Source organism: Poecilia formosa, unplaced genomic scaffold, assembly GCF_000485575.1.
Source record: "Poecilia formosa unplaced genomic scaffold, Poecilia_formosa-5.1.2 Scaffold9, whole genome shotgun sequence".
NCBI lineage: Eukaryota > Metazoa > Chordata > Actinopteri > Cyprinodontiformes > Poeciliidae > Poecilia > Poecilia formosa.
In genome coordinates this window covers 3,461,926-3,534,014 of record NW_006799948.1, presented here as the reverse complement: position 1 = coordinate 3,534,014, position 72,089 = coordinate 3,461,926, and the positions used below count along the sequence as shown (strand labels likewise).

At 40.4% G+C, this 72,089-nt stretch overlaps 1 protein-coding gene and 1 long non-coding RNA gene across 2 annotated transcripts; both read right to left on the bottom strand.

The window, feature by feature from the left end:
* Positions 1–13,482: 13,482 nt before the first annotated feature.
* LOC103156611 (myoD family inhibitor domain-containing protein-like) lies at positions 13,483–42,746 on the bottom strand. The gene is made up of 5 exons (XM_007578739.2): positions 42,279–42,746; positions 41,808–41,991; positions 38,141–38,251; positions 23,418–23,810; positions 13,483–16,957 (listed from the first exon to the last, which is right to left on the bottom strand). The coding sequence occupies exons 2-5, from the start codon at positions 41,899–41,901 to the stop codon at positions 16,707–16,709; spliced, it is 849 nt and encodes a 282-aa protein (XP_007578801.1). The 5' UTR covers positions 41,902–41,991; positions 42,279–42,746; the 3' UTR covers positions 13,483–16,706.
* A 13,706-nt stretch (positions 42,747–56,452) lies between these two features.
* On the bottom strand, positions 56,453–69,779 carry LOC103156605 (uncharacterized). The gene is made up of 5 exons (XR_478162.2): positions 69,317–69,779; positions 67,348–67,382; positions 67,164–67,228; positions 67,034–67,074; positions 56,453–57,267 (listed from the first exon to the last, which is right to left on the bottom strand). It is a non-coding gene; the product is annotated as an uncharacterized LOC103156605 (long non-coding RNA).
* Positions 69,780–72,089: the final 2,310 nt, after the last annotated feature.

The window sequence follows — 72,089 nt, the reverse complement described above, 5'->3', positions numbered from 1 at the left end:
TGGGTGCTCAAGGGAGCAGCATTGTAACATATTGGTGCCTAATGAACTCTGAAAAAAAAAATTGATTTTCCACAGAGTAAATTAAGAAATGCATTATAGCTGTTAAAGCAATCTGGGGGGAAATCGGAGCTTTCCACCGCTAAACTACACTTGATAAGTAATAAATTACATGTTACACTTATTTGCTTTAATTCATGCTAATTTTGCCCAATTAATGTATCACTGCAGTTCTGAGGGTAGCCACTGGAGATTCAATTATTTATTGGATATTGGTGTGTATGCAAGTGCTTCTGTTGTATTGTTAGCATATTGTGTGTCTGAATATAGCAAAGATGTTTTGTGTGTGTGTGTGTGTGTGTGTGTGTAAGGAACAAACAGTTCCTGGATCAGTATGAACTATGCTTCCTGAAATTGCCATCCCATATAGGAACGTAAATTTAGAAGGAAGACTCAACCAGTTTAAACTGCTAAGTTTGTTCATTTTTGTTCCCATTTATATGTCTGTCACAATTAAGTGTCTCTCTTGTCATATTCCTTGTTTTCTTGAAAAAAGAAAAAGCCTAAGCTCTATTTTTCAGTAAATTCTTGTCACTCATCTGAAAGACATTTTCTAAGAGAACTTGTTAACCTCTATTACTTTGGGATCACAGAAAAAAAAAGACACCATGTGCTCATGTCCTAAAACCTGGAAAAAAAAATTCCAAGCCTAATTTTGCTTTTTTGTTATTTTCAGCTCAGAAAAAAAAAAATCTGGAAGATTTTTCAGACCCTTCTTTGTGAGCTGCAGATTACTTTGGTCCGCTGAGTAACAGTCAAATTATCCGTCTACTCATACCAGATAAGATGCTTCTGATGTTTTCGCAGGAGTGGCCCAACACCAGAAGTACTAAGGTGGTAGCGTAGCAATTTGTTATCAAAATGCAGTGAAGAAAACCTGCTAAAAATGCAGAAAGAATCTTATGTCTACAGTTTTTTTCTAGGAATGTACCACAAAACTCCTTGGGCCCACTATTTTTCTTACTTCAAAGCTGAGGTATATAAAGGGTTAAAACTCCCATGAGACATTGGTTTTAATATGTCTTTTTTTTCAGATTTTTTTGGCACGTAATGACTTCTGTGAGGGATTTTCTGTTGTGCGTCTCTTTCCCAAAAAAAGGAGGATTCAGAAACACTGAGGTCTATTTGAAATCATGAGATTTTTGCACCCCATTTGTGGAAACTGAACAACTACTTTAAGAAACTTTATCTCTTCTTTGGGGTTCCAGTTATATTTACAAGCCTTTGCATTTGTGGATGAGTGTTTGTAAATCTATGAGTGACAGAATGAAATCCAGAGTCTGCTGGGATTTTCTGACAGAGGCCCATTTGTCTCAGACTCTCTCTCACACATGTACACACACACTTGGAGAACTTTTGGTTGCTGTCGTCTGCTTCCTTCCCACTCTTCCCCTCTTTTGCAAGCCAAGTGAGTCATTGTTTACAGGCCCTTCACTCCGCTGTCCTATCACCCTTCTCTGACGCCACTTTTTCCATTTAATCATAACCCTGGCATGTGGTGACCCCGCATCAGGGCTGGCCTTGCACTTCCTCCTTGAACTGTATTCTGGGTTTCCTGCTGTCGCTCACTTGACAATCTGACTGCAGCAGGTTGCAGAGCTTTGCAAAACTTTGTTCCGTGGACTAGATTTAAATCATTGCAGAGTCATTGTTGCAGAAAGGAATTATTCATTTAATAAAAAACAAACAAATATAAAAGTCAAAACTGAAACTACGACAAATCCCTTCAAAAACTGAAAAAAATTCAACTCTAATATTTATATCCCCCTGGAAGATTTGAAACAGATGAATACATTTCAGTGAATATTTGGCAAAGTTTCTGGAAAACTGTACTGTTGAATTAAGTTTTTGTTTCACCAAATGACAAGAGAGATTAAGCCTGAAAAAAGAATGTTTTCTTTCCCATCACAGTAATGAAGCTGTTCTTGTAAAGTAATTTCAGACGGAACTTGGTACAACATTTCTAGGTAACTCTCCAAACAATTGATATTAATGTATGCAAAGGAGTTTGTAGAATATGTAGCTGGCCGTTTCTGTTCTACCATCACGAACATAAACAAGTGCTTGTTTCCAAGCTCTTTTTAAGGTCGTGAATTAGATTCTTCTTGTTGAGACTTGAATTGTGTGCTTTGCCCAGAGAAGACACAGACTGAAGTTTAAGGCATCAAACACTCCTGCTGGAATTGGGATATCAGGAAGGACAGATGTGTTGAAAATCAGCTCATGTTCACTGTCAAGTAGGGAGGAGCAGCTCTGATGCTAAGGGCCTGTTCCTCTTTCAGCTGTCATTGGCAGAATGTTACAGTAAATTATCAAGGTATTTGATAAAATTCCAATGGGTTTTACCAAAAAATCTGAAAATGGATGGTGACTGGGTCTCTCAGGAGAACAATCATCCAAAGCATAAGGCAAAATTAACATATTTAGACACAAAAACTATCTTCTAAGACTATTTCAGCCCCAACACAAACTCTACAGAAAATCTCTGCGATGCAGATGATCTCTCTCTCTCTGTATGCACCAACCTCATGAAAAGTTATAGAAGAATACCAACTGCTGTCGGGTAAATATTAACAGCACTGGCACCAATTATTGAGGCACAACATTGCAAATGAGGCCATGAACCTCTTGTAAATTTCAAATTTTACCACAAAGATCAGCAGGGAAAACTATAAGAAAGGAAAGAAATATAAACTAAATACAATATAAAGTCCTGTTCGTTCAAATTGAAAAGGAGTTTCTTCTCTTTTGAAATGTTCCCTCATTCATTGGGAACCCACTAAACCCCAGCCTCCACAGACCCAAATTAAAAAGCTTAGCTTACGATACTTTTTCCAAGTAAATTAGAGAAAACAACATCTTCCAAGATTAGACAATTAAGTGCCACATTAGTCCAAGACTTAATTAAAAGATAACGAGGCCGCCAGTCTTTAAGGATACATGGAGGTGACGGGAATGTTTAAACAACAGATTGAACAAATGGCACTTATTAAAAAAAACTTGACTGTGAGTCACTTGACACTTTGCATATCCGCTGCACCTTGAGCTACACAAACAGAGTGTCAGTTCCCCGGGTTCCTGCTATGCAAATCTCCAGGCCGAGGCAAGGGGAAGAAACGAACTCGTCACACAACATCCCCGCTAAGATGTCCTCCTACATTCGGCAGCTTAGCAGCTATGGCAACCCGAGAGGAGACATAACATTTGGCGTATCACACGCTCTGCATAAGTCATGAATAGTGATGATCAATGTTGGGGGGATGAAATTCACAAAACTTTTAAAGACGCATCTGGTTCACGAAGAGTCGGTTTCGACTCGATCCTCGCAAAAACGCACCTTTGGCTGAGATGTGTGCGTTTCGTGTCGGCTTCCCTTCGGAAAGCATCCTTAATTAAACCTTTTGTTCTGCCGAAATGACAAAAAAAAAAAAAAGAAAGAAAAAGTAGAGCGAGGCGAGCAAAAGGCAGTTATTGTGTCAGAGCGCGCCGAATGGAGGTACACTAAAACATCACAGTTCACCGCTCGTGTTGCCATTTCAGCGTCACTTTCCATCCTGGAACAATGCGACGGCTGACAGCTCACACCCAAGAATTATCACGCTAAACTGAATTATTTCTGCCACGTGTTAATTTATTAACAACCTCCGTGTGCTCTAATGTAGCCTGCATTTGCATATACATTTTTAACCTGCGAGTTCGACCGTCTTCAATATTCTTTTTTTTTTTTTTTTTTTTTTGGTGGGTGGGTGGGTGGAGCGCGGGAGGAGGGGTGGAGGTAGTATTTCAAAACGCCTTTTGTTGCAACGTGTTTGAATGTTGAAGAATGGGGCAGGAGAGGGAAAGAAAAGACATAAATCTGGCATGCGTCTGCAGGGCACAAATTCTTTAAGGGCAGATATGTGCACTTCATCACCTTGCGACATATGAGCGGTGGCATCTTCGACGTGAAGCCTCCTCCTCTTCATCTTCCTCCTGCTGACTTGCCGTCCTCGGCCTCTTCAAAAAGGTGCTCGCAACTGCGACTGGTGGCTTTCCGGTGGCTTCAAAAACGGCAAGATGGCTTATTTAGGCGACTCCTCAGAACTGTTCTGTCAAACGGGAGCAAACATGCAGTATTTATCATCACCAATGGACTCCTGCAGTCAAACTGTAAGTGGAATGTGTAACTACAAACACCACCGAACGTGGCTGCTCAGAAGAAGCACGATCCCATCTGGAAATCAAAGATTTAAGAATGTTCTTGTTTTCCAACTTGTATCATAGAGATGATGCAAAGAACACTTTGAAAAAGATTGGGTCTATATCTAAAATTCGGTTTGTAGGGAAAAATAAATAAATATGACAAAAGAAATGAGATGCAGATAATTTTATTGCTGTACATAGATATGGTTAAAGTATTGACAGAGTAAATTGTGCCTTTTCAAAGTGTTCTGACAAAACCAACACTGCAAGGCAGTTTCACCCACTGTACAGTGCCAACATTAGATATTTTAAAATGTAAACCATTTTAATGTTTTTAGATTATACAAATATTCCTGTTAAAAAGTCTTATTTCAAAGCAACATTTCAAACCAATTTATTTTACATAATATCGGTTCATTTTGATAGTTTGTGACCTATAGCCACTGCAAACCCAAGGTTGAGTTAATTGTAATATGAATTTTTACATAAAAGCAATTTCAAAAATCACATTCAAACACATTATGATGTCACAGTCTACACCACGTACTAATTTAACAGCTGGTACAGTCACTGAAACCCACTACAGAGAGAGAAGCCCACAAAGGGTCATTGCTGAAGGAGCTGGCTGTTTACAGAGCCGCATCCAAACATATGTATGGAAAGTTTAGCTGAAGTACAAAGCGTGGTAGCAACAGTTGCCAAAGCAGTAGGGATAACCACAGCCTTCAAATGATATTGTAGGAAAGCCTGATTAAGGGTTCGAGAGGAAATGTACAAAGCGTGGACCAGGGGTGGTGACTGTACTTCAAGAGCTACTACACACAGATAAATGTTTGCAGCGTTTAAAAGGTTGTCCAGAAAACTCCTTAGAGAAAAGTCTAGAATTTCTTACATTTTATTTGAATATGTCTGTAGTTATTTGATATTATCCAAGGCAATATTTGAATATAGTAAGAAACCGAACTGTCGACTGGGTCATTGGAAGCCGTAATTATCAAGACTAAACGCAAATGAACACTTTGCTGTGCAACATTTATGTGAACATTACTCTACTTGTGCGAGCTAAGAAACAAATTTTCGAGAAAACTTTATTTCTACAAAGAAAAAACATTCCGTTGAAGTGTTCCTCAACTGCAGCCAAAAGTAAAACTATTTTTAGCCGGTCCCAAAATAAAATAAGTAAACAAATAGGCGGCCATAAAAATGACCAAGGCAATTAGAATAAAAGCAATACTAACCTAAACATTGCACTCCAGCTTGCGTTATACTGTAGTCGTTGTATGCCCTTGATTAAGCACACCTGTTCTGTGTTACCTTAACGAGGCGGTTCTTCTTCGTCGTCTTCCTGAGTTTTATTGGCGGTTGGCAAACAACTGAAGGACGCATTACCGCCACCAACTGGTAGTACGTGCAACAAGGCGATTGAACGCACTTCAAACTCATTGTTTTTCAGAGTGAACATATAATATAGTATCAAAACAAGAAAAAAAAACATCAAGTAAAATACATTTTTATTTTTATATAACTTTCGTCCTTTCTCTAAAAATTAAAGACAATAGATTTTTTTTCTTTATTTTGCCGCCACTTTCAAGACACTTAAATATGTTTGAACTTTTGTGTATTTTTTGTACTTTATCTGACGTTACTGGATAAACAATGTACTTCCTCCAAAGATTCGGGGAGTTCTATCCCCGAATCTTCTCTTCTTTTCTTTCCCTCATGAAAACATCTACGAGCGGTTTGCAAAGTGTTTCATCCGACTTACACGGGATGAGCTCACATCCTGAAACTCATTCATTTTGTACCACTTTTCAACCACATTTATTTCACAAGCCTATTCTTCTTCTGGGAGGAAAAATACATTTTTACCATGTTAAGGTTCGGAGTTGGTACCTGGCTGAATGGAAATATGGAGGAATTTAGGAACAATGGGCAAAATTATGCATCACTGTGAAAAATTCCTTAGTTGTGTTTAATTGCTTTATCTGTTATACTTGTTCACTGTATTGAGACACAAATTAATGTTTCTTTTTTTTTTTTGCCTGAACTAAAGCAAGTAAAAAGGAAAGAGGCCTCATGTATGAATTAGATAAGCCCAACTAGGTGAGTTCCTAGAGTGAAAAGAAGCGATCCAAAGCAAACCGTCTCTGTACAGTTTGCTTCTATCACATGGAAATGAGTCTTTTACGCCACTGAGGAGGGACTTAAGCCCATATTTGTTTGCAGAATTGTTCAAATTCAGCCATGTTGCAGGCTTTGCAAGCATGAAGCTGTTTCAGGTCACATCAGAAGATCTTGATCAGATTCAAATCTGGATTGTAACCAGGCCCTCTTCCTTTTATTTTATTTTATTTTTCTTAAACCATTCCAAAGTGGCCATGCTGTTGTATTTTTAATCATTGTTCTTTTGTATAATCCAAATGTGCCTGAGCTGAAGCTAAACATTTTAAAGAGAAAACATTCTTCTTCTTCCTGAATTTCTAGTAGACGGCAGGATTCATGGTTCCATTGATTAAGGCGAGTCACGAAGGTCATTAGGCAGTCCACAGAATATTTTCCCAAAAGTCTTGGAGAACATCAACATTCTCTGGGCAAATGTGAGACGAGCGTTAATGGCATTTTTGGTCATCAGTGTCTTTTGCCTTGAAACTGGATACAGCTTGGCCCGGTTTCCGTCTAACTGTTGAATCCATTATACTGACCTTACTTGGGCGTGCGGTGTGTTAGTTGTTTTTCTGGGTTATTTTATGTATCCGTGTGGATGAGATGTTTTCTTTGAGTAATTTTGTTAGGTTTCTTCCTACTCCTGGAAAGATTCACCATAGCTCTATGTTTTCTTCATTTGTGGATTAGAGCTCCCATGTTGGTTTGCTGGAGTCTCAGTCTTACAAATGGCTTTCAATAGATTTCCAAACTGATGGATGTCAATTATGTTTCTCGTGTGTTGTTGAATTTCTTTACGTCAGAGCAGGGTGTGTTGTTTTTAAGACTTTTCGGCCTATAACATATTATCAGACCGTTTCCATTAAAGTTATTCCTTGTTTTCACAAGTCATGCAGGACTTGGTGTGGCCAGTGAAAATAACCCAAAACATAATACATTTTTAATTTAGATTGCAAACAGTACAAAACGACTTGTGTGAAGCAACTGTTGCTGCCCATTAGTCTGGGAAATTTTATACAGCCATTTTTAAAGAATGTAAAGATTGTTTGTCTTACAGATTGAAGGATTATTTACACACTGAAAGTTAAACTTGGCAATACTGAGAGAAATTAATAGAAAAAGAAAGAGCTCCATCTCTTTTTTATGTTTAAACTTATTGTAAGTTCATTCATTTGGATTGGTTGAAAGTAACTGTGAGCAAATCAATTGAAAATATTGATACGAAGTCAGTGTCAGTATTGGACTGATACTGGTAAGATATACTTAAGTTTGACATTCCCAATTGAAATTTTATTTTATTTTTGTATTGTGAGTTCTCAAACCTACCTCAAACTGGATCGTTTTGATTTTCTCTCGTATTAAATCTTCTTTATCCTTATTTTTGTGTCCATTTAGGAAAAAGGCACATAAAATCATGTTGATATCATATGAAAGTATTTTCTAGACACCTATAAACTTTGTCCAAATTCTCTCTGAGGTTTGAACAAAATAACGCAAAAGAAAAACGACAAAAACACCAAAAGGTCACAAGGTTGATGATACAAAAAACTGAAATAAAAGGTATCAGTATCGGTATCAGTATCTGCAATACTGGTTCTGTATTTAGTTGATGTCAGAATGATACCAAAAATAAAAAATGAAATACAACTTTGACACCTTGTCAGTGTCAAGCAGACAAAAATATCTGAAAATCTTAAGGTTCTGAAGAAAGTTCGGAACAAACAGTTAGGCCTGGACGACGGGAGATATCCGTTTGGGTAACACTTTATTTGAAGGGGGGTGAATAAGACTGTCATGACACCGTCATAAACATGACATAACACATGTCACGAACATGAATAAGCCTTCATGAATATTTATGACTGTTGACATTATTCAAAATGTCTTTGTTATGACAACTTGACATTAACCAAGAAATCATTGTTGATATAAATTTGTTATAAAAGTATTACTGATTGCACTTTAAAAATTAGGTAACTTTATGTTATTAAAGGTAAAGTTTAAACAGTAATGATTTCTTGGTTAATGTCAAGTTGTCATAACAAAGACATTTTGAATAATGTCAACTTTGTATTAAAAGTGTCATAATTTACCGAATGACGCTTTATGACAACAGTCATAAATATTCATGAAGGCTTATTCATGTTCATGACAGGTGTTATGTCATGTTTATGACGGTGTCATGACAGTCTTATTCACCCCCCTTTCAATTAAGTTTTTCCCCGGTTTGTATACGTGTATGATTAAAGTAACCGAGGAAGTTGCTGTAATGTTTCGCAGTCTTTCTTTCCAAAGCTCGTAAAGCCTAATTTAAAATCAAATGTCTCCATGAAAGGGCAGCTCTAGCTGTAAATCTTCAGAGTACAGGTGTTAATATACAGCTTAAGGATTTTCTTTTTTATTGTGCAGAAGAATCTCAGCAGATGTTGCCTGCGTGCACACCTTAAAACCCCCTCCCCTCCACTCCCTCCATGAATCCCATTCCCTCTGGCATTCGTACAAATCACCGTGCCGGTGTGGAGTCACCTTTTCTTTTAATCCCTTCTGCACGCGCCACACATCATCACAAACAACCTGCCGCCGAGCGAGCCTGTTTGTTGGCGAACGGCGTGCAAACAGAGATGCACCAGGCGAAGTGTTTGTTTGTAGCAGACGAAACAATTAGGGGAGCATGACAGGTAAATAAACACGCCGAGGCGAAACATCTGGGGCTTTATTGCTGCTGCTGCTGTGTTGTTGTCGTCGTCGTTAGGTGGCTTGCTGAGACAGGCGTAATAACAGTCGCTGTTTGAGATGTGCTGCTAGGCAGGGAAATGCTTTCAAAGATCTGACAAAATGCAAACAAGCGATACTCTTTTCTGTTTATGTGTTAACTGGGGGGGAAAAAATGTTCGAGTCAAAATAAAGGCTCTGCTGAACCAACTTGAAAAAAAAAAGTAGCTCTATTTTTGTTGTATTCACGCATGTGTTTTCCTGCCAGTCATGTGGATTTAATACAAATATGTTCCAAGCACAAATATAAATACGGTTTTTGTAGGATTTCCTCTTTCTGCTTTTGCAGGTCTCTTCAAACGTTTAGACACTTAAACTTTTTGCACATTCATCTTCACAAAAGAGATAACCTAAACAAAATGGCATTTGTGAGCATCAATTTCTAAGTCCTGCCACAGATTTTCAGTACAATTGTGGTGTGGACTTTGACTAGGCCCTTTTAATACATTAAAAAGGCAATTTAATACCAGGGAATTGTGTATTTAGAGTGGTGGCAATAGTTGTATGCCACACATAGCACTTTGCACCTTGGTTTAACAGCTCCATTTTAACTTAATCCAACCTGAACACTTTATTCCACACGTTTAACCTTCCCCTTACATGATGTGGAAAACTTTAAAGTGAACTTCTCATGACTTTCTTTTTGCCACTCTTCCATAAAAGTCAGATGTCCTGAAATAATTTTTTAGGGTAAAGAGAACTAAATACAAATGCAAAGCGTTTTTTTTTTTCTTTGACAAACAATTTGAAAACAAAGTATCTTTTTTGTTCTAATTCACACGTTTGAGCTGTCTCTTGCAAATGCTCCAATAAAAAAAACAAAAAAAACAACAACAAACAACGAGGTCCGTGTTTGTACTGAGAAAAAAAAGGGTGGTGTGTGTGGAGGGGGTGGTGGGGGTTTATGGAAATGCTCTTGAAAGGCGGTAAAGCTCCGGCTTTCTGCGTGATTTTCTCACATAATTCACACCAGAGCAAGTCCGCCCACCAAAACAACCTGCCAGTCACTCGCAATGTCCCGATGATGACTGGAGGCGAGTCAAGACTTTGTTTATCTAAGTGATGCTCGGAACAAACAATCAAAAGCGGCGCAAACACGTCCACGTCAGCACATGACATGTAACTAAGGTGACATCTAATTTACAGCTCAAGGAATGTGTACAAGCAAATAAAGAGGCATTCCTGATCCATCCATCGCTTTCAATTTGCCTCTGCCACGCTCCGCCGCTTTCCGGAGGCAAAGGCAAAAGTTGAGAGTGCACACTTTTGAGCTGATGTCTTATTTATAGGTCCACAATCTGAATTCCTGCTATTTCTCTGTCTCTCTCTCTCTGTGCGTAAAAGTCTGTACAAGGATCTAGAAAACAGAGCGCTCCCTCGTCACAAACACACCGCGAAAAAAAAAAAAAAAAAAAAAAAAAAAATCTTCACTCTGCACGAACGGTTTAAGATGCCACAGTATCTGGGGAACGCGGGAGATGGGGGGAGAAAACAGGAGGGTGTTTTCAGGGAAACAACTGATCTAAGGTGTTTTTTTATTTTTTTATTCTACTCTTCTTTCATTCCCGGCACTTTTCCTTCTCCCAGGCAGATGTTGACGTGAAGCGTCTTCTCGGGGACGCACAAACTTTGAACCTGCCCGTGCCCCACCCGAAAGTGGGTGGGGGGAGGGGGGGAATCCTGTCTCGCAATCATCTGCCACATGTTGTCTTTGCGTCGCCGTTATGACGCCTCCAGGTAACAAGGAGATTAGAGGCAGTCGGAGTCCCATCCGCAATACGACTAGCCAAGCTTCCGCAAAAGGGGGTCTTTAAATATTTAAGGTGCAAGCGCGATCACACGACGCATTTCTGGGAAGGCTCCGGAACAAAGAACGACAAAATCCTTCCCTTGGAAATCATTTACTTTTCATTTCTGGCACTTTGTTCTCAGACTGATGCAATTTGTTGGTGTTGCATTTGAGTTGCTGGTTACGGAGAGCGTGCAAACTTCGGCTGACGTGCGACAGCTCCTAACAACGCGGAATTCAAATAAAACGCCTGCTTGCGTTCTCGCATCTTATAGATTTCACGTGTTGATTTGTGCAAGAGAAACAATAAGCAAACAAATATGGGCGAGAGGAAGGCCGGCTTCTCCGGCCTCTTGTCAAAGCCGATTAGGCTTCTCAGGTAATGACCCTATTTGCATTGTAAACCAGGCCCATGTGTGAGAGGGCTAACGGGGCCACTACCTGAGGATATTAATTGAAAGTGACATTAGCTGAACTCGCCTCTCCTTGTTTTCGTTTTTCTTTTTTTTTCCTTGGCAAAGCTCTCTGAAGACTCATCTCATCTTATTTTAATGTCGTGCTGCAGCTCTAAACAGCCAGGTCAAGCCTTTTGAAACTTTTGAAATGAGTGAAACGGAGGCGCACAGAATGCTGCACAAAACATACACACACAAAAAAAATAAACAAAAGGATTGTGTGTACAATAGAAATTTTAAGTGTCTTGAAACCAAAGCAGGAAGTTTCATTTTTCATTATCTGAAAAACCTTGAATGAAAATTGTTTCATGAAGTTGATGTAAATCTAAGGAAGAAATGTATAAGTTCATCTAATTACTTTTATCTAAATGATACAAAATAAAATAAAAAGTTTCAGTGCCCTAATTATAAAAGTTTACCTTTCCAATGTAGCTCACAATATATTAACGGTTCAATCATAAAATAGACCTTAATGTGCATCAATGCACACAATGGAAACCATCAGCACAACCGCAGAAGCTAACATTTCCCGCTCTTGAGGCTGCAGCCAATCAGCATCCAGGACGAAAAATGGTGTTCCTGGATTGGCTGCTCAGCAAGTCCTCTTCAGAGACATGAGGTAGCATTGTTTGCTTCTAAGAAAAAAATACAACATAAAGAATTATTTTATGTTGTAGTGGTCTGAAATTACTCTATGCTCCATGCAGCAGGAGAAAATTCACTCAGACATCAAACTGGGAATCTGATTAAAAGGAATTTAAATCCTATGACAGTTTAGAAATGTCAGTTTTTAAAGTGCCTACTGCTAAGCTAACTCAAACTTCATAATATCTTGCTCGTATTTCCTAGCGCTTGGCTAGTTCATAAAGATGCTGACATTTATTGTGTTATGACCCGTAACAACTGAAAACAATGTTTAAAAAAAAGAGTCAAAATGAATAATTACAATTATAGTAGGTGGGTAATGATGACTATTACAGATCCTATAAATTAAAAAAGCTACGAGATTTGAAAAACTATAATTAAAATAGGCATTAGTCACATTTTCCTGACAGAAACAAATTGATGTTCTGGGCAGAAAAAGAGAAAGTAGAAGGAAACACATTACTGTCACCTCTCCTTTTTTTGGTTTAATTAGTGACATTATACATAATTATTATGTTATTAGTATACAATTCTTAATGTTAGATCTGATACAAAAACGAGGGAAGCAAAACAACACTAATGTTCCCCATATTTTTCTCATCATATCCAACAACAAAAAGCAGCATTTATTCTCATAGCTCAGGATGGGAGCCATTCATATTCTGGTTAAAAAAAAACAAAAAACGGTACATCTACCAACTGAATGGGTAGGGTGGGGGGAGTGGATGGATGGATGGATGGATGAACAGAGGAGAAGGCCAATAATTTATTTAAAACTGTGAAAAGAAATGACCTTGAGATCAGAGAAGTGCCAGCTTTCTCCCCAGACGGAAAACAGAAACAATGGAGCGGCCCTAATTGTGACATTACAATCCGGCACACAGCGAGGCGATCAGAGGGGGATTGATTAGAGGAGCAGAAATCTGGAAGACTTTGTGAAAAGGTCATTGCGCACTCTACCTGGAGTTTTTCAAAATTTTCAGCCTACGAGTCGCACTTTAGAGAAGGAACAAAGTAAAAAAAAAAAAAAAGGAAAGAAAAGAAAGTGCAAACCGGCATGATTACAGACTTTAAGGACAGAAATTTTTTTCCCCCTACCGCATTAGGGAAATAAGATGGCAATTTTCGGGGGTCAGGGCGAATCTGGGCATAAAGTGATGAGGCAAAATAAAGAGAGAATAGGAAGTGCAGATTCTCCACCAGAGGGCCTGGCCTCAAGGTTAATTGAGGGGTTAATGGGAGGTAATGTTGGGTAAAGGTCAGGCTGCTGTCCTGACCAGCAGGTCTTTGCCGCCCAACGACCTCAGCGATCGTTGTTTGGCATGTACCCATGTTGATGTTAGGATTGTCCCAGAGATAACAGGAGGATTGTGGGAGGCAATCTCACGAAGAATCAATAAAAATGGAGTAGACGGCGTCTAAAGAGCAAAAAAAAAGTTTTTATTTCAAATGTAGGACACTGGCATAATACAGACACTGACTGAAATAATGAATTCATTTAAAGCGCAGCGATATCTTAATGCTAGAACCCTACAGTTTTGTTTTGGAGTTTATCCACTTGAAGTTTGCTGAAATGTCTTGTCTGGTTGAAAGGCATGTTAAGACCAAACTGGCACATGGTGTTGCCAAGCCAAACTACAGTTTGCAGAATAAAATAAACAAAAATGTCTGATGTGCAGTTAGGACTAAAAACAGAAGGGTTTTTGTCACTTTTCTTGCAGGTGGTGATTGTTGGGTTTTCAGGTAAATGTGTGCCCTTTATTAGAGAAGAATTGCTGATTTTCCCGTCTGCCCGAAAAACATATAAAGTTCCCGTAGCAAACTGGAAGTTTGGCAAAACCATTCTTTGTTGAATAAGCCCAAACAAATGAGCCAAGTGACTCAAAATGGCGGTGACACGTTTGCTGCCAATGAAAACTAATTTTACATCAAAAAACATACACATTACCTGTGATGCACAGAAGTGGACATGTCATGCTTTGGAGTTGTCTAAATTTCCAACTGCTACTTTTCTCTTGTCACGACAGTTTGTAGGAAAATAAAAGTGCTAGAAATGTTCAAATTTAGCATCATTGCTCATACAAAATCAGTAAAAAAAACATTGGTGATGTTTGTGTAAGGCAACTTCCAACTTAAATTGCCATGGCCTTCTGCCACCATGTCCTTGTCATCAAAGGATGTGCAAAACTATGAAGCCAAAAAGAAAATGACACACAAGGATGAAATGCACAAACAAAAGGCATTAGATTAACAGAAGTGCACTACAACAATTCACCATATCACCAGGTTTCTTCTGTTACATGAATTCTTCACATTTTCCAAGTTGTGTTTTCTCGACACTCTGTAGCCCGCAACACATTTGGAGTATGGGCTCGTCACAAACACGAAAACGAGGTTTACGTCCCGCAGATTATCCACCGAAGAGGGGCACATCCGACCCTTGGCGTACTCATAACACTGAGCTGCTAAGATGAGCCATGCACGACGGCACATCATCTTTGATGGCGTTAAAAAGGGACATTTCTTGTGACCGTTTTAGTAAGCAGAGCTAATGAGGGCCGGCGTTAAGCATCATCGCTTAAACAACATCAAAGCGGATCTCCAAGACAGGAAACGGCTCTGCTGGTGACTCACTGTAAACTCATCATGAGATACACAGAAGAAAATAGAGGAGTTACTGCTTCACTCTGCAGTAGTTTACCATTTTATTGTGACACTTGATTCTCATGTGACCGGAGACCCAAAAAGCTGCTCACGCGGCAACTCTAGTCATCTGTGATTTTTGATATTTATGCAGAACGCATTGCAAAAACAAACACATCACGAAAGAGAGTTGTACCATATGCAAGTGACAAAACAGGTTTGTTATAGGCCAACATAGCAAAACAAAGGCTGAACATGTATATATCAGTACAGAGTAATATTCTGTTGGTCAGACTCTTTAATGATTATATATATTAAAAAAGTGCTTCTTTTTCCAGTAAAACAGTCTTCCAATGTTTTCAAATCTGATGTGAGGAGATTCTTCAGAGAAAAAAAATATTATTCCAGCACTTTTGTACAATTTTTGCAAAGCTTATTAACAATTTTGTGCTGCTCATTCCACTATCTCTCCCCCCCCCCAGCAATGCTCAAAATAGAAATGAAAATGCAATTATTCCAGATCACACCCTTAGGTTTTGTGTCAGAAGGTAGCAGAAAAGTGTCCTGAAACACTTAAAATTTTCACCAGTTTCATCTGCTATACAGTAGATAATGTTTTAATGAAATCAACAAAGCTACAGTATGAAATGAGGAATGTATTCACCATCACAAACCCTTTTGTTTACAGTGTTGACTGGACTAAAATAGCAATCTAAGCCTTTTGTTTGGCATAGAAAATAAACAAAACAGAAATAAAAATCTGCAAAATGCATTTAGATCACCAGTAAGACTAAAAAGATGCAACTGAAAGGCAATGTTAATGTAACAATAAAATGCTTGAAGTCAGCCTATGATAATGCTTTTCTGTACTAGTTAACATACTTACAAAGCATGACACATTCATAAATGTGAATTTATTTGCAGTCTTTGCTGGGCTGTTTATTGTGTTGAGCCCAGTGTCCAACTCCTTCACACACACCTCCATGTTTCTGCTGAATTCAAAGGTAGCAGTTCCATTAGAAGTGCATCTTAATACATTAAAACATCATCAAAAAGTTCATTTATAACTGTAATTCCAGATTAAACTCAATATACAGGCTGATTACAAACAGAATGATATATTTCAGTTATTTATTTCTGTCCTTTGAACCCCAATGAGCCTCTTTGTTCACACAGTACTATAATCAACTATTTTTAATGGAAGTTGAGTGGAAGGAAAAAGTGTGGTAGAAAAATGATGCAAGCAACATGGATAATCTTGAAGAGATTATGAAGCAAAGTCAATTTAAAGTTCTCCCTGCTGACAAGCTTTTTGTGGGCGTCCATTTTATTTTTCAACAGGATTTGGCACCTGCACACAATAGGAAAGGAACAAAATTGGGTCGAGTGACCCTGGTGTCACGGTTTGATTATCTAGAAAAGTACTCTAGCTTAAATCCTGAGAAGAGTCTAAGGGGTATAGTCAAGATGTGGATTAGAAAGACCAGAGCTAACAAAGCAGAAGAGTTGGGGGGCCACTATCAAAGTAATCTGGGGTTTTTCACATCGACATGGTTCCATGCTATGTTGCACTGATGCATCAATTGGAGAAAAAAAAAGAAGCTGGTATTGTGGGCCCATATAATCCTATCAAGATTGATTAGTGCTGTGTAAATTTTTCTATCACACTTTTTTCTTCCACTGAACCTTTTATTTATCCACATCGACTCAGCACTCTGTCGTTAGAGTCAACATAACACTATTAATTGGAATTACTGCTTTTAATTTGCTGGTCGTACGCAAGTCTGATATTCCAATAAACAGAATTTTTCTGTGTGTGTCAGCTCTAAACTATAATCATAAACGGTAACAGAAAGCAGCTTGAACTACCTCAGTTTTTGTGTAATGGATCTGACAACTGTTGCGTTTTCATTTGAATTATCAATGTAAATGAACTTTTTGGCGATTTGTTCATGGGGATGCACACGTCTATATTCCACGCCACGGAGGCGCCGGCAAACCTATGTGGGGAAGCAGATGCCGCAGCACTCCATGCAGATTTCCAGGCAATCCGACGACTCGCAGCAGGCGTCCATGATGCCACAGTCCATGTCGCAGGGGCAGTTGCAGTCGTCGCCCATGTCGTCGGCGCAGCAGCAGCAGCAGCAGGCCTCGGAGGTGCACGCGCCGCAGGACGCCTGGGCCACCACCATGTTGCAGAGCGTCAGGAACTCGCAGAAGAGACAGGCGAGGATGCAGTGAACGCAGCAGTCTGAGTGCGAGCCACAGCCAGGCAGGGTGCCGAGAGGTGAGGTGGGGTGAGGTGGCACAGGGAATGTGAATAAACACACACACACCAACAACAACAAAAAAAGAAAATTATGTAATTCATTGAAATATTTGTCTGTTGATAACCAAAATAAAATGTTATGTCTTCATTTATATATATATAAAAAAAAAAAACAGTGTTGAAAACAAATGAAAAGTGAGTGACAAGCATGGCCTGAAGAAGAAACACAGCAAGTCTGTAGTTAACGAGTGAGTTTAGCTAAGAAGGAAGGAATGGCAAGAAACAAGAAAATAAAAATTAATAACTCCTACCCCGCAGTTTTGATTAACGGGGCTGTTGAGTAAATGTGGCATTATCATGCAAGCCGTAGGGTTGATCAAACAAAGATGATTATCAATGTCTAAGAGTCTCACTCGGCCAAATAGGTGAATTAATCCTGGAAACACTTAGACCTCTGATTAACATCTAACCTCCTCGTGCACACTGTTGGTGCATGTGAGGCAGGGATGCAGTTTGTTGCTTTGCTGCAATCAAGAATCCCTGTTTGAGTTACAAATGTGGCCATTAACGCTCATAAGTTTGAAAAGTATTGGCCAATAGGACACACAGTAGCGAGGACAAAGTAATTCTCTCAAATTCAAGCGATTTCGATGTTTGAAGGTGATAATTTGATGAACCCGCCGTGTTCAATATGAGGTGGTGGGAGCATTATGGTGTTAAAGAAGCTGGAAAGGCAGTAAAAAGGCTGGAAGGAACAACAAGGGACAGGGGCAAGGTCACAAAGGAGGTAAGGAGGACACTTAAAAGAAAGGAATATTTTTTACACACCCAAATTTATTTATTTTTCCCCAAAACTTACCCAGAACCAGAAAATACTGAAACAAAACATCAAACTTTTCCAGGCTGCTACAACTATTGCATAAAATCCCAATACATTTTTTTTTTAAAAAAAACACCGAAAAGTCAGTGGTTACAATTTGACAAATTGTTAAAAGGGCTTAAGGGGAATAAATTGTTTTGCAATGCACTGTATCTGGAAACAAATATAAAATACTTAAAGTAAACAAATCAAAATGTAAGGTATAAATGCATAAAAGTAATGCTATTCAACTCTCTTCAGCACTCGAGAAGTTCCAAGAAGTTCTGTTGTTGAACTATAAGTCCTTCCGTAAGTGAACCTGGCACACTACTCCTCGCAGCCGTTTCTTTGTTTTTCTTTTTTTTTTTGATCAGAGTTCAGAGCCGCGCCACTGCTTTGGAGTGTTAAAGAGACATGATGTGGATGGATGCGGGGAAAAATAGCATTACAAACAGACTGCATTTGCATGACTTTCATCAGCCCATCTCCAGCCGTCAGAAGTGCCTGTTACTGATTGGGTTAGAGGGGGGAAAAAAAGGTGCAGAGTGTGGAGGACAGAACAGGGAAGGCGAACTGAGCCCCACTGAATGTTCATGTTTGATTAATCAAAGTAGAAAGGAGTTTTTTTTTGTTTTTTTTTTTGCCCCCCTCCTCCTGTAATTTTGCAGTGCTGAGGGCTGCAGAGCTGACCAGAAGCGCAGGCTGATACAAACAAGATAGCGAGAGGAATATGAAACGAGGAAAGAGCTTGCGTACGTGTCGGAATGGACGCCTGAAGTTTGAATGCATCTTCTTATCCTTATCTGAGGCCTCGACACGGGCGGCGATGGAAGATGCATGAGAACTCGCAGAACCTCGCAAAGTATTCATACCCCTTGAAGTTTCCTACATTTTGTCACATTAAACCACAAAGCTTAAGACTTATCTATGGGGTTTTTAAGTGACAGACAGAGCATAATACAAACTGAGGTGGAAGGAAAACTATGGTTCATACATTTTGCTTTTGTTTTGTTTTTTTAAATGAAGAAAAATCTGAATAATGTTTGCTGACCATACATCTTTCAATCCCTTTACCCTGTTAAACCCAAATTAAACAAATTTTCTTCGGAAGTACTACAGCTTGAGAGTAAATCTGTGCGTAATTTAATCTCATTAATTTGTTCTGTGAATATCTTAAAATTTAAAGAAATTTTAAACGTCAAAAGTTTGTGCACCGTGCAACTTGAGCTGGCACACCAAGGAGAGAACACAAAAAGCAAACCGTCCTGTGGCGACTCTGGAGGAGTTGTGGAGATCCACAGCTCAGGTGGGAGGGTCAGTTATACAGAAACAAGTAATACCTCATGATAATTGCTTAATGAAGTTTGTGTTGCAAATGTACCTCTTAGCAACTTCCAACAATTTAGGGCTGAAATGGATAATCAGATTAATCGTGATAAATCAATTTTTGTAATAAACGTCAACTAATTTAGCAATCAATTAATCCATAACTGGAGTATATAGATCTCAAAACAGGCCATTTGCTGAAAAAAAAAAAAAAAAAAAAAAACTAAAATAAATAAATAATTGCCGTGTTTTAGCTTCACCTGGTTCAAATTCAGTGAAATAATCCCATTTTTTAATGCGTTTCTAATCTGTAAAATGTGCCGATGTTGTTTATCCGTTTATATAATTGTCAGAATAATCTGTTAGCTGAAGCCCTGTCAGAATTTCATGATTTATGTTCTTCAAAATACTTTTTTAAAGAAATTTGAAAATGATGCATCTATAAAGAGGCGGGGGCGGTGGGGGAGGGGGGGAAATACAATGACATCTAAATGTAAAATGACAAAATGTGAAAAAAAAAGTTCAAGGGGTATAAATATTTTGCAGGGTGCTGCATCTACACCCAGAGAACTCGGCAGAGAGAAAATGTGGCTCGTTCTCCTGTTTACTGGCAGCGAACTGCAAGGGCTCCGAAGAAACCAGCTCAAAACTTTAAAGTTCAGCTTAACAAACTCTGAAACACCCAGAGGGTATAGCCATGCCAACAGTGCAACAGCAGACTTTGAGTATGATACAAAAACAGTACACAGACATTAAGCAGTGGACAGCCATCTCAGCTATTCACTTGGATGTATAATTCAGCACCAGCGATTAGTCTGGATCTTACAGAAGCCAGCAAGGAGGAGGAGATGGAGGGAGGGGAGCGAGGGGAGGGTCGTACATTGCACACAAGAGAGCTGGACGTGAGGCACAGATCGGCGAGAAAACACACGAGAAAGACGGGCGGAGATGGAGAGAAGCCAACCGACGGACAGACTGAGCGCATTGCACACTCACAACGCTCCTGTTTAATGTCAGTCGGTGGAGATGAAGCCCGAAAACCGGCGTCCAGGCGTCTCCGAGGAAATAGTAAGAGACGTGTGGAAAGCTGACATCAAAAAAATAAAGGGGAGCGGCGTGACACAAAACAAGCTGGATGGGCCTCGGAGCGGCAAGCTGTGCAAAACATCGAAACCCTCGAAGAGGAGGGGAAAAAAAAAAAGAAAGCGGGAGAGGGGTGGTGAGACAAAGCCTCAGTGACCATGTGGGTTGGATAGTGAAGGTCCACCACATACGACTTAAAAGCCGGCCCTTTTATAATGTATGACTGAGACAAGGCGCAAAAACATCCGAGGAAATGGCAAAGAAAGACAAAAAAAAAAAGTGGGGGTTGACTCTGAATCTCGGAACGAGGCCAAAGCAGCTCGGAGATCTGAACCGATACACAGACAACAAGAGTTGAGACGGCCCACCCCGCTGTGCAAAAAGCAGCCTGCTAAACGGCTGCTCAGAAGCATCGGGGTTGTTGGCTCCGGAGCCAACGGCGTGTGCCAAGAATCATTCAGAGCGGGAGAGTCCCCAGAGCTAGCTTCTGCTAGCTCGCGCCTTTTATTTCCTGTGTTCAGAGGGGCTGTTTAGGAGGCTAATTTCACAGGCAAACAGATTATGTTAATCCGTGTAAACATTCAAACAACAGCTTGGCTGCCATCCGGGGGGAAATAAACAGTTGAGAACCAGCATATTGATACTGAGAGCTCTGGCATCTTCAAAAAGGCAACGCGAAAGCTGTAATGAGACTTGTTGAGCGTTTAGTGCTTTTTTTTTTTCCCTGCGCTTCCTCTACTTTGTTTTTTTTTGCCACCAATTAAGACGTGGAAAACATGACACATCGAGACCATATCTGGTGGTTGCATTTTATCTAAACTTGAGAAGAACTGAGGATGAGGGTACGGCCTTTGTTTTTGGTTCTGCTCTGATGCATCGAATAAAGACCTGACAGCCCCGATTTAAAATTATCTTCCAATCACAGACTTTTTTAAAAATTATTTTTATCAGATTACAGTTTATATTTAATTTAAACTTGGAGCCACAAAGGGATATATTTCAAGCATTTATGTAGATTAAATTAGATGGTTAAGACTTACAGATAGTTCAGCCCCCCTCCAAGAAAAAAAAATCTGTTTCCAGAATCTTCAAATAGAGCATAATGTGATCAATAAACAATTTGAATACGAAAATGCAAAGTTATAACATACACAATCTTGGGGAAGGCTGCTGATTTGAGTCACTGATACAAGCCATGGAGAGGTAAGGCAATAAAGCTCCAAGGGCAGTGCGCAAGTATTTTCAACAATCTGGAAAGTTGAAACCAAGGTAAAAGGGTGGTAGAAAAAAGGAAGAAAAGTAGATCTATGTACTCAACACTTGGCTAGGGCTACTTGCATAAATTATTGTACCACTGTACCATCAGCTCTGCTGATGTGCTGCTTTGATGACAACCTTCAGCATTCTTGCATTGTTTGGTCCAGTGAACACAATCACTTCCTGGTCATTAGAACCAGGTACTGGTACTTTTGGTAGTGTGAGCAGGTGCCGAGTGCTGCTGGAAAATGAATTCGGCATCTCAACAAGTCCTGTCAGCAGCAGATTTCTTGATAGATGGTTGGACTTGCTTTGGATCTGATAATCTGCAGTGGACCAACAGCAGCAGATAGCCTGACTCCCCAACTAAACTCTGTGGAAACTTCACACTGGACCACAGGCCACTCGTATTCTAAGCCTCTCCACTGTTCCTCCAGATGCAGTGACCTCGATCCAACAGTTGCAGCTGTTGTCGTGGATACATCTGCAGTGGTTCTGGACATTCTGGCTCCAGAACAAGAACAAGCCTTGTAAATGTCCTCCTAAGCTCATGAATGGACTTTGCTTCACAATCCTCAAGGCTGCCATTATCCTTGCATGTGGGGCTTTTTCAACCACATTTTTCCTTCCACCTAATTATCTGTTAATATAGTTAGATTCCGTTTTCAAAACATGCAGTTTATGCAGTAGAGACCACTTGTGATTTACTATCTTTGTGGAGGGTATCAGTGACTTGAGTAATAACATTTCTCTACTAAAATCGTTTCTTTTATGCATGAATAAGTAATATTCAGATTTTCTGAAACTGAACTGTGGGTTTTCTTTAGCTGTAAGATCTAAACGCAATTTACTGAAATAGACCTGTAAATAAGTCAAATAAACAGCAAAATATGCTTATCCCTTGGGAAGCGTACTGAAGCGGCGGAGAACACACAGCCACCAAATGCAATAGATTGAAGAGGGGAGCAACGGGGCCCTGCTAATGAGGGCCAAGGTGTTGCTGATGGGATGTGGGGAGAGCCAAAAAGGGCCCAGAGAGGTGTGAGGGGCCTGAAGAAGGTTGGTCACGACTTATAATAGGCACCCCGTGCTCTCAGGCCTCGTTAGACGCTCGCACCTATCTTCCAGACGGAAGAGGACCGGGCAGCCACCTTCATTACCGGACTCACCTCAGCCTCTCACCTGACAAAAGTGATGGCTTCCCCGCACGCCCAACGCACCCTCTGACTTATTGTTAAGGCAAATAAAAGCCACGGGAGAGAGATAAGATGTCATTTGGTTGACGGGAGTGATAAATACGAGAGGTCAGGCACCTTCATCATTAAAAGGTGAGAGAAGGTAAGAATTTATTATCGATAGCTGATGGGGGTATTACTTCACGAGCCGTCCGAGAAAATGCCCCAAGCTTCCCGCCATTTTGCTTTCGCTCATCTGTTCTTTTGTGGAACTCTGGTAAGTCAGGAGGCTTGTATTTTCCTACATGAAGAAAAATGGATGTTGATTTTATGCAAACAAGACCAGGATGTGGTCGATACTTTCTTCATAAACTTTCTGAACTGCTGCCATCAAGTAAAAACCAATAAACTTAGAATCAGAAAACTTTATTTTCTCCCCAAAATTTCTGATAAATATTATGATCATTTTGGTGGCATATTGGGTGAGAAACTGGACAGCAAATGACACCAACTGTTTAACCAGGCCATAAGGTCGATTTTCATCATTAGTGTCTAAATTGCCTTTACCATCCCTGACTAAATCCTGCTGCTCGAAGCTTTGCTAACAAAGTTAGAATTATATTAGGGTCGACACAAGCTGAGATGAAGAGACAGAATTATATAATTAGGAGTTAGAAAAGTTAGTTCGAATTAGTACTGCGTTTTAATGTTTAATTGCCAACATTGTGTGCCGATTACTAACCCTCTGGTAAAGGAGGTTTCTGCGAGCCCGTGGAGCTGCCTTTGCTCCGTCTGCTGCTGTCACTGTTGACCGACAAGCTGGACTTCAGCTTCCTCTGCACCCTGTGAGACACGGGCATGGACGGCTGCCTCCTGGGCTGCTCTGTCTGTGGCATGGCTGTCGCCGGCGCGTGCCCGGGGCCCGACCTGCCCGCCGCGCTAGCCCCGACGCCGGCGCCGCAGGTGCACGTCCTCGTGCCCTCAGGGCTGCCGATGCCGGAGTGGATTCCGTTGGCGTTCGATGCTGTGGGCGTGCCGGAGCTGTTGTGGGGAAAGCCATTTTGGTCCTTGGCAGTCTCTCGCTCCGCCTCCTCAGAAGGCGCTGGCTTCAGGTCAGACTCGGACCGCGGCTGAGCTGTTGAAAAATAAAGGGACAGGATGTCATTTTGAGCTCTTTGGTGTCTTCAACAGAGCTGCACAACATGTTGGATGCTGAATCACAATTCACTGAAGGAAAGTAGAAAGTCATCAGCAAGGCACATTCAATAATAGAATTATAATAACATGTTTCTTGATTTTATAGAGGCATTTTGTTGTTTCTATGGCTCAAACTTTTGTTGGGCATCTTAATTTTCCATAATAACTTAAAGCAATAATGTGAAATGCCACTTAGGAAAACTGATGGCTATATTTTCATATATTAACATGTCAATGTTCATTAATAGGTACTGTCAATTAAAAAACAAACAAACTGGAACTTAAACTATTTAGGAAATTCTTAAACTTTCAGCCCTTCTTGCGTCTTGCACTTTATCTGCCGCAACTCTTAACAAGATAATGTCAGTCGTGTGACTAATATTTCAAACCCAAAAAAGCAAGCGAAGAGCAGAAACGTACAACTTCACATGTGAAAGAATCATGAAAGCCACCTGTGTAGTCAAACACATTTGTGGCAGCAGCTCCTTGGTGAGTTAGGTCGGCGTGAGACGGAGAGATTATTAGAGTTAAAAAAAAAAAAAAAAAAAAGAGGAAAGGCAGCCCTGTGATAGTGTACAAATTTGTAAAATGGCTGCTGTCTGCAACAGTAATGATCTTCTCTCCTCTGAAAGCTCGGAGATGGCCTCAACCAGACTTTCTAAGTGCGTGTGTGACAGTCGCAGAAAGCCAAGAGACAGCAACCTGTCTGATAAGAAGGGAAAGGAAGGATGCGAGTGAGGAAAAAGGAGGTGGCATTTCACTGAGAGGAACACCTTGCACATTCAGCTCTACTGGGAGTTAACTCCTGCTTTAGCTTCCCTGCACATCAGAGCTCCGGTACATGTGCACACGCTGCCAGATTTTCTGAATTATTCATCTCTTTTTTTTTTTTTCTTTTTTTTTTTAAGTTTCTCTGAGTGAACCCTTACTTATTTTAGACCTTATATGCATTGTCTATATGGCATCGTTGCAGCTAAGCTTTATATTCCGTCACATTTACCAGCTGTTGTAACAGAAACCTTTGCAAGCCTCCATATGTTCCCCCGCAAAAAACAACAACAAAAAAACCAAAAACACACATTTTCCTAAGTGGATGCACACATGGATGTTAATGCGATGCTGGTAATTTGTTTCCATCTTTATTTTCTTTCTGTCAGCTCACCAACAAGTGCAATTACAGTTAACAAGAGAGCAGGAGTGTGGGAATGGGGGCCTTGCAGTTTTTAACAACACATCACCCTGGGAGAGGCCGGACGTGAATGTGGATGTAAAACAAAGCAATTAAATACGCACTCTGGGCTTTCGCCTTCTCCTCATGCAGGCGTCTGCGTGCTGCTTTAATAAACAAATACAGACTTTGGGGATCAGGATTCCATGCAATTTGAATTAGACAACTGCGTGGCATACCACGGAATTCATTATGCAGTGATTTAAAGGCCAGGTTGTTGGATTTTTTTCATCTCTGAAAGACAAAAAAGCCAAAAGAACCCCGTCCATGACAACGTATGGAGCGACTGAATCATTCCTAACAAGGATAATCGCAAGAGGGTACATCTGTTGCTGCCTTTCACACATTTTTAATAAGTGTAACTTTCCTTTTCCTCCCCCCCACTTGTGTAGTCAATTTTGGTCTTGTTTATCAGTGTCAGCACAGTGTGCAATAGCAGTGTTATCACAGTTTGCGAAGCTTCGGGAGCTGACGGAGGGATATTTTTTTATTTATATATCGAGGAATAAACTAGCGGCCCATCTGAATTTATGTGTTTTGTTGCAAAGAAAAACATGTTTGAACTCGAAGGCTCATAGAAAAAAAAAAAAAATCAAAGTATAATTTTATGGGTGATATTGCCGATTGTTTTTTTTTTTTTCCTATTGTATTTGGGTTCACATGCAATAAAATCTAATTGAAATCCCTTTGCCGGAACAAATTACAAAGACCGTTTTATTCCTGTCAAATATCAACTTTTTTGTCCTTTTTTTTTCTCTCTCTTTTTGTTTCTTTATTATGATTAGGAGCTCAGACCTTTCCAGACTTTTAAAGAACCATCAAACTACCCGAAGATTTTGCACATGCAGTTGAAAATTATGACTAAATGCAACATGAGTTTCATTGGTATTTTTGCATTCATTTGTGATCTCAAAATATCTAAAGTAAATATTACATACAACATCGTTTTACATTGGTTTTACATAGCCAATGGAATACAGTCACTGCATCGCAGGGACTGTATTTTAGGACAGTTGAGGTGGATTTCAGCATCCAGCCAGAACTGAGTGTCGTTGGGGAAAGAGCCACCCGAGTTCTCCCTACTGGACCCGGTAACTCCGTGCCCCGATCTCAGATAAACATATAGCAATGGATGGATGGTAAACCATTTCACACATTTCATTAACACAGTTTAGAACATAATTTACTTCAAATTTGCAAAATTCAACATGATGAGTGATGGCTAAAGACTTCTGCACATTAAATAAACCCACGTCTTTAAAGATCAGTCTCTGTTATTTTACACATATGGCACTAAACCCCCGTACACCAGATACAATGACACCGAAAAGGTAATATCAAAGCTTTATGTATTGGATAAAACGTAACAAACTCATCTCTATATCAAAGCAGTTTCTTATCCAATTTGTGTAGTGCCATAATAAGCTTAATAACAGCCATTTCACGTTATTTAGCTTAAGTGAAGCAGCCGCATGGACTCTCACATTCAAACCCACGTCGATGCATAAAAACAGCCAAAGAAGACTGGGAGGCATAATTGCCTTCCCTTTGCAGGAAGTCAACCTTCCAATTTGCCTACATATAAATACTTATTAAGAAACCACCAAGTAAAAATTAGAGTACATAAGCGGTTAGTCGGGTTTCAGACACAGTGCAGAGCTCCACAGAAGTGGCTAAACTCAGCGGAGTTCTGCTATTCGGTAGCAGGTCCTCGGTTTGGACAGTAATCACACAGTGGCAGTCTTTTATTTTTAACCTGCTGAAAATGGAGACTGAGATTAATGGACACAATGGAGCAATATTCATAATCATTGATCATAATAATGATCATACTGTCAAAGATGGCAATGACAGACTCGTACAGTCACCAGGAGACAAATGAAGAGATAATGAGAAAAAGCAGGAATGAGGAAAAATTGTAGAATTGGATTCCATTAAAACTTTTCACTGTGCACTTTAGTCCAGTATTGGGAAACTAAAGCAGAAATTACATTTTACACTTTTGTTTGTTCCTGACTGACAAAACCATATTGTCGTTATTTTAGTACATTAGTAACATTGATAATATTTTAGAGTACATTCATTCAGTGAAAAATACAATCCCAAAAAACAGTATTTGACATTATTGATGCCATATTTTTGCTATTTAAATAACTCATTTAATACAGTATTTTTGTCATTTAGATATTACAGTTTTAACATGTTCAAAGTTTTCGTAACTTTTGACGTTATAAATGAGGCACAAAGCCTCAATGAGTCTGAAATACCAAAACTCTTGGGACTCAGTTTCTACTAATTCCATTTTGTGGTAATATTTTTTTTTAAATAATATGGTCTGATATTTCATCTAAAGATACTTTAAAGTTACTTTTTGAAATTTTCATTAGGGCCTGCAATAATACACCCTGGTTATCAACAGTTTTACATTATTCCTACTACAGCCAATACCAAGATGTGAAACTTACAAATCCCTGCAAGTTCAGTTAAAAAAAAACAACATAAGTCCAACAATCTTCTAAGAAAGCAATAGAGAGTCCTGAAATGATTGAATGAACACAGCCCAACCGCAGGCACCGGAACAACATGTTTTGGAGGAAGAGCTGGACATCCGCACGCAACGTACACACACGCAAGCTTCAAATTGGACTTGTAACTGCCCTATTTCCAGCACATCAACAACTGTTGAGGGTGTACGTTTGTAGTTGAATAAAACATGGTATTCCCCTACACACGCTGTCACACACATCACAGGGGAAACTAGGGGCTGAGTGGTTCTTGACTGTCTAAGCAGCATCCCAATTTGGTCCCAGCTACTAGTAGCTGACAGCCTCAAATATCTGGGGAGCATTTTTAAAAGGCCAGCGCTTGATGGATTCATGAAGAACACACAAATATAATTGCTATTTGTCCCAGAGTCTTCAGTGGCTGCGCCACACAGGGACCACACGGCGGAGTGCCTGAAGAGAACGGGAAAGCAGGGGTGGGTGGGGTGGATCGCGTTGTATGTAAAACCGAGTATTCTGTATAAACACCTCGTTTTTGGCACAGAAAAATAGGTCCTACAGGAGGGAGCTGGAAACTGCACCAAAGAGAAAGAGAGAGAAGGAGAGAGAGAAAGAGAGGGAAAGAGAGGGAGAGAGAGAGAGAGAGCGAGAGGAGGAGGCCCTCACACACACATACACACACCCATCAAGGTGAAATATGCATACATGTACGCACGCATACATGTCAATTGAAACAAAGCTGTATAAACAAGCATTCTAAAATAGTTGGGCGCATGAAAATAGAGCACAAAAGGTCAAACAGGGCGGTATGGAGATTCTCATTTGCACAGCGCTGCATGAGGAGTCGCAGGTAAAGGCGTGGAGCAGATTGAACAATCACAGTGGATCCGCAGTTCTAAAGCTTGGTCCTTTTTAATATTAATGCCCCCGAGACGGGGAGAAACGGGCGAAATGTGTTTGCTCAGGCTTATTAGAATGCCCATCATAGACAGCATACAGTTATTCAAATGTCACATCAGTCCCTCCAAATAAAACACCCCAATCCAGATCTTGTAGTCATCTCCTAATGGCCGTTATTACACAACGCAGCGAGTTTTGTGAGTTTACACTGAATAGAATATGCGAGTGCCTTTACTGTTAGTTAGGAGCCACACAGGCAGGCCCCTGCGCCTTGTTTATCTTTTTATGCCAACGTATTAGAAAAACATGTATATTTTCTGCCTGAATGGTCCGCGTACCTGCATGATTGAAATGCTAATTTGCAAATGTGCAATGACCTAGTCAGACTCCTCTTACCACCGACTGCCACCCCCGCCTCCGCTCGCTGCCAAAACAGCCTGAGGTATCATCTCTCCTCCTAACAAACAGCGGTGTGGAAAAACCCCTGCTTTCAATCCAAAGGGATACATTTTCTCATTAGAAATTATACATCTTCCCCAGTCGTATTTATAGACGCAAAACCAAGGGAATTACGCAGCAGAGAGAGCGGAGGGGGACACGTAGAGAGAGGAAAATAGTGCAATGAATGTTATTACAAAAGGGCTCTGATTGTAATTTTCCTTGGGCGTATCAAAGCCTCGTTTACTGTCTGACCTTCTAAACTCTAAGACAAGGACTTTCTTTATTTTGGAAAAAAAAAAGAGGAGGTTTTGAAAGGAATGGGCTACAAAAAACTTAATATGTGGAACAACGTTTAAGCATCCCATAAAATCTGAAAGCACAGATGCACCGACTGCTTGGAATGCGAAAGGAATAGGCAGATGTTTCCCCCCCTCTTTTTAAGATTGGCCAATTCCTTAAAAATCTGACTATATCTTTGAATCAGTTTTAACCTATATAAAATGTTTTGTTTTTTTTAAAGGCACCATATCACTTTTGTTTCAGTCTAGAGTTGTTTTCATTGGAGCAGAACGAGCTAAAGTTAGACACGATACATAAAAAAAACCCAATCGGAGGAACCAAAAGATGTAAAAAGGCAACTCGAACAGATGATGGATTTTCCAAAGAGAAGTTCACAAAAAAACTGGCAATTTTTCTTTGACTCAGCTGTTTTCTCCATTTGAACAAGAAGACAAATAGTACAACTCTCCATGTGTTCTTGTTACAATTATCCTCTTTTGTTGGCACCGAGTTAGAGAAAACGAATCACAGACATGTTTATAATTTAAGATATAAAGTGGAGGGATAGTGGTGACAAGCTCCAGTAGTCACCAGGCACTCTGGACTGGTTGTCAATCCATCACAGGGCAGATAAAAATTATTTGCATTTATTAAATGTTTCCAGAGTAAGATCTTTCCACCATTTTTGGTCTATAAAACACATTGAGTAAAACCAACAAAAGCATTAAAAGAAAAATCTGCAAATGTTTTGAGGTCTGAACTGGAATAACTTTGTGTTTCTCTTCATTTCTTTACATGTTCTAGTCCTTAGTAACAAAGAATAAAAATCTGATTAGGTCAGAGTCTAAAAATTGGTTGGTCAAACTTAAATGTACAAAATAAAAAATAAAGAGATTTTTAAATGTTAATGATACTTGTTATATGAATGATGATATAGCTCTTAAAGGGATATTGCCGTAATTCAAATCTAAAAAACGAACATGGTCCAATAAACAGTGCATTTCTTAAAAAAATTTAAAAAAAAAGAAAAACAAAAAGCTCTTATTAATATTAGATGTGAAATGTATGCTGTAAAGGTGACATTAAATAGAAAAATTAGATAGCAAGGTATGGATCTCCAACAAGAACTCTCATCTACAGCGGTCACACAAACCGGTTGGCGACCTGACACGGGTTAACAGAAATGTCACTTGTTCCAATAGACATTCAAAAAAAAAAAAAAAGTGATTCCGGCCATCAACCAGCAATCCTGGCCCTGTCAGTTCATTTACAGGCAGACAATGTTTTGTATTTATTCTAGATAAAATGATGGTGTTCAGACGATGATGATTGCTGAAGAAAGCTAAATTACCTGCTCTGATATTGGATCCTCATCAGCAGAAATGACATGCTGGGTGTGTGCGGTGGCCAGTCACAGAACTCCATTAACTGTCTTCACCTGTCAAGGCCGATCATATTGCTTCGCATCTCATTTGAACAGGAAACATCACCTTCTTCCACATTTTTCTGCCGCTCCGGGTCACTCCGACAAACGGCTTAACTGATTTTAAATAGCCACAGACTCACATCCTTTAGCTGTTTTAGTTCTCTAGAACGCTCACTTATATTTGACTTGTATGACACACTGGGGGGAAGTGACACTTCCTTTGCTTGTACCACAGCTGTCGCCTCTACCCAACACAAAGAGAGAAAGCGTGTCAGGGATTTACTAATTTCAAATTTTGCTGCTGATTAAGTGGAAAAAATAACCCCCTCGGACCTTGTTCTGCTTAATTACATTTAACGGCAGCAAAGGCATCTTGAAAGACGAGAGCTTGATTTGGCGAAATGAACCTCTCAGCACAAGTGGTAAGGTGTGCATGCTGGGAAAGGGGTGGAACGGGCTATCGTACTGGGCTGGGGTGGGGTATCATCAATTATCCTTTGATTTCAAAAATGGAACATTCTCCCAAGATTAATATGTTTGACTGCTATCTAAAATAACCAAATCGCCCACTGAAATGCCGTCTTTCATTTTAAATTTGTCAAGGGAAGGTGATTTATACGCCAGATCCTGCGAAATCTGCCGTTACTGACGTCTCTGTTCTTTGCTGCTGTGTGAAATTTGGCACGTCGGTAATTTGAGTCCTGAATATGCAACACAAAGCAGAATATACACACAGCATTCATTCCCTCTTCACTCATCTCATCACAATTTGTCTGGATTTAACGTTAAAAAAAAAGCAAACTAAGCACATAATTGGGAAAATAATGCACCTCCTAAAAGTTTTTGCAAATAGAAATCTGACAAGTATGAAAAGTATTTGTGACGTGTCACGGGAAATCCAGTCGCTAAAACAAAAACGGAGAAAATATGAAAATCACCAATTCCTGATGAAATAAAAGTTTTTTTGCAAAATATACTCGATCGCATGAACATCACCCCAAGATTTAAGTAGCATTCTCTGTTGTTTTAAAATGATAAACTTTGTGTTTGAGTTAAGGTTGCTTACAGAGTAAATCGGGGATGCTTCACAGGGCGTAGGGGCACACACACAGCTGATAAACATACCGGGCTTTATTGGCTGTTCACATGCTTTCATTACTGATTTTGGCCAATAAGTTGAAAGTTTGAAAGAAACACATGGCTACTAAACATCGCCACCACAATGCAGTATTATATCAATTGTGGTGCACCTCTTGTGCAGATCCATTCCAAATCTGTAATACAGGCCTTTTGGAGAAATCTGTGGCAAGACTCACAAATGTGTGTTTACAGAAGCTAATTTTTTAAAAATGAATTATTTTCCATAAACCTCACGCATGCAGAATCACACAGAATCCCAATGCTACGCTTGTTCTACTAATTCTTAGGTAAATTTAAGCAATTAAGTTTTAAAGTATTTTTGTTTCATTTTTTTCTTTACAGATCTGCACATATTTCTTTGATTTAGACCTTAAACGGCCAACTACCGCAATTTTTAAAAAGATCAGTTATGACGTGACTCAGAGCAGGCCTGAGGTTGCTGCCAGGCTTCATACGCCAAAAGTCGTGCTCCACCCTCTCTTCTCTGATGACTTAAAACAAAACTCGGGAGCAAGGGAGAATGAGGGGAAAAGGAAGGAAAGAAAACAGAGGGCTATATTTTCAATTTCAGTTACATCTGTGACTCAGTTTTTCCACACAGCTTCAAATTCTCCCTCCAGGGAGGGGAAACTTGCCGTTTTCTTTTTTTTTTTTCTTTCTTTTAAATTCAACGGAAGGCGGGTCTCACACTGTGCTATATGCACACAGGGGTCAAAAAGAACAAAACATTAAAAAAACACTGTATTCGGAAAGTCAGAAGTGGGCGCAAATATACCAAAGAGGTCCTTCTCTGGGTCAGAAAGGGGTTAGGCAGTCTATCAAAATACCCCCACACCCAGTTCCTTTATTTGCTCTGTATCAATCTCAGCATTAACCCGCTGCTAATGGGACAGCTGTGGGTCAGTGCCTCCTGTCTTAGAGATGCCAATCAAGACCTTAAGCTGAGAGATCAGCCTTTGGGACAGAGGTGTTCGTCTGCCTCTGAGTGGCTTTTAAAACACAGAGACGCCTGTATTGATTTTAGCTCTAGCCTGAAAGAGAAAACGGGGGCGGGCGGCAGTGGTGGCAGTGTCAGCTGTGGCTCTGTGTGTCTGGACGGCGGCCAGCCCGTGGTCCCTGGTCACCCTTCACTGCTCGGGGTGGAGGGCTTGGGAGGAGGGGCGCTCCGAATGACCTAACAGAGAGGCGCTGAACCTGCAAACACGGAGGGGCCACAGAGTTGGAAGCTCGGGGGGTTCGGGGCTAGTGGGGCGACATCAGCAGAGATCTCATAATAGAAAAGGGTTTTAACCTTAATGTTGGAGCCAAAACCCTGTTAGGGGCCTAGTAATACCCCGTGTGCTGCTGTCATTTCAACTAGTTGATTTTTTTTTTTTTTGGACACCAACCCCCATGTATGAGTGGGTTGTGAAAGGCAATGACACCATCATTGTATTGGCAGTTCACAACCTGTGCTTTACGCCTGAGAATTTGTATTAATTTATATGACAAAAATAAAATAAAAATCTGAAATCTGGGAACTTGGTGAAGTTTTCCAAACATACAGCAACATCACCTTTGCCTGTCACATTCCAATCACATACTGTGAACTATTCATTGGGCTTTCAAGACCTAAAAAAAACATTCAAATGAATCACTGCGAAGTTGAACTTTAACATTTTTACAAATAAAAAAACTTTGAATGTTTTACAGGCATTCTTTTCTCCTGCATTACTTAACCACAATCAAATATAATCTAATACAAACAATTACATGCAAAAAAAAGCACCTAATTTGTACCACCTGTGTAGCATCTGTGTGTTTTTGCTCTTAAGAGAAAATCAGAATGCTATTTTCCAGTTTGCCGGAGCACAACAAGAACATTCGCTGGCCATGTGAGATATAAACTATAATTTTTAATTGAATGCGAACTGGAATGTGTGGTGGATTACAGTTATCACACACTGAACACATCACACCCACTGAGAAGAATACATTTTAGTAAATGAAACTAAGCTTCTTCAAAGAGCAGATCTGGGCAGGAAGGATATCCTGCAGCAGTCCGGATTACAGCGGGAATTGACGAAACCTCTGACTGAAGACTGGAACATAATACAGGATGGTAACGTAAGTGAACCTGCACAAGACTTGAGACAGGGCCAGGAGTTTACTGTCCAGCAGGACAAACAGCCTGAACATGCAGCCGGAGATACAAAAGCGTGGATTAGATCAACAAAATCATGTTAGAAGAGTCCAGTCAAAGTCCAAACCTAAATTAAACAAAATCGATAGCAACCCTTGAACATGCTTGAGATATATGGCAAATATTGGCAAAAATTCTCGCATTCTAGATACTCTCTAATTTAATCGCAACTGGACTCATTAGGGGTGAATGCAAATGCAGACCATACCTTTCAGGCTTGTATTTGCAAATACACTGCACTTTGTGTTCATTTATTAAATTATATACACTAAAGTTTGAGTGTTCCTAGAAGTTTACAGCATATTAAGACCCACGACCATCATTCAGTTTGAATCGAAATGAGAAACATGGTCTTCAACAGTAAGGAAAACAGAAAAAGACTCTTTAATGATTAAAATCTATATGTGTACCCTCCTATTTAATGTGCACTTAAATAATTAGGAATTGAGGTATGCATATCTAATCAATTGGCTCAACTACTTTGGATATCTTAAAGAAAAAAAAATGGTGAACAGTCTTGGGCACTTTGAGTAAAATATGCTAATTAACACACTTGAAATTTCCCATATGAAATCTATCTGCAGCAAGACAATGAGAAAATAATTACAATAGAGGTAGAATTACAATGACCGTTTTAATCAACCCCTGCACTAGCATTTCACCCTATTTATACAGTTTTTGATTCCATGACCCACTGGTAAGTAATCACTTGAAAATTACGGTGCAGTTTATAATAGGCCTATGCTTTGGAGGCAGTTTTTCTGCAAAGACAGGGCTCCAGGGATTACAATAAAGATATGAATCTTGCAAAACAACAATCAGCACAGAGCTCTAATAACTGGCATAAAGACTCAAAGAAAAGCAAACTGACATGAGGTTAAAAGTCTCAAAGTGCCCCAGGCTCTTTGAAAGGCGCATAAGGTAACGCATGGGGTGATTGCGGTGTTCGAATCAACACCAGATAAACATCTCACGTGTCCAGCGTTTGCACTTACAAAGTCGAGTAAAATTGTGCAGTCCTGTCCGATTAAATCCGTTCTGCATCTATTATGCGAGGGGTGTGGAGGGTCACAAAGTTCATTTCAAAAAGGTCAACTCTTCTTAAAAGGTAATAAACTCAAACGTGTGGCAAACGTAAGATTCACACAAAGGCCAGACTTAAAGCCTTTATTTCGAAAGTAGAGTCGTGCTATTTGACCTTACTTTCTTACTAAAGTTACACTAAGATAAAAAATTTAAAAAAAAAAAAACACACAGGCTAGTAAGGTCGTCTTTATCAACCAAAGAAGAATAAAAAAAAAAAAAACTATTTGCAATCCAGTGAATTACGTGATGATTAAACTCCTAAAACCCGCTGCGAGGTGGTAGTGATTTATTCCGAGGCGGTGGCTGGAGAGGCACTGTTTGCAGAGATATCAGCCGTAAGAGCAGAACGGTTCGTTGAAGAATGTCTCTCTTCCCGCAGGAATTCTCCCACCTCACCCTGGATGGCAGATCTACTGACGGACGATTCTCTGAGAAAGGCAGCGAACACTGCTGTCTAACAAACCACAGGGCTCTCAGACACAAAACCATCCAAGGGTCATAGAATTTTTTTTTTTTTAATGGGAAAAGTTTTATACTTTTCTAACACCGAGAGTCCTCAGCACCTTTTAGACAATTTTAAAGTAGAGGTACTTTGTTGTAGTTCTGGTTACAAAAATTCCATATGAATATATGGCAGAAAGCATAAGGAAAGTAAGTATTTGGAAAGTAATCGGGCAATAAATAGGGAAACTATTAAAAATCACATATTAACAAATGTGTGAATGGATGGATTATGGGTAGGAGGAAGCGAGGAAGAATTCAGCGGGATTAGACGAATGTAAGGATCTTTAAGACAATGGAAGAAGTACGAAAGTATAGAAAAAAAAAATTAAATTCCCTTTTCCTTTTTTCCAGACAGACAAATTTCAGACTTTGTAATATCCTTCTCATTTCAAATAGCTTAGCTTATTTTACATCTGTGTCCGATCACCGTTCATTACAAATTCCTGCGATTGCACCCTGTGTCCTACGGGTGCCCTGTTGGGAATTATGCAACCGCTGGCCTATTTCAGGAACTCGCTTCAAGAGGACCGACCCAGCTGATGTAATGGCCGACCTGTCAAAACAGTGTTATTGAAGCTGAAATGGGATCGCTGTTGTTATCAAAACAGCATAATGGGCTTCCTCTTGTAGAGAAAACTTATTGTCCAGATACAGTACACAAGTTCTAAATCAGACAGCCGGTGGGGAAAAGAAAAGCGCAAAGGCTCAGATGTAGGCAGGCAGATGATTTCTTATTGATTTCCTGTTTCTGCAGTGGAGAGGGCTCTCAATTACCCCTAGCAGCAAGCGCAGCACCCCCCGAACACAGCTAAACTACAGTGAGCCCATGGGACTCTGTGATATAAATAAGCTAAGTTAACTCGGCTAAAATGGATTATCAACTTAAAGGGGTAAAATCAATTCCAAGTCAAAAGTGATATCCAAGCCTTAAAAGTAAACTTGAACTTCATTACATCACTTTGATGACTTAAAGACAAATCATTTTATTTTATTTTTTAATTTTTTTCTCCCTCCTCTGGTAAATAAGCCACAGCCAAGTCATTAAGCTTAATAACAAACAGGAAAAAAAAAGAAAGAAGGAGGAGGAAAAGGGCACTCTGGAAAAGTTAACAACTGTGAAACAAAAGAGACCTGTAGTCAAGAATGGTGTTAAATGAAAACACGATCCTTATTACAGCAGCAATCAGCTGCCATTAGCCCATGTTGTCACATCTCACTCCTCTCAGGAACAATGAAGCACGCATGCACAAAGCCTTTTAGTCGCGTTTCACTCTGTGACCTGCAATCTATATCTTTGTAAGGAGTGGAATTACTGTGCAACTAGGTTTAATTAGAATTGCTTCTAAATCAATGGCAAATTGCTGTTTAGCAGAGCCTTGCTGTGCTCTACATTTGCATAAAACAATATGATTAGATCAGAGTCACGAGAAAGTTTCCAGCCTGAACCAGAAGAAATGCCACAAAGTACGCAGTAGCAACGGTTGAAAGGTTTTTATTATTGGAGACTTTTTGTTTCTAACTAGGAAGATGCCTCCAGAAGTTCACAAACCTTTACTCAATTAAAGGTCTGACGCGTTCCAGTTTTGTCCATTTCTGAATCATGTAATTAAAAGTTCACCCTGAATTTACACCGGACAAGCTGCGAAACTGTCGAGCTGTTGGCTGGACGGTTGACGGATGATTGACAAGCAGTTAGTTGATGGACGGACGGAAGGAAAGGTGAACATACAACAGACCAACATAAGAGACACACGAATATATAAGAAGACAAGAAGACGTCCAGACAGATTGACAGAAGGTAGTTGGATGGACTAATGTACAGTTAGAGATGTTGATGGACAGACATAGGAATGGACGGATGACAGACGGAAGGACAGACGGATTTATGGATGATGGGTAGATGATTGATGGACCAGACAAGTCTATTTCCCCACCCCCCACATGTTGCAAACCTGGATGCTACTTCAACTAAAATACACTCTTTCCCAGTCTGAAATAACATCCTGTGAGGAGGTAAACGTTGGCACCAAGTTAAAGAAACTACATGTAGGACTCAATCGGTACATGAGGACGGCCAATGTCTGAGTACATTAGGACGGCCAATACCACAAACCGGATTTCCCTTCTTGTAAAACACATGGCTGAGGGTTTGAAAGAAGCAAAAATGGCCGATTGAGCCAAGTCTTGGTCATAACGTCAGAATAAGACAGCAGGCATGTTACACTCACTTGCCAAGAGGCCGAGCTGCTATCTGGCTATTACTGTAATTGGAAACAGTGAAGCTAATATTTCAGTTGGCCAACTGACCCTAACACAGGAACAGCATAACAACAGCTTTTCCTATAAGGTCAGAATATTGCCATTAGAAAAAAAAATCAGAGTAAAATTAAAGCAGTTTCAAATGTTGAATAAAAAAATAAATAAAAAATCACTTGCAGAAGTTAGGCTGATCCGACATGTTAATCACTTTCACTTTCTGCAATTAAATTCCTCATTGTTTATTATTTAGAGAGAGAAAAAAATAGCACAAAGATGTACTGCTGTTTGCCCACAGTTTTCCCGGGTCATTAAGACTTACTCCTCACAGGCTTGCAATAATTAGGCTTCTCCTCCGTCACGAGACTTTGTCCTTCAGCGGATTGTTTCCTAGGAGAAGACGCGCTTCCTGTTGATTCACAGTCACAAGCATCTGGGGAGGGAAGTCACAAGAAGTGGATGTTAAGTATGGTTCAAAATGAAATGGGCGGTCGGACATTTACATACAGTCCTCATAGGCCTGGAAGTTATTTCGTTGTGAGGCTCGTAAGGATTTAGTGAAACACAGAGAGTGTGGCATAATGCATACACCCCAACAAATATTTGGTTTAAAATCCATCTGGCTCAATAGTTGATCTGTCTTGATGGCAGAAGAGGTGAGTTTGTTTCCTGGTACAGAGCCCATTTTTAATCCAAGTCCACAATTTTCTGGCATAGCTTGGACTATGTTTACGTAAGACCACTGTCTGGAAACCGATGGTGTTTTTGAATGTTGCTTGGTGAAAAGTTTCACGTTTAGACGAGACCGCCAAGATATCTTCAATCCACTGTTGTTATGCTGGGGCCCTACGTAGCGCTGTGATTTTAACATGTCGTCAAAACATGCATGCGCTTTTAAACCCTTAGCTTCCACCTTCATCTCTCTGTCTCAAATGAACAAAGTGTAACACATGTTCCTTATCAGAAGTTGTGTTAAAGTAGGCAGGTTAAGTAGCACACACAGGACAATGCTATCCAATATTGTTTTTGTCGTTTTCTGCCCATGCACGTGCAGGACAAACCCTCACCTGAAATCAATAGCCCACTTGGAAACAAATGGGTTTTCTAAAAACCCATAAAAGGTAATGATCCTGATAAACATGAACACTGGTCTTGGAATAGATGAAAACTTGTGAATTCTGTGAGTAGATTCTATGTGTACATACCAATTGATTTAAATAAGCATCTATTATCTCTGATAAGAACAGTGGCTAACTGGGGCAGCACTATGCCATACCCCTAGTAAAAACCACAAAACAGTGCATGATTAGTGACTTTTTACCAAATACTTGTGGGGATGTATGCATCTATGTGAGGATTAGAGAAAATCCACACTGAAAAACAAACCTGTGCTTCTGATTCATTTCTTTCATGCAATAAAGTTACACGGTGTGAACGGCTCAAAGCATTACGAAACAATCTGCAAACCAACAGCACCTTAATGCCCAAAAGTGGGTATGAAGTCCTGATTGCCGAAAAACAAGGCTACCTATAAACACTTTTCTACCAAACGTTAACATTCCCGTTTGGGTTGGTTGTGCCAGACCGAATATCAGCTGTGTAACCCGTAGTTGCAAAAGGCCGCCCTCCTTTTTCACGCCAGCAAAAACAACCACCTGGCAACGTGTGCGACATGGTGGGACGGTTCAGGTGAAAGTCCCTGCCAGAGCTCTGGACCTCATTTTCTTTCTCCCAGTGCTCCCGAGTGCGCTCTACCTGCCAAGATTCTTTTACTGCTATAAAGGCTGCATTCATCTAAATTGGAAAAGCATCCAGGCAAAAAAACAAGAAAAAATAAGAAAAAAATAAACTGGCCTGATAGCCATGCACAAATACGAGAAACTCTTAATCTGTCTCTCAAACTGGCTTCCTGTGTTTAACATTATGGCTTGTTTATTGCATACTGTTGCTTTGATGTGAAACTGAATCAAGGGTTTGACCATGGAGCACACCTAATATAGCTTTGCTTCACTGCAATAACAATCCATTTTGCGAGCTGTGATGGATAAGTGGTCAGAGGTGTAATATAGGAAGTGGAAGCATGTTGAGATCATTTGGAGTATTTAAGCATCACAGTTTACTTAAAATCAGCCTATATCCAGCAGACCCACTGTCCACTGAAGGGGAAAATCCACCAAAAACAAAAGTGGAATCCATTTACAATCCAGCAGTCCCGTGCAATTGCTCACTTTGTCCTACTTTCCTATTTTTTTTCTCTCTTTTTGAAACAGTGCCATAATAATGATCGGTTAACGGTCCGTTGCTTGTTTGAAGAAAAATGAAAAGCGGGTGTGGGGGTAAGCTTATTTTACATGTGATAATCTTAGGGGCAACTGGAAAGTTAATTAAAAACTATAATTGGCTGTGTGGTTGCTGTTAATAGTCAGCAGGGTGTTTCCTCCAACTTTATTAAGGAAAAAAAAACAGGCACAAACATTATCAAGGCTTTCAGACTAGTGCGCAGATAATGACTTTTACTGAAAGTTGCCTGAAAGTATAAGAAAATACCAACCCAAAGCCACTTTCACTCATGTTTTCTGTTTATTTTATTTTTAAAAGCAAGTTTCGAAACCAAATACGTAAGTGTATTTATAGCTCAATTTTATTGGATGAAACAGAGGGAGAACTTGGTGAATACATGAGCTATGTACGCCTTTCACACATTTTAGCTTGCCAGCTACAAATGTGTGGTGGCTGTTCTTGAACGAATAGCGCTCTGGGCAAGAAACTTCAAGAGTCTACCAGTCAAGGTTTATCCGTTGTACTCTTTGTGCTTGTCTGGATAAAAGATGGCCAAAAAAAAAAAGCTCTAGTCTGAGCAGTACAAGTACTTCTCATAAACAAATTCCTGAAGAAACATTTATCACTGCATATCACGGACACAAGAAAGTTTTCCGTGCCCTTGCCCTCCTCTGAGTGAGCATGAAAATAACTATTGGTGTTGCCAAGCTGGAAATTTCACTGTTATCAATAAGAAGCATTTAGGTCACGCCAACTCTTAAAAAAATGCAGATCTTGTCCAATAGTGGAGACTTTTATCTCAAACCATTGTTTGAGTGGGAGCTGTCATGGAGCCTATGCCCGTCACAAAACACTCACAGGCGCATCAGTCGCGATGCATCTGTCCCTCTCAGCTGCTGTCACAGCAGGGGATTTTCACTCCTCCACATTACAAACTGCAAATGAATCTTGTTGCAGTGAGCAATTAATCAATTTATCGCACAATAAATTAAACTGAGCTTAATCATTTCCATTCTGATGAAAATTTTGTTTACAGAGAATTCATAATCTATTTTCTTTATGGCTCTGGTTGTGTGTGGCTTTTATTTATTGTTTTTAAGTGTGTTTTATTTTCAACATTTTGTCTTCCAGCGTTCTGCACAAAATTAAAGTTTATTAGCCTTTGAGAGGACAAACCTGCATTATTATGCCATTATTCTTACATCAAATGATGAAAAGAGCACCCAAATGAATTTTGTTTCCATCAATCCCAAGCTAGGATACAGAAGGAGAATTAGAAATGTGCCAATGAAAAATATAGATAAAAACTATCCATTTAAACATTTACGTATCTTCAACTCATTTCATCTCTCCCACTGAACTAGAGGGACCATTACAATTACATACAAATTGTAAATTATGTAAAATGGCCTTTCCTTTTCTGCGGACTCAGATTAAGTTTTTACATTTTTTTCTTCACAACTCCTGCTGCCGCCCACCAAGCCTGCCACTCTGGGCAGAGAGCCTCATTGCCAAACTGCTGCCATGTGAACAATTGCCACGATACATTTAGGGAGTTTTTCTTTTTATTTATTCCACCATCGCTTAACAATATACAAGTTATCCATTCTGACAAAACCTCTGTGGAACCCCTGTACTTGACATTAACCCATATTCGCCGAATACACACCTAAAGCCACTGATTAATGGCCTGTCTTGTGCTCTCTTACCGTGTGACGCCAACAGCAGGGGACTTGTCTCTTGCCGTGGGCCCTGTCCTGGACCCGCCGGCCCTTCTGATGGATGGACAGTCTCCTTGGACATGAGGCAGTCGTCCTCTTCGAAGGGAGAAAAAAAATTATAAACCACCACCAGCAGAAGTAGTTCCTCCCTTCTTTTCCTCAGCCCTCAGTCCTGCAAAAAGCAATAAGTCTCACAATCAGCGCAGCGTTTTTAGACACAAAGCAAAACTATGGAAGTCGTTACTCAAGCTGCTTATTCACACGCCGAGAAAAGTGACGTCGAGCTCCAGTAAAACTTAGTGGAAATTTCCCTCCGCACGCTCTTTACATAAACTTTGCTGAAAGAGTTTATAAGCAGCCCATTTGTTCACGGTCTGCCTTTTTTTTTGTTTTGTTTTATAGCAAGAAAAAAAAAGAAAGAAGAAGCAATGGCAGATTTACTGTTTGTGTCCGACTTACCTTCCAAACATGACAACTCTCACTTGAGTTCAAATGTGACTTATTCCCATCCTTCTTTCCCTCCTTCAACTCGTTCCTCAAAACGTTAGGAGGAAAAATAAAACAAGACAACTTCACACCCGACAGTTTTACCCCTACTCTAACTGTTCGACGTTCGTAGTCCAAGATACTCCAGATGGTTTTTGACGTACAAAAGTCGAAAACATGATCCTCCGTTGACTCTTTCGGCGCGCAGCTGCGGTAAGTTTACTCGGGACACTTCAGGTCTAAAACATTTTCATCATATCCGGATTCCAGCAGCGCAACTCGTGAAGGCTCACTCTTCTCGCTTTCTCTCGCCTTGGCGGCAGGGAGGAAAACAAAGCCCTCCCTGTTGATGTTTACCCAAATTTATGTGAGTGTTTGTGTGCGCGCGCGCGAGAGAGAGAGAGAGAGAGAAAAAAAAATGAAAAACGGAAAGAAGGTAAATAATTTTGCCTGATGGAAATTTTTCATACAGTATATTTAGCAAATTTTTTTACAATGTTTACAAAACTCTCTCTGAGACAAACGTTTCCTATAAAATTAATTCAAATATTTATCTTTTAAAAAACCCCTCTGAACAGCAAGAAAAGACAACATATGAAAGTGTAAATATGGTCTAAAATGACTGCTGTTTATGTTGTTATTACTCATAGAAAGTATTCTTAGCCTTTTTTTTTAGTTAATTGTACGTTGTCATTAACTTTGAGTGCTCTTTTTGTTTTTCTTTTCCCTTGATGCAACCATTCACTGAGTTATTTTTTCCTTTTTTATTTATTTCATAGAAAGTGCCCCCACATCAGAGCTTCTGTGTTTTGGTTTGATGGAAAGAACCATTAATGACACTTGTTTCCATTAATATTGGCCGTTTTTTGTTTTCTTCTTTTTCAGTAAATGGCTTGGTAATTTTCTATGTAATCTAATTTTTTTTTATCTTGTCCGTGTTTATTTTTAGACTCGAGCTGTTCCTTTCCACTGTTGCCACAATCTAGGAGCTTGTTAGAAAAGAAATGACTCAACTGATATTATTTTTAAATATTTTTTTTCTACTTTTAGATTACCTGAGTGACTGCTGTACTACAGATTCACCTCAATTTACTGCAGACTATGTTTACTGGTATTAAATTAACTAATACAGAACAGCTCAGAGTCCAGTAGTATCTACTGAAGGCCTTTTGCCACGACACTATGTTACTAATTGCTTTTGGGGCCGTTTACATGTCTGGGCGGCAAGGCACAGACTGGTAGACTTTGCCTATCTCAGTCGACAAAGTTAAGTCTCGGTTCATTCAAGGACAGCAGTCAGCTGAGACAGCAAGCGAGCATGAACAATCATTAAATCATCTAAATGGAATGTAGACATCAGAGACACCTGAGTGTTTGTTGCACTGAGGTGCCAAACTGTCTGCTGTGAAAAACCTTTCTTCAGTAGTGGTGTTGCTGGTTAAAAAAAAACTAAATAAAAGATTACTTTAACACCCCTCCAAAGGGAAACACTTAAGTAAGAAAGCGAAATGAAGCCAACTGATTAATCATTTGTAATCTACCATGAAATTTCTTAAACCTTAAGGATTTTTGGGGAGTAAGAAAGTCCTGGGTTTCAATCCCCATCTGGGGGTCTTTCTGTATGAAGTTTTCCTGTTGTACCTGTGCATGCATGAGTTCTTTCCAGCTTCCTCCCACAGTCCAAAAACATGACGATTGGGTTGAGTGGTTTCTCAAAATTGTGTTTGCATGCACGCTTGCTGGTCCTGTGTATCTATGTGTTGTCCTGCAATTGGCTGGTGCTCTATCCTTGGTGCACTCCATCTCTCACCCAGTTATTACTGGAAATAAGCATCAGCCCATCTACTTTCTTATATTGGGGCCTGAATTACTTGACGGACTTGATAGAATGAGGAAATCTGCTGAAACTAAGGAGTACTTTTTTCATGAAACAGGTCAATGGTCCAATCTAAAGGTTTTTAAGGTCTTGGAGTAGCCTAGCCAAAGTATGTATTTAAGTGTTGTACTAATACTGTAAATAGGCTATTCATGTCTAAAAATCCTCCAATATTGCTAAAACTAAAATAACTCTTGAGAGTAGAATGGATAAAAATTCCATTGCACTGGTGTAAGGAGTCGTTATCAGTTAGTTACTGCAATAGCTTGATGCGAGGTAAGTTAATAATCTCCCGATATCAAGCATGTGACAAAATATTGCATGTTTTCAGATTTGCAAAATGTATTCCAGAAAAGTCCCAAAGATCCAGTGTCCCTCTTTGCAGGATGGCGCGGGGAAGTCACGGGAGCTTGCCTGTTGCGTTGTTTGTTTGGGAGAAGACTCCCTGTTCTCCCGGCAAAGCAGGGATTAGGCTTGTCGCCGTTTGCGCCGACTGAGCCAGAGCTCCTCTTCGCCACTACACACTCCAGCAATCAGGCAGGCTGCCAAACAAACAGATGAAGTCAACAGAGAGACGCTTCCTCGTGTCTTCTGAGATGTGACTGCAACAGATGCAACGCTGACACCCGCGCACTTGACACAATGTGACAACCCTACTGTGTCTACACAGCCAGCTCCACTTTGACTTATTTTGAAAGAGAGGGAGGGAGGGAGGCAGGGGAGGGCGACACTGCGCACATGATCACACACAGGATAATGTTTGTCAGCAGCAACAGCGGTGTCACTGTGTAGGATACAAAGACTGACAACAGGGGTTGATTTCACGGTGCAGTCATGTTGCGTGTACTGTACTTGAAAAGATTTCCATATCGGAGGGTGAGAGGGCGGGTGGCTTGCGGTGGAGATTTTGCTCAGACCATGATTTATTCCCTCAGAAATGGTCATCGCAGAGGTCAAAATCCAATCACTTAAATACATTTTTCAACCTTCCTCTCCTTCCGTACTTCAAATTTCCACAGAGCCACCCAGACAGAGCAACCGAAAGCACTGCATGCTGGTTAATGGAGTTTCGAGCCGCTCTTGGGGATGGAGTGAGGGAGTATCTGTATCCAGGTAATTACAGTGTGAGGGGGCACAGAGGTCCTCCGTGATTACACATCAGGCCTGTAATGGATTCAACAGTAACAGACGTAGAGAGCGAGAGAGAGAGAGAGAGAGAGAGGGAGAGAGGGAGGAAGTGAGCGAGAGCGCATTCCTTACTTTTCCCCCCCATTGTGACGGCTGAGAGGATGGGGCGGCTGTGGGCTGGCAAGGTAGGGTGGGATTGGGGTAGGTATATCTGCAAGATGGATTATGTGGGGTTTGCCGAGTTCAACATTGACACAGATTCATCGTAAATCATTATGCTCGGGACCCGGAGTGATTTCTGCATTAGGAGCAGAAAATGGAGTTCATCCAGTCAATGAGGGAGGGCATATTTCACATCAATCACCTCCACACTCATGTTACCGAGGCTTAAATCTCACTTATGCTGTTACCAATAGGGTTCAATGGCTATGATGACAATCAGCAGAGACTCTGCACTAACAGTAACCTACTGACTACAAAGAGGGCAGAGCAAAGCGGCTGATCGCTCCAAGTAAATAATATATGAATCGAAAGAGAGCAAAAGAGGAAAGTTTCAGATAACAGGGTGGGCATTATGATCCTAGTTTGTTTTTTTTTAACGGTGAAGATCTGTTGCCGAACTTTACATCTCTATTGCAACAATTCTGCTTAATCTCTTCAAAGAGGTAGGTTTGGTCAAAGCAGTGTACGTTTGAGTGGATTTAACCAGAGTGGGGCTGTGTCATAAAGTTTTAGAAGCAGGCAAAGAAAAATAAAAGAAGCGTGCAGCATTTTGTTCTGTCCCCTGATGGCTCTAGAAGTAAAAATATAACACTGATGGAAAACAAACGTCTTGTTGTTCCAAGACACTGAAAACTCTTTAGCTAATTTAAATAAAGTATTTTTTTATATATATAGCTGGCATTAACAGAGGTCATCTCAGTCTCAAAGAAATACATTTAAAATTTATAATTTTAATAGAAAGGACAAAAACATCACGAGTCAGGAATTTAAACAGCATTCAGACTTTGAGTATGCCTATCTTTACCAATTAACCTGAGTTTACATTGCTGATTTAACTCATATGTCTGTGATGTCTTCCACTTTTTAAATGTTAATAACGACTCTTCAGCTGTTTAAGAGTATATTATGGTGTTCCTCAGGGCTTGACATAGGTCCAGTTCAGGTTTTTCTTCATATGTGCTTCCTTTAGGCTACATTATCAGAAATTATGGCACTCACATTAATGACAGTTGGCTCTAATTAACCTAAGTATCCATGGAAGTTAAAGGCTTATTCTTCAAGAGAGAAAGAACTGAAAGTTTGAGATTTTTTATTTTTTTTTTATTTGAAGAAAAACTAAAACTCAGTTTTTTTTTCTTTCCAGATTTTTTCTTTCAACTCTCAAGTTACATATATAATCAAATTAAAATTTGTTTTACCCCCGAGTAACATCTAAAAAAAAAAAAAAAAAACTTCTGTATGAGGAATTCTGATTTCCCGCATATGCCCGAAGGTCCTCGTCGGTTGTGATGCTTAAAACAGGTTAAGCCCGCATTCCTGTGAATATATGTTACAGTCATTGACATGACGAATCTTATTTTGTTCATTTCAAATTACAGAAAGAGTTGTGAACAAGAAAGCGTCTCAAACTCCATCTCTTTTTTTGCGTCCCAGAATTTAACCTCAAGCTTTACGACGCAAGGAGAAACCCATATATTAACTCTGCCTGGAAACACTGTCGGGTTTTTTTTTTTTTTTTATGCAGCAGGAGCTCAATCAGAGAGCTAGAAGACAGTACAAATATTTACTGCGTGTCAAATAAATCCAAATTATAGCATTCTTTTGCTACAAATTTACGTTTTGGAGTTGCAGTTACCGGAGTGATAAATATCCTTCAGGTTGTTAGGAAACATTTTTGACTAACCAAGACTGCACAGGCGCGACTCCTATAGGAGTCAAAATAGGAAGTGATCTGTAAATTTCAGCAGAAATCTCCAGAAAAAAATGTTTTTATAGATGAAACAATACAAGCTTTAGTTAGCAGATCATAATTAAAAGTTACATGACTATTTGCTGTCTTAAGAAATATTATCTCGCCTAACTGTATGACTTCTGCGTCTTAAAAAGTCTAATTAGTATTTTTCCAGTTCACCTATCTAACTTAGTTTTTTCCTCCTAAGAATGGCTATCAGAATAACTTGTTACTGATTCCAACTTCTGCTGAAACTGAGCTGAAAAGATAAATGGCTTCACGATTCAACATCTGTAATTAGGCCTAACGAGCTTATTCCTCAGCAGTATGCAACTCTTAAAAAAAAAAAAAAAAAAAGGTAAAACAGAAAAAGAAAAAAAGAAATCGCATAAGTTGACCCACGTTGGCCTTTCTGTCGTTTTTAATGGCCAGGCTTAACAGTCTGAGGTGTGCTTGGAGCAGCAAGAATCGACACCTGTACCTGATAAAATCTTCAAAGATTTTACAGCCAACTCTGTGCAGAACGAGGAGAAGTTAATAAGTCGAGCTTTTTGAAGCTGACCATGACACCAGCTGAACCTTGACGCCCTTGCATGATTAATAGCATTATGGTAAGCTTTCGCCTTTTTCCCCTCAAGCAGAGGATTGTTTGAGTCCATCTGATCAAAACATTTTCAACCTTTTACAGGTCCAGCTGTTAAAGAAAGAAGACTATGGGCTTGGCAATTGTAATACTCCATTTCTGGCTAACGCTAGTGCCGTTTGGACAAATTTGCACGCTCATTAAGGATAAATCCCATTGTGATAAGGAAGAGACCATGCTCCTGCAGCTTATTAGCGTTTTAATAGAAATAAACACCCTGGTCCCCAAGGAGCAAGAGTTCCAGGAGCAAAGAGTGCATGACTTTGTGCTTGTAAAACTACATCTGGAGTTTAAATAGGGAGTGAGAAAAGGGCACATAAATCAGTAGCAAATGTGCGCGCAAAAAAACAAAAAACAAAAAAAACACCAGACCTCATAAATATGTATTCATTGGCAAAAGAAGGAGAGCGGCAGGTGATTGGAGATTAAAAGTGACAGTAAAAACAAAAGTCTGCAGCTTATCACGGTAAACTTGGGCAAGGCGATTTGAAACTCCACATGTGCGGCCCGAACGGCGAGCCTGGAGAGGAGTGGGAAAAGGCTTCCGTCATAGGAGTACAAGATGAAAGCTGACGTGCATCTGAAACAAATTTCTCTTTATCAATGATCACTATAACCCACCATAACTCAGGGCAACCCCTGTGGCATTTGATGGTGTTGTTGATAATAGGTGGAAACAGACTCGATGTGATGGACATGGGATTTAGCATTCTGGACATTCTGACATTCGCATAGAGAATGTCGTCCTTTTTGGCAAGTTCTCCGAATATTCAGCAACAAAGCGCAAATATGGAACAAGTGCAAACAAATCACGGCCTTCTACCTGAACTAACAGGCCAAGCAAGGAGAGCATTAATCAGAGATGTAGCCAAGACAGGTCATGGTACCAGGTGATCCACAACTTGGGTGGGAGAGTCCGTCTGAGGATGAGTTATTTTGCAATTACGTGTTGGTAAGTAACATATAACCCCAGTAAAATAAAAATCTGTTTTACATTGGAATGTCAGAGGTACTTTTGCTGGGCTCAAGTGCACGGCAACTAGACAGTCGTCAAAGCTTGGACAACTGATGGAGTGTCCCGTTTTCACCAGCTGACATTCACAGACTCTAATAAATGTCCGTTTCACATATCATTTTCAGCATTTCTTTCCCCTAGAAAACATTTGTCCTCATCGTCCTTTGTTGCCTGTGTTGTCTAATGGAAAATTATGTTTGGATTTCTTTGATCCTTTGCAGATATTCCATTTGCATAAACCATAAGCCCCCAACTAAAGCAACACTGGCTAAAATCACAGCGGGATTCTTATTTGTTAAGGCTTGATGTCTCGTACCCCGTTTGTCCTACTTTGAGCTTCCTCAAATGCCACCGGCACAAACCCCTGAGTCCTGTTAGCAAAACTCCCCCCTCATTCAAAGTTTTACTCGCTGCCTTTCTCCCCACCAAGTAGATGCACCCAAATGTGCAGATGTTAAACCAAGAAAACACAAAAGCGCTCTTATGTTTGTAAAAGGAACCCCCACCTCTCTCTCTCTCTCTGGCTCATAGTCCTTCGTACATAATTGGTTGGCCTGTCTAAGCTTCCAAAATGATGCTTTGACATAGGTTATAATTAAATAAGACAAATTCAGGAAGAGTATGAACTCTCTTCCTTTCGGAGCAGAAATGTGAGTTTTAATTTACCCCATGCAGAGACTGGCTGCAGTCACCTGCAGAGAGCCGATTCGCATTGCATGAAGTCTGGCTTGAGCAGAATGCGTCATTTAAATAACACCCACCCCTATCTCCCCGCATGCCAATTTATGGAATGGCGGTCAAATATTTATCCAGTTGATGAGCTGGGCTGTGTGTTCCTTCCTGAAAATAATTAAAGACAAACCCTGGCTAAAGGTGAGCCTCGGCATCATCTCACTCCGACCTCCTCGGAATAGAAGCTAGTGGACAATACCAGGGTGTTGATATATCGCTTTTCTTTCTTGCAGAAGACGTGATGAGATCCAAGAATGGTTTTATGCAGTTTGTTCCTGTTTGCGTGTCTGAGTCATGCTTGGTAAATATTGAAAATGCCACTGCGTCACGGAGCTAAGCTAAACTTTTCAACAGCTGGAGTGCTTTGCAAAAACTATAAATACTGCTTGATTTTTTTCCCCCTACCCCAACCCGTTTTACATGTTGTGACCTCCTCCACAAACTTCCATTATTTTAGTAGGATTTTATGTGATAGACCAACACAAAGTTGTAAACATTGTGTTGAAGAATGGGAAGGAAAATGTAACATTTTATATTCATCCCTACATGTTTCTTTGAGTCAAGAACAAAGAAACATCCAGATTGGACTCAGGACCTCTATGAACACTGATTTTCAAGTCTTGCCACACATTCTTGTTAGGAATGAGGTTTTACATTGACCGTTTCAGTTTATAACATGAATACTTTGATCTGGGCCTTTCTGTTACGTCTCTGTCTGCGGGTTTACGGTTGAACTTTTACCTTAATCTGTACATCTCTGTCTCAAAATTGGCCTTTATTTAGTTCCATCCATCTTCTCTTCGACTGTGGGAAGATGATCAGTTTTCTGGTCTCAAAATCTTTTTTTGTTGTTGTTTTAGAACAGTGCTATTTTTTTGCCAGGCAAAACTTCAAGTTCAGCTCTCGTCTGACTGGACCCGAATCCACCACGTCTTTTAGAAGACTGAGAATTGGCTTTCTTACAGGTGTTCTTCTTGCTGTTCTTTCATAATATGTTACAAGGTATAGCACATTATCTAGTTGAGAAGACCCCAAAGTGGTTTTTTGTGTGTCTTGGTTTCCTTGACGCTAATGCTCTCCAAAGTTTATCTGAGGAGTTCACAAAACATCTTCATTTACCAGCAAGTGGTAAATCACTAAATAGGCAACTACTTTTAAGACCAGCACTTTTCATTGATCTATGGGACTGAATCTCAGTAAATGACAGTTGTGGTATGTGACAAATTATGGAAAAGTTCACAGACACTTTGTCGGAGAATTATAAGACAAAGCAACATTCATCTGTAAAAATTAGATGAATGATTTGATGACAAAAATGTCACAGCACATCAGAATGACGGTGAAATTCCGATGCCTGTAGGGGGGGAAAAAAACGGAGTATTCCCAATTTTCTATGACACAAACAATAGAGATGAAAAGATCCCAGGGTAGGCCTCTATTCCTTTATTTTCTATATTGTTGCCCTGCTACCTCCTGAGTGGAATCCATTGAGATGTAGGCAGTGGGATGATGGCTTCTGTGATGTGGGAAGGGCATGTTGCGAGAGCTTGCGGGGGCAGGGCGGGGGGTTTCCCAGACATGGATCACAGCCTGAGGTTCTACTTGTGTCCGGTGAAGAGCGCTCAGCACCCAGGGATAACAACGAAAGCTGTGCATCCCCTGGAAAAAATCAATAATCTTGCTGGAACTCTTCCTGGTTTAGTAACAACATGCCAGAGTCTGTGTCTTTATTTTCCTCACGGTCTCCACATGCCGCCTTGTGTTTATTAAAACTCACGCACATAAAACATTTGAGAGAAATCCCACACAGTAAACATAATCAAAGCAGTCACAATTTCTATGCATCTTGTACTTAAATATGCTCCTATAAATGTCAGCGCTAATCCAGGGACTCAAAGCATTAATGTGAAGATTGCATGGTGTGGATGGAGACAAGTCAGGACAGGAGAAAAGGGGGATTTTGTAAATCTCCCATCAAAGTTGTCTAATTATGTTAATCAAGAATTCTCCAAATGTCAGTGTTGCTGAAGAGGATGAGATTTGGAGAAGAGGGCGCCGTGAACGAAGAACAAACCAATCAGCCGGACGGCGACGATGGCGGTGACAATTAATTAAAGTTATACATACAAAAAGAGCCGGGCTCAAGTTGCGGACTCACATCAAGAGCGAGTGCGCAAATTAAAAAAAAAAAAAAAAATCAATTTGTATCTGGATAAATATTTTTCCTGCTGCAAATCGGCAAAGATTTGGTCCGGGCTTTGTGGGAACGAAGAGTTAAGAAGTGTGCCAACTTTCTGAGAGTGGCAACCCCGTCTGCAAAGTCTCTGATTAAACAAGTTAACTGAAATTGTGTGAAAAAGTAAAGCAGAGATGTTGTCAGTGGTGAAACTGAACAAACTTCCTCCATCAGAATCTAAGTCATAGTCGCTGGAATTAAATATTGGCATGGCAAAAATTGAAATGGCTTGTAAACAGACACATTTCAGAGCTTTAAAGAGTTAATCCTCAACACAGACATGTACCACCTCGTACACTATAAAAAAAAGTTATTACCCCCTAAACACAATAATGGCTTCCACCACCCACTGTGACAACAACCACAATTAGGCACTTGAGATAACTATCAAGAAATTACTACTCTTTGTATTATTGTTTTATTTAAACCACATGTTGTGGGTTTGTTCAAGGTTATGCCACAAGTTCTCAACTGGACTTAATTTCAAACTTTGACAAGGCCATTCCAAAACCTATCCTTTTTTGAGCTATTCGGGAGTGCACTTGTTGACGTGTTTTGGAGCATTATCCTGTTGCATAACCATAATAAGTTTAAGATTAGGACGAAGCTGGAAATAATCATTCGTGATTTTCTGCTCGGGAGCCGCATTCATAGACCAATTATGGCAAGCTATTAAGCCCCAGATCATTATACTACCACCACCATGTTTGGCTTGTAGTACGATGTGAAATGCTACGTACATTTGATGTCTGACGCACAACTTTCAGAAAGTCTCACTCGTGCTGTGTCAGTCCATGAAATATTTCCAATCACTTTCTGATGATCTGATTTTCTTTCAATCGTGGCATGACATGTTGCTCTTTTAGAAATTGTAGCCTACTTCTAGTTATCAGATAGGCGCTAATGAAGAAAATCACTTATTGATTCTATTAGTCTGGAAGCAATCAGGCCTGCGTCTGGTTGCTGTAATCTGTGGATAATTACAGCTAATTAATCGATTAATAAAGATGTTAATTAGAGCTAATAATATATACAACACCTTTGTATACCTTGATTTGTCTCTGGAAAAGTGCTATTGTTTTAGCTAGATGCATTGACGGAGGAAGTTACTGTGATATTGGAAATGTAACATAATGCCTTTAACAACATATTAAAAATGTTTGCATTAGTGTTTGATTACTAGCTACTCACAAATATGCTAGTTTTTTTGGTCCCACATTTATCCAAAAGTGATGTGCATAAATGTACAAAACATAGCATTTAAGGTAGTATTAATTAGCTATTTAAATAAAAACAAAACAAAAAAAATCCAATAAAGTATTCAATTAGTGTGAAATAATACCTCGTGTTATTTTAGTAGAACATTTTTACTGCCTCCATAAAGCTCCACGATGTGTGTAAGCGGCAGACGCTAAAAACAATCAAGCTGTTTATTGTGTTTGCAATAATTAGATCTTTTAACAGCGGGACGCGTTTTCCCTCTAACTCCCTAATTTGATACGGTATCATCTCACCGCCGTGCCACAGGTTAGCCACATAGGGAGGAAACATTAATCTAATCTAACACTTGATTCGAAACTCCAGGGGATCCTCGGCTAAGTGTAGCACTCTCTGCTCATTACTGTTGTTGTTTGTTCCGTGATGAAATGGGATACGCTTGATGAATTAGTAGCTTCGCTGAGGAAAATTTAAATGATGTGCAGAAGTGGCTGTGTTGCCGTATTCGTTGGGTTAATCAGATAGAAATGCTTATTAAAAGACTGGAAATTAGAGTGGGAGGGGGGGGTTCCCCCTTTTCATTTTCAGTTCTCCGTTTATAGAGTATTTGTGGTTCAGCTGGTGATATGTCAACCTGCCTTTAGACACACCTGTCAGTTAATAATACCCAAAACACCAACAGAACTCAGTGATTTGGGCCTGAGATGCAACATAACATTAGAGCCCATTTGCATGTCATTAAGAAAAGGCAAGCCACCTCTCCCCCCCCACCTGTGGGTTTAACCCCTTATAAATATATTTAAATATATAAATATCATGAATGCATTAATTTACATCGACTACTTAAAGCAAGAGCACACCATCAGGATGCTTTTCTCTGCAGAGGCTTCAAGCAAACCGGGAAGCGTGCTCGCTTGCACAAGGCCACACTTTTCACCCGACCTGTCCCTGACCTTCTCGTAAACACAGGGAACCCTGCCCTCCGTTAAAAAAAAAAGTCACCCAAAACACTGGGCATGCACGTTCCAAACCCAAAACCCCTTTTCCCCTGCTTCTCAATTTTTGACTCCATAACTTAAAGCGTCTTTCTTTATTTTTCCCTACTTCTTCCGTCCCCCCCCCCCTCAATCCCCCTGTTTTCATGGATCAACGGAGAGAGCAATTACATCAGCGTCGGTCTGGCGGCCTGGAGATGAAGAGCCGCGTGGCTGTGGGCAAACACCTGGCCGTGGTTAGAGGAGCAGAGGAGGAGAAGCGGTGCAGACAGATGTGCTGCAGGTTCTTTTGGGAGGCATGGAAGCGAGGCGTGCGAGTGGTGTGTACGGTTGGGGAGGGGGAAAGGGTGAGGGGGGAGGAGGGCAGGTTAAGCTGTGAAGGAGAGTAGTGAAGCACAAACGTGAGAACCCGCAAGATGTGTGTGAGCGGGTGAGTCTATTTGTAAATCATGTGTGAGCGTGGTTGTGCCAAGCCAGTGGAGCCCTAAAACAACCCTCCTTCCCCATCACCCACCACCCCTCCAACACCCCCTATCACAAGTGGTTAACATTACAATCCTTCACAGCAGTCAAAACTCGGCACCGGCAAAAGTTTCAGGCTTTCCACCAGGCGTTGCATCCGCTTTTGTGCTTATTGACAGAGCCGGGGCCATTTCCATTACAAAAGGGAATATTCACAAAACATGTCATCTGTGATATGGCTTCAAAATGCTTTAGATGTGCCCTGAAATTCTGCTCTACAAAAATAAAGCGGGACAATGGAACTGACTGTCGTTTTTTTTTTTTTAACCCATCTGTTGCTGGGGGATATTTAGCTTTATGGAAAAAAGGAGGGAGACGTTGTTCTAGGAGAAATTGACCAGGGTTAGGCGAGAATCACAATTCTGAACTTTGATTTAAGTCTAACTTCTTACAGATCTGGCTTAGGTGAAAATGTGGGTGCCATCTGGTCGAATGTGCCAAACAGCACAGCTTTACTTTAAATGTCACTTACAGTGCATATAAAAAGGACTCACCTTGCTTTTTACAAATTGAACAGGATCAACTTAATTTGGATTTTTTTTTTTTACACAAATAAAACTTTAATGTCAAAGTGAAAACTGATTTCTACAAAACAATGATAAATAAAAATAAAAATACTTAACATAAAATAAGTGTTTGCATAAATACTCACCCCTTTCAGCTCAATATTTAGTACAGCATACATGGATAGGTCTCAGTCAGGTTTACACATCTGAACACTGTTACTCTGTTTTTCTTTGCTAAGCTGTTCCTTTACAACTTTTGGTACAAATTTGCTCACAATCTCGGCTTTGACTGGGCCGCTCCAGAACATCCACCATGTTTGCATAACTTCAGCGGGAAGTTTCATGTTGTCGTCTTTCTGGAAAACAAACGTTCTCCGGAACGGTAGTTCTGTTGCAGATGTGAACAAATTGTCCTGCAGGTTTTCCCCGTATTTTGCCGAATTCATTTTATCTTTTACCTCTTTACAAGTTTCCCGCAGCATTAAGCCGGTGAGGTGCACATTGCTGAGATGAGTTTTCTTTAACAGTGACGTCTTCATATCCTCACTTCCATAAGGCTTTGACTGGTGAAGAACCCGGGTAACAGTTGTATGCAGAGGCTCTCACCAGTCCGCCTGCAAGGACACTCCATTTGTGATCTGGACAGAGTTACACATGTTCCATATTCCTTCCATTTCTTGATGGATGGATGTAGCTGAACTCCAGGAGGTGATCAGTGCCTTAGATTTTATTTTATTTTTTTGGTATCCATCCCCTGATTTATACTTTTCAATAACTTTTTTCTCTGATTCGCTCAGTGTTCCTTTGTTTTCATGCTTGATTAACTAGTTAATGGATCTTCCAGACACAGGTGTCTTTTTACGGCTTCTGGATGCATGCCCGTCGCAGAACGCGGAAAATCCCACTTTTGCAGACAGGGAAAATGCGCCAGCGCGAATATCGACTGATTTGATAGCAGTCGTCTTCACGCTAGAACCTCTTTTGCCAACTAGTGGACGTGTGAAGAACAGCAAGAACAAAATCATGAGCAATGTTCTCCAACATGAATCTATAGATTTCTTAATACAGTAATGAATAGCTACAACTTCAATGCGTCTTGAAATACTGTGTGTGGAATATAAGTGTGGCCCGAGGCACGAACGCTGATGTCAGCTTGTTGCAGTGTTCACACTGAAACCCGACATCTAATTCGACTCCAAACATGTTGTTTATCTCCCGCGCCTCCGAAAGCAAGCAACGATTGCACTTGTTGCAGATGAGTGTGAAGCCGCTGCACGTCTCCCGGCCAATTAACAGCGAGATCATCCCGAAACAGATTTTCAACTGATAAATCTTTAATGATATCAGGGATTTTACACAAATACATGCTCGACGGCGCTAATTTAAAGCAAATAAGAGGGCTTGATTAAAAATTCCCCAGGCGGGCTGGAGAGGGAAGATAAATGTTTGAATAATTTATTGGGTTTAATTGACACAGCGGCAACGCTGTAAACAGAAATATTTAGACGTTCAAAATGGGTTTTGGGATGAGGACTTTCTTTTTTTTTTTTGTCACAACAGGAAAAGTGGTTGTCGAGGAAGCAAATCAACCCATAATAGCACTTGGTGTTTACATTTTATTTCCACACCCAGCCTTCTGTATGAGCCCCACTGACAGTTTTCTTTTTTATCATAAAAAAGAATAAACAAGGACGCAGAGCTGGTGGTTTATGATAGGCAGTGAAAGTGATCAGCAAACACAATGATACACAAGCCTGTGAGCTAGCCTGAGGCTGTAGCACTTTGCTTTGACCCCCCGAATGTGACACTAAGCAAGGATGTAGATACAGCCGAAAATGGAGAGAGGAAGACGGAAAGAAGAAGGGAGGGTTGGGGGAATTTCTTAGGCTGTGTTTATATCGTGTTTGCCTTTGCGGAGCGCTCATAAATACAGGCTCGCATGGAGATAAACAGAAAGAGAAGGGCGTGGGATGGGAAAAACGGGGAAACCGCCTTGCCGTATTGCGTTTCTTGCATTCCACAGGGGACCCGGCAGGGGTTACACGGCCAGCAGGTGCGGGGCCACCACTTGTTCCGATAAGAAATCCGATCTGCATGTGCCCGTCCGCTTCCCTGTCCCGGTAAACATCCCGCTTATCTGCAAACAAACAGAGTTTACTAGTGACTATGAATGAATACATCACATTTCGATAGAAATACCGTGTAGGGGCCTCCCTCGCGCTCAGAAAAGCGTGTCCGCCATGATACAGTGTACACCTGAATACATGAATAGACAACAAGGAGGCCTTGGCTGTTTGTAGGGGGTAACGCCAACTGAATTTTTAAAGGTGTTGGTTTTGATTTGACATGGCCGACAGCACAGAAGGGGGGGAAGAGGGGGTACAAGATGGCCGAAGGAGGAAAATCATCTGTCCTGGGAAGGAAAATAAATATTAGTGGGAAAAGCTGGGGAGGACAGAGACAAAGGATAATCAGCTGGTAAGAGATGTAATCAGCAGACTGGCTATCATGGGGATGGACAGTATGGACAGTGTGGACAGTATGGACTGTGTGGGGTGGGGATTGGAGATATAGCAACCAACAGATTAACGATCCAAAGATGACAAATTTACTTTCTATACAGGACATCATTATTGGGGTACCTGAAACCAGTCTCGTCTCAGTCTCAAAACATGCTGAACTCAGAGTTCCGTCAAATACAAATGTACACCATATTTTTCAGATTTGTACTTTTTAATTGAAAAAGAAAAAGAAAAAAGAAGAAAAAACACACAAACAATATAACCAAAGACACTAGATTCAGATGCAAAGATATGTTGAAGCATTAGATGTCAGTATTACATCAGGTCACCCAGGTTGCCTGGTTGTAATACAGGTAATTGGCACCGTTGTTTCTTCTTAAACCCTGAATTTATTCCAAACAATGACAATAAAAGCCATCACAATGCGTCTCTGTTCCTTCACTTTAACCGCAACGCAAAAAAAAAAAAAAAAAAAAAAGAAAGGGCCTAGGAGCAAAGCTGACATTATAACACACGCATTTATGTTGCCTGACAATGCATCGCCTCCACATCAAAGGAAGCCTCACCTCTCGCAGAGGAAGCAAAGACGAAATAAGCGGAGGGCCCTTGCTTTATTAACTCCCAATCAATAAACATGCAGTCGGTGGCGAGGTAATCAGGAAACACTGGCAAATGGCCTGACAATGTATCAAAGCCGACGCTGCGAGGCAACAGCGCAAACTCTAACAAGCATTTTATTACCGGTAGCTGTTACTGACATTAGTCAAAAAAAAAAAAAGAAAAGGAAAAACCAAGAGAGATAAAATAGAATAAGGAATGCGGCTTGGCTGGCTGAGAGGGCCCCTCGGCTGAGAGCGCACACCTCCCGCGTTTGATAGCCACGCGTCTTCTCTTTGATATGATAACAAAAATAAAATTGTTTTAAAACATCAATACACAGTAAGCCGGAAACAGGCCTGCTGTGGCGGATGTCTGGTTTAGGGGACCGGTAATGTTGCTCGCCTACAAGCACGTGAATATTCTGCTGGAGGCTTTTTCGTTTGAAGCCCAGGATGTTATTGTGGGATGACAATGCAGTTTACATTTGAAGCTAAAAACGGTTTCCTCTTAATGTTGAGGTTTTCCACAAAGAACAGGTTAGGACATATTCAGGTTTTTTTTTGTTGTTGTTGTTTTTTTTCTTTTGAAAGTTTTCTTATAGTTGTCGCAACAGCACAAAATCAAATAAAATTGGTCCCAATAGGGGCAGGAAAGTGTAATAAATAATAACATCTAGCAGCAACAGGTCAGTCAGATGTGTCTTATTTTTACTAAGAGTCCACCAGTCCAAATATATAGATCATGAACACAATAAATGGGAAAAAAAAAAAAAACTGATGTAAAGCTTTCAATTCAAATTAAAACATGAAAGAGGTTTGATGATTATGTTGTGATCTTCCCGTTGAAGGCTCTTACTGGAATTAGACCAGAGGATTCTTAGCAACCCTGAACAGGAGGACCTAGATTACATACTTTAGATCAACATTAGATTATTTTTCTTCTTTTGCTCTTTTTCTTCTTCTTCTTTCCTTTGGTTTGTTATTGTGTTTCTATTTCCCTTTAATTTACGTAAAGCACTTTGTGTTGCATTTTAACAAGGCAATTGCCCTGTTGCTGAAAATGTTGCTGAAAATGTGCTAAATAAATAAAATTACCTTACCTACTTAGGGTGAGATAATCTGTCATCTACCTCTGCCACAGGCTTTGAGTGATTATGTCTGACATAGTGATTGTGTATCTGACCTGTTTCCTGCCTCCTGACCATCACAAATGTTGGCCTCGTCACCTGATTATTCACTTTTCCACAGTGAAACCTGGTCATCGCAGTGCTGAGTGCACTTTGCTCCCGGAGTTCCCGCTCTCCAATGTTTGGTCACTACAGGTTTCCACATTACAGAGTTACTCTCGTTGAACAGTTTTGCTAGTGAAACAATCCACTGTAAATCGACTCGATCCTCTCCCTCAATCTTTATGCTTCAAGTACTCCAGTCAATACAGTTCTTAGTCTTCTGCCAGGTAAGCCTTACTTTCTGTTTGAATGTTACTTCCTGGTTGTGTTACCCATTGTTACCCGCCACTTCTTCTTCTTCTTTTTGGATTTTGTGCCTGGTAGCATTCAATGTTTAGACGTATTATCGCTGTCTATTTGTGCTGGAGTGTCAGCCAGAGTATCTTACCGACTTAAATTATATCTTACCATCAATAATCATTCTCTGCCCTTTGCAGAATCTGACCTGAAAGTTGTCCCCCGAGAAGCAGTTCCTGTTCACACCTTTACAAAAGCATCAATAAAAGCTCCTTTACATTTGGTGTGTGGGATATTTTCTTGTAAGGCTTCACACTCGTCGAGCATAAGAGTGTTGTCGCTGGTCACATGCATCTTTTTTTTGTCGCCACAGTGAATCCATCTTCTGGTTGCTAGTTCCAACTGGATAATGGACTATGCAGCTGAAAACATCTCTTTCTGCATGCCTTCTTTGCAACGAGTGGTTATTTGAACTGCTCTGACCTTTCTGGCAACTTGCTCATTCGCCTTTGGCCTCTAACATCCAAAATAAATTTATGACCACACGGCTTATTGAAAATGTCCTTCCTGAGATGTTCATACCATCTCATCTGGCACCAACTATCACATTCAAAGTCACTTAAATCCCTTTCAGATCAAAAAATTTACTTAGTTTCTGCTATGACGACTGGCTAATTTTCTATTTGTGTCAACAAGCAATTGAAAATGCCTAATAAAGTGGCTGGTGAGTGCCAAAGGCGAATTCAAAAGTGCGAGAAAATTGACTCAGTCGCAGAACATCTCAGGCATTTGGCACATTATTACCATTTTAGCATGTTTTTAATCTTGCTTTCAACAGCAAAAAGCTTTATTTAGGGCTGGTAGCTTCACCCCGAGGATCGCATCCAGGTGTTGCGCCCAGAACGCCGTTCACCCTGTCCCCCCCCCCCCCCACCACCACCCTCCTCCTCCTCCTCCCGCCAGCTAATTTGTTTGTTTCGTTCTGGGGCACAGCCGATATTAAAAGGAGATCCTGAGCGCCAGGGACGGAGGGAAGAAGGGAGCTGGGGAAGCGGGGAGAAAGGGAGGGAGGTGAGGAAGAGGGATGAGTTTACAAGCCCCAGGTACGGTGAATGGGTTAGCGAGAAGATGCAGAAAAGAAGGCAACGAGATAGTGAGGAAAAAAAAAAAAAAAAATCTCATCCAAATAATTTTTAGCCCGTGGGCGCTGAAATGCAAATCACAGATCAAAGAGGTGTGCAATGGAAGCTAGCATGATTGGGAGAGAATATCATCAAGCTGGGGTTATATATGTATGTTCAGGATGTGAGAGAGACATGCTGGACTCAGGTAATGGAGCTGACCTGCACTTAAGCACTGCCCCCCCGCACCCCACTCATTCTCCGTCCCCCTCACTGCCACTATCATTTCCCCGCTTTCCTTCTTCTCCCAGGGTTAGAACACGCATCGTACACTGGAAAGTAATTTACTTTCTGCTTACAGTACCCTTCTTCCCCCTCGCTGTTTCCTCCAGACTCTGTTTGTAAAGGCCTTCTTTTCATCAGCGAGCGAACGCGCAGTTTACACAAACCGCCTCTCGAAGCGCCGCCAAATTCCCCTCCTGCGTGTTGACACTAACCTCACGTGTGAAAAATATAATGGCCTGTTTGCATGTTGCACTGCACGGAGGGAAACATCCTTCCCCCCCACCGCCTGAGCGCCTCTGGTAAACAGATTCAGTCAGGAAGAAAAGTGAGCATGAGCCGCAGCAGTCAAATGCTGAATTAGGGCTTTAAAAAAGAAAAGAAAAGAAAAGAAAAGAAAAGAAAAATCTACTTTAAATGTTTTGAATACCTGCAGAGTTTTTGGTTTTAGAAACATTAATCTACATTACATTTGAAGTACTTTGTAGCTTCTTGGCACAAACGTCAGTGTATTTTAACGTAATTGTTTTGTTTTATTTTTCCTTTGAAAATTATGCCCGGCTTTTAAAATTTAGCGCCTCCAAGTCAAAACCTGAACCTTAGCCTCAGGTTTTTTTTTGTTGGTTTTTTTTTAGCTTTAACAGTTTTTAGTCTAAGATTGTGCTGTATTTATTTAGGCGACCCGTTTTAAATAAGCTTTAGCATAGCACTATGTTCTACTTCTGCGTGTTTTCTAAAACAACTACCTTCTTCTTGCAACACCGATTTGTCCACTGAATCCACCACAGAATCTCAAATCTGAGCAGTGAATCTCTTGCAGCTCCTCCAGAGTCACCATGGAACTTTTGACTGCTTCTCTTTATTAATGCACTACTTCTCTTGGGTAGATGGAAACATCTTTTTATTTTTTTTATCATAACTCTTTCCAAGGGTGCCACAGCAGGTAGATCCTCCCACAGCACTGAAACATGGAGTGTCAGTTATTCAAACGTTCCTAAAATGTTCTGAAGTCTAGACGTGTGAATTATGAAACACTCGCATCCCATTATGTGCCGCTGCCGTCTTTCATAAAATCACTGTGAGATACAGAGAATTTCATGGTTGCAAAGTGACCAAACGTGAACGAGTTCAAGGGCTACCAAAGCCTTTCGCAAGGCGGTGATATTTCTGCACACATGCATGTGAGAAAATATCCAGAGGGCGGCCGGAGCTATAGTTAGACACCAGCAGGAAGGACATGACTGGGAGAGGGGAGGACTGTTCCAGGAGTCTCCACATTAATACCTAATTAATGTCTGTCTCCCTATTAATGTCTAATTAACAATTTATGTCCATCTCATCCACCTGAAGCTGTCATAAGTTTTCTTGTCTTCAGAAATTCAACGTGACAATGTTTTCTCCAGGCAAACCTTTCATTGTCTGCCTCCGACTGTGGCCCGGCAAAAGACGGGATGGGAACGTTTACGTCAAATCCGCCGTTGGACGATGCACGTTTTCACGTTCGCGCGGGGTCTTCTTGGGTCGTCGCGACACAAACGCGCACGAGGGGCGGTTTTGTACTTTTTAACCGAATTCTTTACATATCCGGATGACAATAATAATAATAAAAAAATAAAAAAAACCGTGAGTACTTTTTCTGGAAGAATAAAACTCCACGGCGGTTAACGACCCCGAGCTAATCAAACTTCGGAGACAGAGCGGGTATTCGGTCGAGGTTGTCCGGGTGACGTCCGCATCAGCACTAAAAGCTTCCACAGATGTGGATTAGGGGTTCGCAGAAGTTTGACTCCTGACTGGGATTCAAAACACAGCTGTTATTTTATGTCTGGTCAGCACAACCTGTGCAGGGCTGCCATCTTTAAAGGTCCTGCCTGTTCTGTGGAACAGTCATTTTCTCTCATGGTATTTGCTTTTGAATGATAATCTTTTTTTCTTTTTTTTCTACCGTACGCAGTCATCCTTCTGTCTTTTCCTCTCCTTGCAATTGCCAACTGTCCACATTTTATTTTATTTTATTTTATTTTTTTTTGCACCAGGTGTCACCTGCGATGTAATCTGATTACTTCACCTCCGAATTAGCATGTATATTTAATGCATCCCCCCCTTCCTCTCCTCTCCTCTCTGTCTTTTATTCTTTTTTTAAATCTTGATGAGTGATGCAGGAAAAGAACGGGGGGTAGGGGTGGGGTCGATCTGCTTGCATGTCTAGCGGATATGCCAGGGCCATGCTAATAAATGACAGCTGATTTATGCGTCTGTATTCTTTTATTTATAAAAAAAAAAAAAAAATAGCAAGCGGGCTGATTTCTGATATTAATAATACAAGTGGGTCCTTTTTGATTAGGCTTCGGCAGAGAGCTGTGCATATTCAGCATTACAATTAAAGCCTCTGATGTGAAATAGGAATGACACGCTAATGAAGCGAGCTAGCGAGCCTGAACCGCAACTGTCCAACAGCATTACGGCCCATCTCCGATGAAGAGTAATTATACAAGGAACACCGAAACGTCATTAAAAATCTTCAGTAAGTGATTTAACCCACCATTCATCATTAATGCTGGTTTTTTTTTTTTTTTTTTTTTTTTAACTCCAAGCCACAAACAACTTTTAAATCCGACACCTTAAACAGCGAAATGTAGACAAAGACATTCAAACGGCATTGTCCCAATTTAATTTGGGAACCGACGCTGCTTCCAGTGGAGGTAGATAATTGAAATCACTCCATTATAAATTCCATTATGAATTGTTGATTAAGAGCAGATGTGATTACAATGGATTAATGATTAAGTTGTATTTTTTTTTTTTTTTTTTTTTTTTTTACACCCCCAACATAACCTCTCCACCGTTACACACCTCAAAGTGTTTATTTGTCCCAACTAATAAGACAAGGAGGAAAACAGTAATGGAATGCTTTCAAATGCGGGGAAACCTCTGTCAAAAGCAACGCGGGATATTTCTAAGAGGATTTACGTAATCTCCCCTCGAGGGTTGTTATTGTTGTTGTTATGAAGGCATAAAACAAACAAACAATGGGTTGTATCGTGCTACATGTATTTTATTCATTAGAGCTGTTATCAAGCATTAATTTCCATGAGGGGGGATTGCAGAGGGGAAAAGAAACCTGATGGGATGTGAGTGTGTGTGTGCGTGCGTGTGTGTGTATGTGTGGCTGATGATGCCACAGGCAAAAATTCATGAATCTCAGCATTTTCTCACCATTTTGTTGGGTTAATCCCTTGTTTCAGTCTGGGAGAAACACAGACTTCTCTCTGGCAGGCACAACGTTGGTGCCGGGGCGCTGCGTCTGCGTGATGCCACCTTTGAGTTAGGGGGTTTGTCTGATGCAGTGTTGCGGGACTCTTTGCCAAAATGCTCACAATACTTGAAGTCTTTCACATTTTTTTAGTTTTAATCATCCTTATCCATTAACTTTGATCAGCTTTCCTGACTTTGCAACCCCACACCAATATTGGAGTAGGTAACCAAATGGACTCTATTTACTGATTGTGCCACTTTTGGAGTCAACTGGTTGCATTAGATTTGTTTAGGGGTATCAGAGGAATGCTTAATTGTTGCCAATTGAGATGAACTATTTCCCTTTATAGCACACTGATGTTCTACCACCCTGTGTTGTTTTATCACATAAGATCCAACTGAAGCTTGTGCTACGATGTCACAAAATTATGGAAAAGCTCGTCATTATGTTTAACTTTGTAACCAACTCGGAGATAAGCATAACACAAAATGTCCTAGAAAATAAAATAAAAAATGACTTGGTCAAATATATATGTATATATAAAAAAAAAGCAAAGCATTTTGGTTTTGATTTGTCATAATATTATCTAAAGAAAAACAACTGGGTAACTCACTTTTTTTTTTTTAATTTGACATGAGAACTAAACATCTGACTGAATCCAGTGTCACTTCAGGACCAGCTTCTCGCCTGTGAAAGCTGGGTTTGGGGGCGGGGGGGAAGGGGCTCGAGTGTCCCCCTTTTTGCCCACCACCGAACCAAACGTCATGCCTCTGAGCCATGCAATTATTTTTGCACCGGGTCCAATATCAACTTGAGAGCAATGCAAATTAGTTAAGACGTGCTTTTCAGGGCCCGCAATTATAATAATGATGATCTCAATTAGCGTTGCCATTGCCTCGGACTATTTAGCAGGCAATTTTTGCCGCCCGGGGGCCCTGGGTCTTTCCAGGCAGCCGACACGCATCGTCGGGTCAGAAGGGCTTTGGAGGAAAAGAAAGTGACCGAGACGGTCTACTCTCTTAATCAATAAGCTGAAACTAGAGATATTTACCAGCCGGCCCCACAAGGGCACGGCTCATAAATTGATCTAATTGGTCGATGCTGGAGATGAGACAAATGATGCCTGGATACAGACTCTCATTTAGACGAGTAGGTTGTGAGACAGCGGAGCAGTGTGCTGAGATTTAAGCCACATCGATGTGTAAGTTCCTCAAACTTAATTCACATCAGCTCCCTCTAGACTGGTAAAGCGACTTTGAACGCATCGTGCGTTAACAGGAGCTCGGTGTTAGAGGACTCCACCAAAGACTGGGTAGCCCTACCTAAACTGATGAGTAACCTATCACAGGTCTGCTCTACTCTCTAAATCAAAAGCCAATCCTTTAAGTGTAGCTAAACCTAATCGAAACAGCATAAACAAGCCTCCAATAATTGTCTGAATGCCCCCCAAAACAGCTGTTTGTTTCTGCACTTATTAGAGTATACGTCCATGCCTTGCCACTCTGTATTAGAGGAGACTTATTCCTCCCCGCCATTCATGTGGAAAAGGCTTGCACCACCAGCTATCCTTTCTTTTATTCATCGCACTGTAAATAACTCCACTTTATGAAAAGCAACCAGTGTGACTCACGGATACCTCTCTAACCACAACCCATTATTATTTCATGGCCTTTGAAAGAAGGGTCTAATACAAGGCTGCGCTGCCCACTTTAATGTTGGAGCTCCCTCTGATGTTGTGCAGTACACAGCGGCCCTTGTTGCGCTTCGTATGCAATGCCTCACTTGAATTCACAAACACTTCCAAGTGCATAAACAGCACCGAGGACAAGCGCCTTGCGAGTTAACTAATGCTCTGGAACACCATTTGCAGAGGAGATAACAGGAGCTTGCCACAGTTGATGTCTACGACTGTCATCGGGGCGGGGTGGGAGTGAGGGGAGGGCGGACAAGTGTGTCTGCGCGCCTTTATGGAAAGTGCTGTTGTTTTCTGACCTCTCAGGGGACATCATACGGCAAGGCAAAAAGAACATGCATTGGGCGTTATGACTAAATGACCAGCGGATGGGATTCAAAAGGCTCCCGCAATGACCCTCCTGAGCATCCTTTGGAACGTGTAGAAGGCTCTCGGCATACAGACAAGCTAATGGGTAACACACTGGTCATGGTGGATTCAGCTTGAATCTCAATGAGTGTGTCAGTGTGTAACTGCTCCATGACCGGCAAGGTGTGGTAAGTCTGCTGGACTTGATTTAGCCACATAGCCCGTCAGACCAGTCAACATCCATCAACCGTAGGGACGAAGAGTGTTTCTTTTTTTCTCCCTTTAAGGTACCGAGAGGAAACTGCTGTCTTGAAGATGGAAAATGAAACCCGTCTGGTGCAATGTGTAATTCCCATCTGCATGATGGAGAACGTTGATGGTCAAACATTTAAAATATCAGACCAACAAACACAATAATGCAAATTGTGCCTTGACCCTGGGCCTGTACGAGTCTCTCTTTGATGATGGCTGTTCTGAACAATTTTGTCCAAACCTTTCTGTGAATGTTGAGAAACAATTTACACACAGACCAATTGGCCGATTATTGATATCTGTCATTTGTGGGCCACTAATTAAAAAAATAAATAAATAAAATATACATCAACCACATTCCTACCTTTTCACCATTTTGTCCTGAACTCTTGGCTGAGGTTTCTACTGAAAAAACCCCAAACAAAAACAAAACAGAAGACAAAATTTAGGTTTCATTGTTTTTATGGAGGTTTTTCATGTGTTTAAAAGTGTACCTGTCTTCATGGCTGCATTGTCATTATGATTCTCTTCTGACTGTCTTTTGTTCATTACCTGGTCCCTGTTGAGAAAACAAATATCTTAAAAAAAAATTTAAAAATATATATATATAATAAATTACACCCACTGGCAATAATATCACAACCACAAGTTGTGGTAAAATAAAAAGTTTATATTTACCTCTCTTTCAGCTGCACTCTTCTGCACCTTATCTCCTTTGAAGTAAAAACAGGCAGTTAGTCGGGATCTATAGTTCGATGTTCTATAAATTGTTATATGGGAGCTCTTGATATGAAAACATCAAAGTATTTCTCATCGCGGTGACTGTATACCTCGCAAGCACTAGCCTGTTGCTGTTAGCGTAGCTTTGACCTGATGAATTTGTCATAGAAGCTGCTTCAACTACTCTTAAATAATTTACTGGCTGAATTTTTGGTTTCCGGTATGAATGAGAAATGGCAACAAAGTGACAGAGAACATACAAACAACGTGCAAGCACTGCAAGTTGTTCAGATGCCGAAGGTGGCAGGAAGCATCTACGTGCCAACCGATGGCTGGATGTTTAATGGTATTGAGCTACATCCCAGCCACAGCACACATCATCAATAGCAACTGTGAAATGATATCCAGGCACTGTTTTGGAAACAGAACGAGCCAGATTCAACGAGGAATGCCAAAGAGCAAATGAGTTGGGAAAAAGAACAGCATGATGCGAAACTCAAGTTAGAAAAACATGAGTTTGATGCAAAACGACGTTGGAAAGTTGCAGTGAGGCAAAACAAGGATTGAATGCCAGTGAGGACATCCTATCCTCTGAGCTCCTTGTGGAAAATAAAGCCCTCCAACATTAGCTCAGATCTGCTCAAGAAAAAGAGGCACTTTTACAGAGAGAGAAGCAGGAAAGTACAGCCCTATATCAAGATGTCCTTGCTGAGCTTCAAGATGATATTATTAGTCTGTCAGAACAGGTGGCAACGTTGCAGGAAGAGCTGGACATAGAAAGAAACACTCAAACAAAAATTAAAAAGACTTTTTTTAAGATCATGAAAGGTGAAAACACAGATCAGAGTACCGAACTAAAGAAGGCCATGGCACTGCTGAGAAAGACGTCTGCAGAGAAGGAGAGGTATCTACAGGAAGAGCTAAAGAAGATGAAAGAGTCATACCAGGAACTGAACACTTATCAAACTTCTGTTAAAGGCCTGGCTCAGCAAGCAAAATCGTTAGAGAAGAAGTTAAGTGACAAAGAAGAAGCTCATACTGCAGTTTTAAAGATGAACCAGACACTTTATGTGGCTCTTGAAGCTGAGGCTCTTTGTCAACAACTGTCATCCCTGCAAAACGCCACCAGAGAGAAGGAGACATCCAGAAAGAGCTTGAGCAAGTGAAAGACGCGAGTCTGGAAATGGTCCAGAAGTACGAAGTTGATATTTTAGCCCTTAGAGAGGAAATACAAACAATGGAGCAGGAGCACAGGGAGGAGCGTTATCGGCATGTTGAAGTTAAAATACGGAATGGGAAGAGAGCCAAATTCCTCCACGCCAAGAAGAACATGCTGCAGAAGGAACTGGACGAGGTGAAACACAAGCTCTTTTTAGATGAAGTGAAACATAAAGAAGCGCTGCATGCATCGACAGCTGAAATCGAACGCCAACTTGCTCGCAATCATCAGCTTTCTGAGGATCTAAAACAGAAGGATCAGGAGATTGCCGAAGCAGAGGCTCCCCTCCCAGTAAAGAAGCCATTTTTTAAGAAGCTTCGACATGCTCTGGGATTGAAGAAACCTGAAAGTTGGAAGAGAAGGGAGGGTGAAGAAAATGTGTAACACTTGTGTATGCTGGAAGCCAAGACCATGAAGCCTCTAGCCATAATGGATGGATGTATGAAAATTTGTAATTCACCAGCAAGGACCACATCATAAAGATAGAAGTTTAAAGATTTACTGAAGAAGGGATGAAGGAATGAGGGGATGAATGGGATGCAAGGGTGAAGGGAGAAAGGGATGAAAGGATTAAGGATTGAGTTTAGAGATTTAAAAAAGAAGGCATGATGCACAGTGGCGCAGTTGGTAGAGCTGCACCTGGAAAACGTTCCAGCTGTGAAAACGCACCAAATGAGTAACTTGAGAGCGACAACAATTAAGTCTTACCAGTTTGTTTTTTCTTAATCACTGAAGACTCCAGCAAGTTGTGTCCCACAGATCCCGGCTCCAAATCCTTATTTTGCTCTTTATTTCCACCACATATGAGTCCAGTAAAGCAGGATGGATTGCTATCAGACTCCATCGCCTGTATTTTTAGCAGCAGCTCTGCTATCTCCTCTGAGACAGACATGCTCCTGGTACATGTGTGGTATCTCTTTTCAACAAAAACCGTCACAAACTTTGAGGTCTTTAAATGCATCTTCACATTTTGTCTTCACATGTCTTATAAGATATAAAAACTAAATCAAGTGAAATGACAGCAAAAAAAAAAAAAAGATAATTAATTGGGAACAAATGTTCAGATTGAATGTTAAGACAACGTTTGCGGAACATCAGGTCCGAACATTCGACGTTCGACTTTCAGACTACGTTCACGGACGTCGTGGGAACATTTGCTTGCTAGCTGGGACGTCAGTTGACTCTTTAGCTAACAGTCACAATTGCAAGCCGTGGGGGTTTTGTTGTTTTTTTTATGCGTTTAAACGGATGTTCGCACAGTTTTCAAATGTTTACATGCTTGTAACCTGCAAATTCGAACACTTATGTTCACTTTGGTTGAGTACACACTTCGTAGAGGGGCCTAGGGTGCAGTGCGAGTTTTGGGACCGGTGTTCTAACTCATACCGTAACATCGATGTGCGCATGCGCATTACCACAAGGTATGCTAGATTTTACGGGTATGACAGACAGTCAGAGTCTATCATATGGAATGTCTCTTGCTAATCAAGACAAGCTAACTAGTCTCTAAGCAAATACTTAAGCTGCTGCTGAATTAGCTATAAGCTAATGATGTTGGTTGAAAACTTCTCAAGACCTTGTATTAGGGTGTGAGCTGCCGCTTTACACTCTTCTTCTCCTCCCATCTGATCAAAAACGGCAGATTTGAGCTGAAGTGACACCTACTGTTTAAAAAAGAAACTGCATGCCTGAAAGCAAGAGGAATGCGTCCGGTGAGATTTTCCCAAGACATCTCACAGGCAAACTGGCTTCTTAAATAATAATAATTAAAATAAGAAAGTCTTTTGAACAGCTTTTTCAAAAGAATAGATAAACTAGGCATGTTTATGTCTTTTTCAACCCAAAATACTTCCAAACTGTTAGATATCTTCTCTTTTTTTTTAAACAAGGAGAGAGTGTTGGAGGCTTCTTTCAGGAAGGAACTGACTGGCATTGCACAGCAACAGGTGAGGGAGGGGGAACGCCGTGTTACGTATCGCTCCACGGAGCCATGGAAAAGTCAAAACGTCAAGTCTCTGGTGACTAAATGAACTGACTTGAAACCATAGAAATGTAGCCAGCCTGCGCCTACTTCTGCCAAATTCACTGTATAGAAATCCTTCGTAGGTTTGCAACTTCTCACAAATCCATTTCAAAGCAGCATTTCTTCCTACACTGGGACATGCTTGTGCTACATGAAAGCAGTGGGCTTGAATCACACACAGGCTAAACCCATTACAGGTCCAGAGGGGTGAGCAACGCACTACCATGTACCGCTCCCCTAAACAAGGCTCCAGCTGCCAGAAAAGAAGAAGAAAAAAATTGTAACATACACATTAAATTTTTATTATTTTTTTCTTAAATCTCTCTGAAGTAGCAGCCCCTGAAAACTTAAATGTGTAATGGCTGTGCCTTTGCGGGATAAAAGATAAATGTGCAACAGTGGAGAGAGAAATGATTTACTCTCTGATGCTGGAGGTAGTCAGTTGCTTTTTCAAATTCCAAGTTTTGGTCCTTTATTTTATTCAGCAGTGAAATGCCATGAATACAGAAAATAATGTCTGTTACAATTCTCAACCATGACCTTCTAATGTCAGAGAACCTTTAACATATGGACACAGTACACAGGAATGAGAAGTATAAAAAAAAAAGTTGTTGAATCTCGATTAAAGTAAAAGAGAATAAAAACCAAAAAATAAAAAATAAAAAAAATAAAAATCACCAATTACATAAACATATGTTTGCTACAGTCCCAATTTACTGTATACATAGGGGGGATCATATTCTCAATTATTAGAGAAGGATAGCAGTAGAAAGGATACATGACTCAACTGCCAGACATAATGCTTCATAAAGTATGCACAGAGGTACAAGCAATAAATACACACATTAGGTTAAAGCCTTACAGCTACGCAAAGCAGATGCAGAAAAAGCAGGTTTGCTATTCTTAGCGAGCAATGAGAGAGAAACAGTAAAAATTCAGGTAAGTCAGAAAAGAAACACAGAACTCTCGTTTTTTTTTTTTTTTTTTTTTTTTTTTTCGTCCCTCTTAGAAAAAAGTCTGGTAAATTTCATGGGTCCACCGACGTGATTTTTTTTTCTTTTTTCCTTTTTACATAAGTATGCACAGTTATCAAAATACAGACAAAAATCAACCCAGAAAATCCAGACAATCCTAAAATCTAGTGGAGGAGCAGATCGCAGTTCTGGAGGTCTTTCTGGTATTATGTGCAAGCAACTATTTTAGACTTTTTTTTTTTTTTTTTTTTTTTTACTTAATTTGTACAAAACCCATGCAAATCTACAGGTAATATGCATTCTGTGGCTGACAGGTTTTTATCCCTCTGAGGTAATGCACTCCTATGCATTGCAACACGCAGGCCATCGTCCCGATGAGTTTTATTGTATTTCTTTTTGTTTCCAGTCCACCAAATGATTTTTAGACATGCATTTTTAAAAACACGATATTCCCCTTACAGGTTAATCTATACATTATCATTCT

Coding starts and splice junctions, on each gene's coding strand:
- LOC103156611 (XM_007578739.2), bottom strand. CDS start 41,901: ATGTCCAAGGAGACTGTCCATCCATCAGAAGGGCCGGCGGGTCCAGGA. Junction 38,252..41,807: donor CCTGCTGTTGGCGTCACACG/GTAAGAGAGCAC, acceptor TTCCCTCCCCAG/ATGCTTGTGACTGTGAATCA. Junction 16,958..23,417: donor GAAACCTCCTTTACCAGAGG/GTTAGTAATCGG, acceptor GCTCGCACTCAG/ACTGCTGCGTTCACTGCATC.